Below are 72,089 nucleotides of genomic sequence, written 5' to 3'. Positions count from 1 at the left end.
AAGATGCAAAAAAGTCAAATTTTGTCTCTCTTAATTTTAATTGAGTTCTAATTAAGTTAGTATAAGCTTTCCTCTTATACGACTTTTTCAAACAAAATTTTTCATAATATTTATCATATATAACGGCTCGTTTTATTTTTCCCCTTTCATCATCAAAAAAACTCCTTTCAACAGAAGTATTTTAATTTTAAAGACATCAAAACTTAATTGCTTTTTACTCAGGTTATTTTTTGAATGTCATTCACATACTATTAAAGCAAAGAAAAAAAAAGAGACATTTCGAATTATCTCTACCCCAAATAATTTCAGAAAAGTTTCAATACATTATGCCTGAAGTATCTATCTGAAGCCATGAATGAAAAGAGATTCGCTGATCTCGCGAGACGACTTTTATAGGGAGACCGGGGTACGTTTACGCAGATTTTTTTCAATGAATTTTCTAATTTTATTATTTAACTTAAGAAATTTTAGACATTGCGGTTTTGTTAAGCAGTTAATGGAGTCAAAATTGATAAATTCTGTTGTTACTCAGCTTGTGTTTTTAACCGTTAAAAATATTATTTTTGAGTCCAAGGCGGTTGCGTAAACTTGCCCAGGACACGGGGCACGTTTACGCATATTTATTTTGACACCTAACGTGGTTCTGTTAGTGTTTTGAACATAATGTCTTAACATCGCTGAAATAAAGCAAATTTATTAGACTGAATAGTACATAAAGTTGAAGCTAAAGGACATGACGACAGCACTATATGATTGTAAACTATGAGATACAAATGTGTAACTTAATTAAAAATTAAATAGTAATTTTTAAAACTAAATAGCCGGAAAATACTAAAAATGTTTGAAACAGTTTGTAGCGAAAAAAGCATCAGTGGGACGTTTGAGTAAGACACAGTAAGAACTATCTTTAATGTGCTCTGACGTTCAACGCGTAAACTTGCCCCATCGCCAAGTTTAGATTTATTTTTGACGCGCAAAAAATTTTTATAACACATCAGTTCATACAAATATAATTCTCAAAATAGGATAAAATTCTGCTAATTTTTATGTATTTGTTTTTTCTTAACTAAGTATTATCTGTGAAATACACCGCCAGCTCAGTCATTTCCAGCCGAGGACTGCAATTTCGTGCTTATTAGCACTCATCAGCCCGGCATAGGAAAGTGACTGAGCTGGAGATGGAAAACCTCTTAAGGAAGCCAGCTCTCCAGCTCAGTCACTTTCCTATGCCGGGCTGATGAGTGCTAATAAGCACGAAACTGCAGTCCTCGGCTGGAAATGACTGAGCTGGCGGTGTATTTCACGTATTTCTGCTTTAGCCCTGGCTAATGGGCGGTAATTTACTGAATAAGTATTATCTATTCACAAAACGCTTCAAAACGCTCAACACAAAATTCACTCAACTTGGTAAAAAACATATTATTCTTTCTGCATGCTTGACCTAAGCTCGACTAATGCTCAAAACCTTGTAGGAATATTTGTTATGGAGTAACATCAATCTGTTATGACTGTTGGAACTCCAGTTATAATTCGTTGAAAAAAGAGCATTGCGTAAACTGCCTCGGTCTACCCTACTTTGTTTAATGTATAAATTTATGCAACTATTAAGTTCTAAACTACAGACGTATCAATGGTGCTAAACCATATAAAGACAGCCATTATGCAAATAGTTTTCTGTTATCTAACTCTGACGTGCGCTCCTTGCTGTCTTACGTAAACTATATCAAGTACTTTGCAGAGCCAATCAATGCAAAACCGAGGTTTATGTTAGAGAAAACCATTTCACTACTTGTATTTTCATTCTGCAGCAGATCTTTACATGTAATTCCCGCCTGCTTTAAAGTCATGCCCATACCGAACAGATAAGATATGCACATCCAAGCATGCTTGTCTCATTCATAGAACTGATATTAGATAATTTACTTTACGTCATATAACGTTAACAACAGGTGTTTGTTTGACTGTAAACAAACACCTGTTGTTAACGTTATTTAATAAAAGGAAAGCGATATTAAGTTTATTGCTAAAAAAATCGAAGATTCTCATTAAAAAAAAAAGTGTTGAAACATGATACCTAGAGTTTAGAGGGAAAGAATTGGACAACTGTTCATATAGCTTACTCATTTTCCCTAAAATGATATTTTCCTCTTAATTTTTTCTAAATTTGCCTTAACTCTAAAAAAGTAGAGCTGTATATAAGTCTATGACATTCGATAGAGAGAGAGATAGATGCCTACTGTATGAAAACTGATACTGACATGCGGGAGGAAGGGTTTGTTTAGTGTTGGACGATTTTTTTGCACCATTATTATTTTTAAAAGAAAATAATAATAAACTGCAAACTTAAGTAAAGTAAAACAACGAAAATAAAGCACCCCATTCATAATCAAAAATCAAAGTTTTTCATCTACATTGAAAAATTTCTTCAAAGTGATATGAGATAAAGATTTGCATACAGATAATTAGGTTTACATCTTAGAGCAGGAATTAGTAAATAGAGGGAGCAAATCCAGTCATTGGCATAGCAAAAGCTGAGGTTAAGACCCCCAAGTCACGTGACTCAACAGCGACGATTGATTGACGCGTCTTTTGTAAAACTAGCGAAAGAAACCTGATTTCTTCCAATGCTTTGCCTTAAAGTTTATCACGCGATTTGGGGTCTTTGCTTCACGAGTGAAAGTCTTAAATTCCTCCAATTTATCTCTTTTCAATGGTTTACATGTATTTCTTTAAATGATTCTTTATTATCTATATATTTTTACTGCATTCGTAAATTTTCGACTAGTTTAGCCACATTTAACGCATGCATACTGCTTCCTTTATTTCACATCGGAAATGAAATGAAGTTTTGTGCTAGTGACCTCGACTGAGAAGATAGCTTAACGACAGTTAGTGGTCATTTTAGTGAAGAAGTGTGACAGAGGAGCAAATAATGGAACTCCGTTGATGTAGAATAAATATCCGTTTTATCCTATTAATGACAGAATTGGGGCAGCTGGAAATGAGAATAGTACAATAATAGGGCCTATATATTTCCTTAAGCGTCGTATGGTGTTAAAAGACCTCTGAACTTTTTTTTTTCTACGTGCACAGAGAGAGAGAAAGAGAAAGATATAACTGAGATGATATAATATCAAGCTTATACTTTTGTAGTACAGAATGTTTTCATTTATTATCAGCAAAACTAATAAGGTTGAATTATATCCACATTTAGGTTGTGATTTTTTTCCTCATTAAATATTTTTGTTATTCTGCGTTTGAGATGCAGGATATTGTCATAATAATTCTACCTTAAGACGTTTTGAGTCTTATATTGAATTTTCTACATGACGTTGTGTTACTTGTTGTAATTTTTGCTATCATTGTTCATGCATATGGATTTTTAAAAAAATGGAAATTTGTAATCAAAAATTGTAATGTTTTCATTTTTAGATAATTGCGTGTTTAAAGATTCAGTTTTTAGTCAGAAGATTTGATGGTTTTTCATAGACGTTTACACAAAAAAATGAAATTAGTTAAACTCTTTCTTCTAAAAACAAATTTGAATTATTTATTAAAAAATATTTTTTATTTGAAATTTTATTTAGCTTTAAGAAAAATAAGTCAAATATTAATGAATTACTTGTTTTATATGCGAAAAAAAGAACTGTTTAGTAATTAAAATTTAGAAAATAACCTATTTACTAATATATAAAAACTGTTTTTTAAAAGTGGCCTGGTTAAATATAATTTTCATTTTCATTTTACAAAAGTAAAAATTTCAGAATTCCGGTATTTTTTAAAAACATTTTTATAATACTTTAGTTTAACTTCAAGGTTAATGTTTAGGAAAAATGTGCATAAAAAATGTGAATATAAATCATAAACACGTACAAGCAATATACATATCAGAATGATCATTTTATATGGAATTTTTAAGGATATTGCGCTTAAAAAAGTACATCTATGCATCTACAGATTGGAATATTGTGCATTTAACCCTTTCATTTATACTGATTTATTTATTTTCTTAATGTAGTTTCTATCTCTTTAAAATTGTGTAGAACATTAACAGAATCTTTGCATTAATTGTATGCGTAAGACCAAAAACTTGCTTGCTTTACTTAGTACTGAAAAACGTAAATATCTTTTAATAGAAAAGCACACAATTTAATAGAATTTCTTTAACTTTCTTAGTTGATAAAAAGTAATCCACTAGTAGTCTGTACAAAACTAAAAGCAAAATTTCTCTTTTCTCGTTTGACATGCAAGAATTATGCTTTTAAAATAGGAGAACTTTTTATATATAAAAGTGTTTTCAAATGCCTAAAAATCCTGTTTTTATTTTAAAAGCGATCGGTGAAATAAGTAGACGAATCCTTCTGACCTCAAAGCCTCTAATTAAAAGCTGTAATATAATTAGCTATTTCAACTAGCCTCTTTATGTTTTCCATAGGAATGCGAGACAATGGAAAATAGTTAAAAGATAAATTACATTTTTTAAAAAGAGTAAACTGTTTTTTTTTTTTTAAAAAATTACAGAAAATGAAGAGAAAACAATGTATTTCACAGTAAAACTTAAATTAAAATGTAATTTTCCTTTTTGGCAGCAAACTTGTACTTTCAATTATTAGTGAGAAATGTGTACTTTGATCCCATTGAAATATTGGGTAATGAAAGATTTTCTTTTAAATTGTTTAAAATATGTTCTTAAAAAAAAGCAAGAAAAAGGAAAAATGTATGAATGAATCAATGAATGAACGAATGAATAAAACAGGCAATGAAAAAAAACAACTGCATTAGTTTGTTGTAAATGAGTAAATAAATGAATGAAAAACTAGAGAATGAACAATAAATTAATGAATGAATAAAGAAATAAGAGAAAGGATAAATAAATTAAGGCAAATAGATTTATTAATGAATTATTGCGTAAGTGACTTAACAAAAAAAAGGAATAAATAAATTGAATTGACAAGTTCACTTTGCCCCCTATGTACGTGATAAACTGTACTAAATATCTGAAATAAAAATAAGTATAACATTGCATAAATGAATATTGTATTGAAAATCAATTATTCCAAATGTTTGAAAGGTTAATAACACAATGTTTAACTTTATAAGGGTCAAATTTTAAAAATGAATCGTATTATGACGTACTTAATCTTTAGGGATAGCTATTTTTTGACTAATAGGAATTCCAAATTTAAAAACATGAGTAGAATAACAATAGGTGGAATCGCAAACTGTGCGAAATAATTTACTATTTCATTATGTTTCATCATTGCGCGGTTCTAAAACTTAAGAAAATACATATGGGAACAATAAAGCATCACCAAAACCTTACATAATATATTTATATCATTAATTAAATTTCAAATCATGGAAATAGATTTTTTTTCAAAGATTTTAAACAAAATTACAAACACGTATTATTTTGTTTTCGGGAAGTTTTAGTTGCATTCTACAACTGATGATTTTAAACGTCAGTTGAAAAATTTCCTTATTATTCTTCTCACATAAGAAGATGATCAAAGAAGCTACGGAGGCGGATAAAATATTAGATCTTTCTAAGAAGATAGATTTAGTAAGGATCTATTACATCAGCATTTTCTGGTGAACTACGGAAAAGTTTTTTTTTTATGTCTAAATATTATTCTTTCATTTCTTATTTCGGTTCTTGTTATGCTTTGTATTTATGTAACAAAAGACTTTTCGCTTGAAAATGAAAACCAAATACTGCCTATTCATGATCTGCTGTTTATTCGATTAAAAATTTCTAAAGAATTAGCTATGAGGTTAGTTCTTCAATTTGAGTAGAAAAGAGTGGTACCTTTTAGTAATTCAAATATTAACTCTTTGTTACGGTTAAAATCATATTTTTTTAATTTAAGGCCAAAAGTGATGTTATGTTAAGATGTTTTCATAGCAAAGAAAATGTATTTTGTACAAAATAAAATTTTTGAGGAGCAAATATCATTAATTTGCAATTTTCGTGCGCAAAGGTATTTATTCGTTATCATTAGCTCTATTTACCAATGGTATAAAATTTCAGAATAATCTGGAAATTCCGATGTTTTTGACTTTGGTAAAATAAATGCAATTTTCCAAGTCTCATTTTTATAATAAACATACCTTTAGAACTGAAATTATAATTAAAATACTAAATTCATGAAGCAAGACACTCTCCTAATATAGGACTTGTTTGATGTAAAGTAGTATTATTTCGAAAAATATCCCCCCCCCCCTACTTCCCCTTATATTACGCACTATATCAAAAAAGTGAGGTTGAACGCAATATAAAGCAGTTTTTACCTGTGCATTATTAACAACGATCCAAGCTATTGAAATGCAGATGTGTGTTTATGATCACTGACCCTAAAATGTCGCAAGTTGATACTACCTTACACGTTCGTACTCTTAACCGTAGTGATACTTTTAGTGTTTTCAGAAACCCTCAATTCTGTGCATCACAGCGTAAGGAATAAAAGATTTTGAGGCTCATTCTGAAGTTTCTTCAATGAGAATTAAAATCGTAATAACTTTAAGTACTAAATATAAAACTTGTTGTTTTCAAAGAAAATAGAAAATTAGTCGCTTGCTTAAAAAAATAATTATAAAAATTAAGCATATCACTAGTTTTAAAATCAAGTCTCCTACTCTAATCTTATTTATTTTATTTTCTATCTATTTTTGTTTTTATTTTACTGAAATTTATTTACTTACCTATTCATTGTCAGTTAAGCTTACATTCTTATTATTTAAACACATACGTTGTTTCTTTAAAACCCATTAGCCTTAAAAGTAATTGAATGTTCGTATTGCCTGAAATGTTTTTAGTTGGCACATAGTATTTTAGATGCCCAGGAAAATAAATCTTAAATTATAAACATTTTTAGACCAAAAAATATCACAAAAATTTTAAACTTTTTCCCTTATATAATTCGTGTCTCTCAAGATTATCCAAGTAAATATTGAAAAAAACTATAAGAATTATATTCAAAAAAAAAAAAAACTATAAGAATTGTATTGAAAAAACTAAATTGAACTAAATTCAGTTTCGTCGATTGTACAGTTCATTTTAATACACTCTTTCAACTACCTTATCGTCCATTACTCATGATTTCTTAATAGTATGCAAAGAAATATGGTACTTTTTCTACGTAAAAAAGTTTAATTATCGTAGAAAGGACATTACAGTGTGAATGAATTCCATTAAAACAAGGCGCAGGTTACTGAAACTCATACGTACACACTTCGGAGGTTTATAAATAGCATGAGAGAAAATACTCTTACGAAACTCTTAGGCAGTAATTTACAAACCAACAAGTCCCAAGTGGCAGGTAAACTAAGTGGCTAAAAAATAAGCCTTGGCGACTAGTTCTCTCGTTATGAGAGAAAAAAATCATTACGAATATACTTTCTTATACTGAGTATTTTCACTTTTTTTTTTCTGTCATCACAATTTCAAGTGAAGTGAACTTTACAAGCAAAGTAATATTTACACTTGTAAAAATGTTAGATTCTTTATCATTAACATTTTGTATTTTTTTTCTAAACAGCATGTTAAGGTCTGATCTATATGCAATGTAAAAATTTCAAAAAAGGTTAGTATTTTGAACTTTAGCTCATAATTCAAGAATTTAGCTTTTTTGTTTTGAATTTGGCTCAAAAGTTGTAGATTTACACGAAGATAGAATAATTGTGTATATCTGTCTTTGAACGAATGTCTCTCAATGCTTTATAAACAGCAAGGGATCTTTCTTTGAATGGCTTTTATTTATTTTAATTATTTATTTATTTATTAAAAAGTATTGCAGACTACGGAAAGAATCCTTTTACATAAGCAACAATATAAAACAAGCAATTAAAACAAACGATACATTTAAAATATTAAAACATAAAGATTTAAAATAGTAAAATGACAAGTGAAAAGTATCTAAATCATAACAATGCATGTTAAAAAGATTGTAAAATTTAAAAAGACAAAAATTATCAACATAGTTCCGTCTGGTAAAACTATTTTTAAACGAAGAATGACTCCTAAGAGTCCTACTTGGGACAGCAAGTTGTATCGAATTGACGATATCTGAGCAGTCAATTAAATTATGCCCATCAGCACAACCTTTTAACAATAAAAGAAGACACATTATCAACCCAACTGTTGAGGAGGGCTTTAAAGCTTTAATGGCAATAATCTCTCTCTCTCATATCGTCATAACCCATATTATCAACTTTAATTAGATCATAAACATTGTTTTCAAAAGGACTAAAATTTCTTTCATAACAAGTACTAGGTTGATACACGGAACTAAAGTAGTTTGCGAATGCCCCAGCAATATCACTATTATTATCATAGCACACATTGTTGTAAAACATTTTGTTAGGCAGGGAATATTTGTTATTAAAGTAGGACCAAAATGTCTTTGGATCAGAAATAAGATTATTTTTGGTAATGCGCAAATATTTACTGTAATCATCTTTAATGCTCTTTTTAAGAGTAGATCTCAGAGTTTGAAATTCACTAAGCACATTGGGATCGACAGTTCTTAAAGCCAATTTGCGAACTTTATTCTTATGCCTTATCAATCTTTTGGTTTCAGTTGAGTACCAAAAAGTAAATTTCCTGTTATTAATTTTAATGAGAATAGTTTGATTGAAAACATTGAATAAAATACTATAAAATTCAGAGACTGCCAAATTGACATCTTCAAAAGCATTTAGAAAGTTCCGGTCAATCTCGGAAAAAATACAAAACATTTTTAAAAAATCAGCTCTCTTAAAATCATAGTTAGCACTTTTAGCAGGACGTTTTCTATGACGAACAAGCATAAAATTAACAACAATTACAAGAGCAGGATGATGTAGATATTCCGAAACAAGAAGATCAACACTATGGACAACCGAAATATCACAAAACTGAACATTAGATGAAATTAAGTCAAGGTATTTACGATTATAATTGAGAACATTATTGAATTGTTTAAGATCATGCAGATCCATAAAATTAAATTTAATTTCTAACGGAAGAATTCATAAAATGAACATTTTCAAGATCATCGATATTGTGCAGATTCAAATCACCACAGATAAAAATATTATCGAAAGAACTAAAACGATCAAAACAGTCAAAAACCTGAAGATATTTTTCATTATTAAAACCAGGTGGACAAAAAATAAAGCACAAAAGCAATTTACGGCAAAATCTCAAATTTACAGATATACACAAAGATTCAAAGTTTAACTCCAGCATGTCAATATTAGTAGCAGAAAAACAGTTCTTGATAGCAATAATTACACCACCACCACGCGTACAGGCATTAGCGACAAAATCACTATCTTTTCTGAAAACAGTACATCTACTGTCAAATAAGTCAGCAGAATCAATATCTTCACAAAGCCAAGTTTCAGTAAGACAAATTATATCAAAATTTACGGAAGAAACAGAGCTAAACATATCAGAAATTTTAGTTCTCAAGCCACGGACGTTTTGGTAATAAATATTGAGTCATTTATGATCAATGTCGGAATTGGGGGACTCATTCTCACAATTAGTATCAGCGTCCTGTATAACACGCTCCATTCTCAAACGTCCAAAAAATTCTATCACAAGGCAATCCTCTGGCCAAACCTTTGGATTAATTAAACGTTCAAAATTCTTTTCACAAACCTCAATGTAAAAAGATGAATAAGAGCCATACCTGGTAATTAGTTTCTTGCATTGGATATGATCCAATTTCAGTGTAGCCAAAAAGTCAAGAACTACCTTTGGTGAAGATTCCGGACTTAACCTGGACAAAAATACAGCCTTCCTTTTAGGCAATTTAGGGATAATTTTCATGCCCATGCACTTATTAGCTCCATTTATTATGATTTTGGACTTTGATTTCTTGTTAATCAAGGGGACGTCGGGTCGTTCATTAGCTGCAGCAAGGTTGGTGGATTTAAATGAAGCAACCGAGGCACAATCTCCAGATGAGGCCACAGCACTGGCAAAAGAAGATTTCTTTAAATCGAAAAACTCATGGAAGTTTTCTTTACGTGCTTCACGATAAGCATGTGCCTTAACACGTTCGAAGTTCATTGGAATCAAAACCTTCAGTTCATTAACTGCATTTCTGGCCTCCTCCCGTAGCTGTTGATTCATATTATTCTTGGAATTAATTGCACTTTCAATCTTCGAATAACAATTCAGAAATGACCCATAAAAAGCTTAATCATTGAAATCGGCCATCTTGAATCTACACTCTTTGATTTATGTTAAAATACGTAAAAATTTTAAATCCTGAACTGGGTTAAAAGAAATGTAGATATATACAAGTAAAAGCCACACTGCACTAAAATTAGACGAAAACAAGTATTAAAAAAAACCATATAAAATAGTAAAATGAGACAGAGCTAAGAAAAACACATCTAAGTTTTGTTTGTTTATAATTCATTATTATTTTTAAAATTTGAGATTTTGGATAAAATGCATATTTCGAACACATCAGGGTCAAATAAAGGTATTTTCTGGTTTAAATTTAAATTTTCTTTTTATCTTTTTAATTTTACTAATCTAATTATTTTTTTTAAATATAAGTTTTATCGTTTTATTGAAAAATATTACCTGAACCAGGTATCTCCCAACAAAACTCTCGTTCAAAACTTTAAATAACAAAACTCTGAAAGGTAATTTGTCATGCAAGGCGAAAAGTATTAGATAAAAATTTCGTAAAAGCTTTTGAAACTCCTTCCTTACATTTGACTTTAATGTCGGTAAAATTGTGCAGAATTGATCGTCTCCTACGGATCTGCATTTTGAAAGTTTTCTATGCTTTAAAATATCCTTTCAAATTGGTCAGTTATTCAGCATCATTTTTTGCATTTAAGTTTCGTAATCGATTTTGTAATTTATTTTGAACTTTAACTAAATCGTGGTTAACGAGTGGTTTCAGTTTAGTGCAAGCATGAGCTGAAATTCAAAAAAAAAAAAAAAAAACTCGTTCGTTTTCAATAAATAAAAATATAAAAAAAGAAAGAAAAGAAACGAATTCTACAAAAAGCTGGGCAGTTGAGAACCTGGAAATAAAATAAGTACAAGATGTCAATGAAACAAAATGGAACACAACATAATTTGAAAATATTAAGCGATAAACTTAGAATAACTTCCTTGTGCGAAATTTTGGCGAAGTTTGCAGTAGATACGGCTAACGGAAACAGCAAAACAGAGCGCTGTAATGTCCAGTTGACTATTCAAAAAGTAAGACATTTTCATTACAAACACATATACTCATCTTAATTTCTGAACTACGATAATTGATGCATTGCGATAAATAACGCACTGCGACAATAATGCACTGCAATAAACAACGCACTGCGATAATAATACGCTGCGATAAATAATGCAATGCGATAATAATGCACTGCTATAGTAATGCACTGCGATAATTCAACATTTTGGAGGGTTTACGAATGTTGTCCGATGCTTGCAACATGATATGCCATGGCTTCACTGGGATTCTTTTATTCGTTTAGGTACAGAGAGATTAGTACAACAGTGGAGAAAGTTCAAAGTTACTTTTTCAGCCGCTAACACAAAAATTATTTTTATTACGTGAGCAGAGCTATAGTTGGACTAAACCTAACCTAGCAGTGTCGTAGATTTCTGATTAGGATTTGCCTAGCCTTCTTAATGCTGCTAGGTTAGGTTTGCCCCAACTACAGTCTTATTTTAAGAAAAATAAAATCTTTTAACCTTCTATCCGTGAAGATATCTAGTTTGTGAATCTTGATTCACTGTAAAAAATTGTGTAACCTTACTCCGCAAAAGCGGTGGCATTTTGCTGCCTCCATAGCAGTGGAGTAACTTAACACATAAAGCTGGTGTAACGTCACGCCATCGCTTATACCGTAACACACCAGTTTTATCAGTTAAGTTACTCCATTGCTATGGAGGAAGCTATCAACTATCTCAGGGACCTCTGGCCCTCAAACTATGAAGGACTGCGTGCCAGGCGCCTTGCCTTCAGAAGATAGCACAATAGATGGTGATGCCATCTATGTACAGTTCGAGAATTTAGAACCAGGTCAGGAGTCGAATAACTTTCTGCTCTGGCTCCCCCAGAGGTATCGTTTCACTTGGAAGACATTGTGACCACGAGCATATTTAACGTCACCCAGTCACCATTAATGACGATGGTGGATCTTCGACCAGCAAGGATCGAACTCGAGACCTTCCGGCCCCAAGTCCAATGCCTTACCGATTAGGCCACCACGGCTTGGGTGAAGCTAGCCGCCGGAATAAGGTTACACAAAATGCAGAATGCTGCCATCGTATTTACGGAATAAGGTAACACACATTTTTTAGTGTTCCAACAAAAGTGACAGTGTGTTGAAAGAAATTTTGAGCAAAATTATTTCGTTCGGGTGCAAAATTCGAAACACATTCTTGAGTGCTTAACTTATTTATGCTTTAGCTCAATCGAGTGCGTAAACAGGTCAAACTGTGACAATGCTCGAGATAGTCTGAGCAGCGTCGTGTTTATGCTGCTGTAATTTATGCACTTGAATGTCTTCGAGAATGATTTAGTAAGATTTATAGACTGGTAAATTTGTACGATCGCAATTGCTGTAAACCGTTATGGAGGAGTCTTCAGACAAGAAACTAAAGCTCTGTATATTGGATCCTTGCACAACTGGAGTGGTTTTAACTTTTAAATTGTTGTTATTTAAATTTAAAATAATTTATAGTACAATATATATGTACCTTAATTTTTAAATAAATAATTAGTGTGAGTGCTCAAATGTGGCAACATTGAGCTGACTAGACAAAGACGTGTCAATAAATAATTGGGTTGTTTCTCATTTCTCAAAAAAAAAAAAAAAAAAAAAAAAATCCTGAAAGAGCATGTTCAAAAACAAGTTACTTTTTTTTCTTAATTTTTGACTTATTTTCTCTCTTAAAAAAATAATCTTAAACGAGATTCAGCCGCTGTTTTAATTTTTGCTGGTGACGTTATAAGTGAGTAAATCGCTAAGTTTTTTCAAGAATAAAGATTTAGGACACTGCCAAACTTCGCTAAATGAACGTTTTATTTAACTATCAATTCTTGTTCCGCTAATCAATTTCTCGCGATATAAGTAATCATTAAAAGACAATATCTTGCCAGAAAGGACAACCATGGGCTAAGATTCAAGATGACTTCTATCACTTGTGACATCGCACGATGAAACATTTTGATTTAAAAATCAGACACTTAAAAGAAATTAACTAAAAATCATATTTCGGGAAAACAAAAGTAATTCATGGATCTGTGTTTTTTTTTGCTTATTATACCAATTTCAGTGACTAAAAGTAGTACTTTTGACTGAGAGAAACAACTCCATTGTCAGTCTTTCCATGGTGTCCTGTGTTTCGCAATAGATATTGACGTAAAGATGTTCAAACGAGGTATTCCTCAGTGTCAAACAAAATTTTCCAGTTGACTGTCTTGTTGAAGTCGATAAGACTTCAGAATGAACTACCATACTTGATAAATCCCGTGAACGCACTGGCCTTAATTCTTTCACGCTTCGTGTAATAAATCAAGTGCTAAACGTGACGTTGATGTAACTACTCTCATTAATGTATCAGGGTCATTCCATGTGACGGAACGGGTTTGTTTTATAAATACAAATGAAACATATTAGAAATTTGATTTTTGGTAGTAACAGTAAGGATTTGTCATAAGAGTTACGTAGAACATGAGCAATTATCGATTTTAAATAAAATGCTCGTGACGGAACGGGACTCGTATGTGCCCCGTTATTTTATTACATGTCGTTCCATTATTTTCTTCAAATTAGCTAACTTTTTATGTTCTACATAGTTCTTATGACAAATTTACACTGTTGCTCTAAAAAATAAGATTTCTAGCTTGTATTATTTGTATTTATGAAACAAAATCTAGTGAAAAAACTACCTGCAGTGTCCCGTTCCGTCACATGGAATGGCCCAGAAACACGTTTGCTCGGAGAGGGGACTCTAAGAATCTGTTATTTTCAAACAAATACGTTCTTATTTATGATTCACTTACAGTCGAACCCACTTAATAGAACAGCCATTTTGCTAAGAAATGTGTTTTTAATGAGCGGGATATTCCATTAACCGAGATCAAAATAACACATTACATTAGTTTGGTCCATTAAAAATGCATTATATTAAGCGGTATATTCTTTTAACCGGTATTCTAATAAGCGGGTTCGACTGTATTTTTATTTTTTAACTACGTTCCTTTTAACATACGTTCTCTGAAAAAATTTCTTCATTTTTAAAATGCAACCCCAGTACCAATAATTTATTTTAAAACATTATTACACTTTGCAATGTCGCTTTAATTACATTTGCATCTATATGAAATATGCCTCTGAGTTCATTTTTATAATTGTTAAAAATCTGTCATATCAAATTTTGTCGTAATAATTCAGTAGAATAGTCTTAAAATTATAGCTTTTCCCGTCTTTTTCAATACATGTAATGGGTTTAAACCATCTTTTTTTTTTATAAAACCCCGAGAGTCCGCTAAAAAATTTGTTCGAAAATAGGCGGTACTGGGTAAACATTCCGCCAAACATTCAAATGCGTTTTTCTTAAAATGAGCATTTTTTTTTTTTTGCCTCACTGAGTTTTAAACTTGTGCTTTATACATGTGAATTCTCAATTCCAGGGTGATATTTCCCCCATCTAATCCCGTTGTTGGGCCTAATTGTTACCGTTAAAACTGTTAAGTTCTATTTATCATGATACGATCCACTTGGAAGATGGGCACACCCTTTACAGGTGTCTCAAAATGTACGAAAAATTTGAATTGAATAAATACCAGTTTTTTTAACATAAAGAACTCATAAAAGGATAATGTATATGAAATAGCACACCAAATAAAGGACTTAAACGGCTTTGACATACGTCCCTCTTTTTCGAAATTTATAATCATTTTCACAAATGTGACTGAATTTCAATGGTGCATTACAATATCCTCCTTCAAGCGCAAGCGAATGTGCACTTGTTTACAAGGAACGTAAAAAGGAATCTTACGGTGTTAAACTAAATGGTTTTATTGAAAGTGTCTAAAAGCCCTAGATCTCATGATCTAGGGGGCCAATTTTGATCACGAAAAAAAGAGAACACACTCTCAAAAAGTGACTATTTTAGTAATTAAAAAAATTTAACAACTTTGTTTTTTACTGCATCTTTACTAGCCCAAAATTATCGTTCGTCGGTTATACGGTTTCCTTTTTCTTTCTCATTGCCAGCACTAAGTTCATTAATATTCTATTCAATTCAAATGTTGCGAAATTTTAAAACAACCTTTACAATTATGATTCGCAACTCCAGAGCTCGAATACGCTACCTTGCGGTGATTAACAAAACTATCGAAAAAGGTAAAGCATTCCATTCCACGTGTTTTTTTTTTTTGGGGGGGGGGGGGTAAATTATAGGCTTCAGACAGTTTATGGTGTAATGTAATTCCAGAGGAATAAAAAAGAAAGCTTCCCACAAACACGATGAAAAATTACTGTCATTCACTAAGCGTCAAAACAAGTTATAAGTTACGGCATTTGTTTATTTTACCTTTTTCATCCGCCATTAAACAGTGGTTGCAGCGCCCCCTATAGTTTATTGGAGTTGAAAATTACTCTTTTCTCTAAAAACGACCACTACCATGTATAAATTAAAAAATATGTCATTATAATTTTGATCGTTTTAGCAATTATTATTCTTTATGCAATAAAATGGAACCGTTGACAAGTTTAGCTTAAATGCATAATTTATCACAATGTTTTACGGAAGATGTCAAAACTTAACTATCTGTATTGTTACGAATCACTTTCATTTTAGCAACAATGGTTGTTAAGCAAAAGTAGATGTTTCTTCAAAACGAAGCTGTCATTAATTATGTTTCCGCCTTAAGAATACTTTTCATTGTCGTTTGAACGAAAAATATATTAATAATAAAATATGACATGTAATTTATCAATGGAAGAAAATTTTTCGTATTAAATTCTTGTTAAAAAATAAACGTAATAAATGGCATTTAATATTTTTAAGAACATTTTCCAACACATAAATGGTGTTATTACCATTTTTGTAAGATAAATTGAACTACATTTTACAATATATACAAATTATTTAGGTCTAAAAGCAAACAAGAAGCACTAGGAAGAACAATATATTTCAATATAAAAACATTGCATTGAAACATTATTTTTTATTTTTGGCTGTAAGTTTGTACATCAAAAAAAAAAAAAAGGTTAAAAGTTTTTACCTTTTTGTGACATGGCGCAAAGTAAAAAAAAAAAATAATAATTTGAATTTGACATCTGGAATTCAAATTATGTTTTTCGCAATCACTTGTGTGTGTGTGTGCAGACATGAGTGTGTGAGCATAGATGTGTATGTGTGTGTGTGTGCGTGTGTGTGTGTAAGTGTGTGTGTGTGCGTGTGTGTGTGTAAGTGTGTGTGTGTAGGTGTGTGTACAGTGGCTCCCAAAAGTCTTCGTACATCTACGACTTTCAACGAAATAGGCCTAATCCATTGTTTAGAATTAATATTTCGGAATAGGTATTTAATTATTAGATCTATGATCAATTTTTAACAAAGCTACATAAAAAGTTTTAAAAATATATTAAAACTTAATTCTTTAAAAATAAAAAACCTAAAAGTGTCGGAAATTTTATCTTACAAAAGTCTTTGTGCACTTTATAAAATGTATTATATCATTGAATAATCTAACTTTTGATTAAGTTAATAATTAGAATATCATATCATACAGTATTCATAACACCTTTTAAACGTCTGGGATTTCATTTTTTTTTCTTCGTTCTTTTTGCGTAATTTCTGAGCAAATGATCAACCACACTTCGAGTCTTACTGTTTCTAGCTCTATTTTCGTTTCAAAGCCCTATTTTCGTAATCTAGCCTCCGGATATCTCTAGATATGTTACATTAAGTTAAAATCTGGAGATTGAGGGGGTATTTTCTAAATTTTAGGACAATTTTCGAGGCACTAGACGAAAACTTTGAAAACCGTGTGCTTCTTATCGTTATCTTGATAAAAAACAAAGTTGTTTCCAATAGCCGAATTTTTTGCGTTCAAAATTAGTTTTTAAAATATTTAAAGGAACAGCATGATTCATTATTTCATCAAAAAATTCCAAACTACCAAGTCCTGATGCTGATATGCACCCTCACACTAGAACACCGCCACCGTCCTGATTAACTGATCCAACTAAGTTCTTAAGATTAAGCTCCTTATTTTTTCTTCTACTTTCAATTATACAACAAAAAATGTTGAATTAATTTTTATCTGTAAGTAAGACGTAATTCTAAAACGTTTTGAGCTTACTTATCATTGATTTTGCGACGAAAAGCGTAAGCTTTCTGTTTTTCGCACAACCAAGAGAATTTCTGTGGGATAGGTCCCATTTAATCCAGCTAATCAGAGAACTTGGCGAACAATTTTAGGTAAAAATGAACAGTAAAATGTTGCATTTAACTCTGCAGAAACTTTTACAGCACTCAAATGTGTATTTTTCATAAATTTTTTAACTTTAAATCTCCAATTACGTTTTGTCAACTTTGCCGGTTGACCTTTTCTTACCTTATTTTGGTCCGATTTCTTTCTTTAAAGCATTTTATCAAGCACTTTACTATACAAACAAATAAATTAACTACATTGGAGACATTTGAAACCAATTTACCGCTACTGTGGGAAAAAAATTCAAATATTGAATGGTGTTTGCGGGTTTTTTACGAATACCAGGCATTTTATAGTAATAAGCACAATATTAAGGAATAAATAAACAAAAAATTAAAGCCAAATGACTTATAAGGGTCAACACAATGCAAACATGTTAATAAAATGGCATATGATAATTTTATTCGAAAATATTTGAGTGTACAATGACTTTTGTGGCATGTTATTTCTCTGTCTCTTCGTTTTCTGACTCATTTTAAAAAGAAAATCCGTCAATATTTTGAAAAAACCAATGGGTTGTATTAAAAATGACATAGGGATGATGTGAAAAAATATTGGACTTCATATTCGAATTCAGTTTCGAGTTATTTTGGCTTTACTAAAAAATTTCAAAGTGCACGAACACTTTTGGGCGCCACTGTATGTATATGTGTGTAGGCCGGTCGGCGGCGGAGCTGCAGAGTGAGGCGGGGGAAGGGGGAATAAAATCATAGGACATAAAAAAAAACAGTCAAATGAGAACGATAAGCAATGAGATTGCTCAATAAAATATTTTTCTAATGAAATGTTTTCTCTTGGATCATTAAAGTTGTTTTCGTCGGATCTGGACCCAATTTGGCAGGAAAGTACTTGGGCCCCCGGGAAGGAACGTAGAGGAGTTTTCAAAAGCAGGAAAATAACCGAATTTTAATTTTAAGCCCGAAAATGGCACTAAATAGCTCTTTCTACCCGAAATTATTATCCGATATTTTTGATTTTTGCGCCGTTCGATAGTCAGCGAAAAATACCAACAGAGTTTACTTAGTTTCTACGAATCCCCCCCCCCACCCGCCAAAAAAAAAGGCTGTAAAATCACCGAGGAAAAATTAAAAAAGCGTTTTTAAGCCTAATGGAACTCTATTTTCATATCAGTAAACTATCACTTGCGCGATCTCATTTTAAATTAACTTTCAGAAGGTTGTAACATTTTTTCTAGGCTGTGACAAAATAAAATTTTGTTTTTGTTTTGAGGTAAAAATTTCCCTTTTTGATTATTATTTGGCCTCCTTCCTTTTTGTAGGATTTTAATAGCTTGCGTTTAATTTATTAAGGATTTTTGATTTGTCGATTTCTTTCTTTAAGAATGATTATTTTGAGGGGTTTTTTTTTTTGTCTAATCAAAGCCAGATTGTTGAACATACGTCGTTTGACGTAACTTTTATTTTCAAGGTAGACCGTGCAAAGCCGGGCAATGCAGCTATTGAATAAATAATATACTAATAATTAGAAATTAATCATTTAAAAATAACAAAAAAAAAAAATTTTTTTTGACTTGCTAGAATATATTGTAGCTTGAGTATCAATTTTTGAAAATTGCTTGCATGTTCTTTGATACTCAGAGGGATTTTATTCTTGACTGAAAGATACTACACGTATCACTACATAGTTAAAATATTACTAGATAGGTGGCGCTAACGTAGAGTTCATATTTCACCATTTCACTTTAACCCGCTATTTCACTTTGTCCATAATTGTTAGTTTTCAAATAAATTTTAACCCTACGTGCAGGACACGCTTTTGGAAATCCTTTTTAAACACCTCAATTCTAGAAAAATATCCCTGATTACAGATGTATGCTTCCTTTTCACGCTAAATAGTTTTAAAATGAAACTAATACTGTCTGACCACGGATTGTATGGAAAGACAAACATCCGTTTTACAGACAAAAATGGATGAATCTATTATTTTTCAGCGACGCCAGCTTTTGCAGAAGCAGAGTCTCATTCAAATGAGCGGAGTACCGGCACCAAATTTTTACTTTTCCCCCTCATTCAGATACATTCGTCTTTCTGGAGTTTCGAAAATTCCATACAATCCGTGGTTGGGCAGTAGTGGCCCATTCTACAGAAAATCGAACATCATTGCATTACCTACTTTCATTACATTGCCTACCTTCATTGCATTGACTACCTTCATTGCATTGCCTACCTTCATTGCATTGCATCTCTTATAAGATACTTCCTTTACTGAGCAAAATAAATTCCTATTTGAATATTGATTATGGATATATTCAAAATTTTTTTTGAGCAATCACGATTGCTTATTGTTCTCACTTGAACGTCTTTGATGTTGTTGTTCCTTTTTCAGCATGAACCAGGGGACTCTGCAGCACCACAACCCACCGTCACGGCTCCTCTCGTCCTGAGCACTGTCCCATAGAATCCACTTCTGCTGGACAGTGGCATCCATGTCCTACACATGCATGCTCATGCACACTCACACACGCGCGAGCCTTTACACACATACAACACAGACCTACGTGCACACACGTAAGCCTTTATATACACACTCAACTTTACACACTTAACCAACCAGGAGGAGGGATAAGTTTGGAGGGGGGCGTTTCTAGAAACAATAACTCCAATGAGTAGGGTCTTGTCGCAACTCGTGATTGCAAAAAACATAATTTGAACTCAAAGTTTCAGAATTCAAATTAGAGTTGATTGGGGGAAGTGGAGGTCACAGGTTTTTTTTTTAGTTACGTTCTTTATGAAGTTCATGCAAAGAAACAAAAATAAAACATATTTGAAGTTTTTGTAACGCGTTTTGTGCAACAATCATACATTTGTTACCGTGGAATTGTTCATTACATTTTTTTTAGTTTTGAATGTGTAATCTAAAGGCTTTTTTATGACTTTAAATCAAGTATTTTATCGTTTTCTGCGCATTTTAATGCCGAAAATACACTCATCAATAAATCGAATAGTACAAAAATTAGAAATACTCTAGCACTGAAAAGTTTTAGAACTTTATTAATTTCAAATTAATGCAGATAACTTACTAAAGGGTCAATCCATCTGAAATCACGAAAAAGAAAAAAAAATAGTGCTCGACATTTTTGATTTTCCTAATTTTTTTTACCAGTTGTTTTTCACTACTAAGTGAGTTCAAAAGTGCTGAAAGAAATTTTTTTAGGCTCATACTTTCTTTTTACGCGCCATTTTAAGTTTGCTTAGTAGCCATTTTTGGACTAAAAACAAGTTTTACGTAAATGCATCTAACTCGGTTAATTTTGCAGCTATCAAGACAAAATAAAGTCCTACATCATCAGAATGATGTCCTAGATATGAGTTGCTTGCAAAACATTATTTAAATGGTGGGGAAGGTGAAGAAAAAATTCACAACTACAAACTGGAAATTATCATCAAATACGAGTTTTAGTGCTGCAAAATTAGTAAAAGAAGGAGAGCCTTAGCTCTAATTTTTTTTTCTTGTGTCGATATAATATAGGACTACTTGTTTCAGAAATTTTAAGCTTGAGAACTTTGTCCTTTTTTTGTACAAGTTTTCAAAAATGGCGAAAACCGCATTTTGGCAAAGTTTATAATAAAATATCTCAAAAACGAGTGAGTGCAAAATTATGAAATCGATGCAGGTAACGCCTTTTTATGATATGAATCTCTGATAGCAATTTGATGACTAAAACTCAACTGGTACTAGAGTTATACTGCATTAAGGTTGGCCAAATATTGCATTTTCGCAAAGTTTAAAGTGAAATATTTCAAAAAGGACTGAGTGAAAAATAATGAAATTAATACAGGTGTAAATTGTTTATAATATGAACCTGTGATAACATGTTGGTAACTGAGATTCAACTGGTATCAGAGTTACAATGCATCAAAGTTGGTGAAATATTGCATTACACATACACAAAGTTAAACATTAATTCATAGAAAAACTCCTCTTTTCCAACATTTAACAGCAACAACAGTTCCTCTTGTTTAATAAATTAAATTCATGCAATAGAAATATGCGCAAAAAATAAAGAAATCTCTCTATATAAAAATGGATGTATGTTTGTGGGTGTGGGGGTATGTGTGTATGTTCCTTGTACAAATCCACAGTTTTCGTCGGATTTCTTCCAAATTTGGCACAGAGGTAAATTGTTGCTCAGGAATTCATATAGGCAAGTTTTTGTAATTTTAAAAAGACCCAAAGAGGTCTAATTTCATATTTTGAATCATAAATTGCTCTTTTCTGCACGAACAAATTTTTGTATAGTTATGAATTTAGTCTAAATGAAAAGCCCGTAAAAAACTGCCCTAGATGAAGTTTCTTCAAAGATCAACTACTATCGTTAAATTTAGAAACTTTGATTCCAAGCTAATAAAAATAGTTTGCAACTTATAACCACCAGGAAATATTTTAAATGAAATCATAACTACAGGTATTCTCAAAGTTGGCCGTTAAGGCCGATTCGCGATAAGCGGAAAGCATGTTTGGCAAGAAAACCGAACGAAATCGAAATGCTGCTGTTAGGCGTTTTTTTCCTGCTAAGCAGGAATGCATTGCGGTCTCCGGCAGTTCTACTTACTTTGCATGCTTTCTTTTGGTATTTCCGTTGCAGAATGGTAGGACGAAATTATAGATCAGTACCCAGAAAATACCAAAATCAACTCGGTATCAATAATTCAATCATTATCCGTGTACAAGCTTCAACTCTTTCAACAATTTAACGTTGGATGGTACTCAAAACCAATATGCGTATGTTCTTTACACTATTCCATGATTTACGTCGGATCTTTACCTAATTCGGTTCAACTAAGTTTAATCGCTGAATGCTAACAAAGAACAAGGGTAAAAAATACTAATTTTGCAAAGAAATTGAAAAATAATCATATTTGGGCGTAGGAATTTGTAGCGTATCTGGAATTTGTTTGTTGGGGGGGGGGGGGGGATGGTTATGACGTTTATTACATGCAAATAAACTACCATACTAGGATTGTCAATGCGTGCTAAAATTAAAGGTTCTGCACCTTTTTTACCCGCAAAACCACACGGAAATATAACTCTAGTATAACTCTAGTACCAGTTGAGTTTTAGTCATCAAATTGCTATCAGAGATTCATATCATAAAAAGGCGTTACCTGCATCGATTTCATAATTTTGCACTCACTCGTTTTTGAGATATTTTATTTTAAACTTTGCCAAAATGCAATTTTCGCCATTTTTGAAAAATTGAACAAAAAAAAGGACAAAGTTCTCATGTTTAAAATTTCTACAACAAGTAGTCCTAAATTATATCTAAATAAGAAAAAAAAATAGAGCTGAGACTTTCTTCCTTTTACTAATTTTTCAGCACTAAAACGCGTATTTTATGCTAATTTTCAGCTTGTAGTTGTGAATTTTTTTCTTTACCTTTCTCACCATTAAATAATATTTTGCAAGCAATTCATATCCAGGACATTTTTTTTATGATGTAGGATTTAATTTTGTCTTAATAGCTGTAAAATTGACCGAGTTAGATGCATTTACGTAAAACTTGTTTTTAATCCAAAAACGGCTACTAGGCAAACTTAAAATAGCGCGTAAAAAAGTACGAGCCTAAAAAATTTTCTTTCAACACTTTTGAACTCACTTAGTAGTGGAAAATTATTGGTAAAAAATTAGCAAAATCAAAAATGTCGAGCAACACGGTCTGGGTGATTTCTAATGGATTGACCCTGAAGTGAGCAATATTTTTAGTTATTCAACACAATCACAAGTGAAAGCATTTTTTCATAATCGATAGTACTTGACGACTGCATTCTGTGCATCCGGAAGCAGAATAATAGTTTATGATCTATAAATTCAAGTACATAATTTGTGTTTTATTAGATATACTTAAGTATGGCAAAATTTATTTCTTTTATAAAGTGTTTACATTTATTAAATATCGAAAAACTAGTTTGACATCCTAATGTGAATAAAGAACGCTTCGTCTCAAGCATGATTTTGTTAATCTGAAGTGTTTTACATGCAACAATGTGTTTTATTTTTCGCACATTAAAGCAAACCCCCTGTTCAGCTATAGCAGTAAATGCTTAGCAATTCCAGTCTACTTGACATATTTAAAGAACAAGAGATACTCTTATCTATTACGTCACCGCAAGGAAAGTAACAAATACTGGTATGATATTCAAGAAAACATTTTTTGAAAGACAATAATATTTTGTTTTGATAAACTTTGTACGGGACAGTAAATCAAAAGCAAAAGCAATCAAAAGAAACACAAAACAATGTGTTTCGAAACGAAGTTTTAGTCATTAATTTAAAGGCAAAAGAGTTTGGGAAATTGAAAAAAAGTTTCTACGGGAAACAATTTGATTCCCTTTCAGTAGCGATAATTCTTTTACCTGAGGGTGGTTTTCACTGGGGCATAAAAAAGGATGATAACCTTTTTTTATTTGAGGAAGAAATTAACTTTGAAAATTTTTTAAAATTACGTCAGCAGAGAGCAAATTATAAAACGCGTGGCTTCTAAAAATGGTTTGTTTCAGAAGATTCTTTTTTTTTATAAGTAAAATGTATCAAGAACAAGTTGAAAATCATGAACAGTAAAGTTCAAATATGTTAAAATCTTGAAAACAGAATGTAAAAGTTTTAATTCAAACGCAGTGTTAAAAACATTTTCCTACGAAAAAAAACATTCTAAATAAATACTTCTAAAAAAGTTTTTTTTTTTTAAAGATTTATTCCCAGCTTCGCATTACTCCCCCCCCCCCCTCTTTGATACATAAAAAGGTATGATTAAAACGTAAAAACAGGGGAGGGACATTTCATGTCAGCGAAACTGGGGGGACACCCTTTTAGATTCATTCATACTTTATGAGTTCAGAATCATTACTGCAAATAAATTGTTACCACACATGGTTTATTCATTTTGAATTATAGTAAGTAAACTAAAGTACCTTCTGGATTCGTTGCCACAGCTTTTCGTTAAATTCTATCTTGCAATCATCTGCGAACTAAGTGACGAACTCATGAAAAACATATTCAGTTCAGTATGATTCACTTACGGACAAACAATTATTTTAAGTACCATTTAAAACACATACATGTGTTTTAAAATTATTTATATGGCAGTTAACTTCATCGTACATCATTTTAGACGCATCATTCCCAGAAGAATTTCGATTTCGATTCCGAGTCACAACTGACTACAACCGTATTTATGTCGAGGACTGCATACTAAGTGCCTTGCCTCCATTATTTTTTTATACCGATAAATGGCAGCACCATCACCGGATCGAGCAGTTATTTTGAATTTAGAACTAGACCAGGAGCTAATAGCTACCTGGTGCTAGCGCACCCAGAGGTATCGCTTCACTTGGAGGACATTGAGACCACGAGCATATTTAACATCGCATAGTCCCCTTTAATGACGACGGTGGGTCTTCGACCGTCGAGGCTCGAACTCAGGACCCTCCGGCCTCGAATCCGACACTCTACCGATCGGGCTACCACGGCCCCCTTTCCCAGAAGGAAAAAAAAAACTTTAGAACGTCTAAAAACTTTAATTTATTTAATTCGTTGCCAAATAATCAAAGAATAATTATGATATGGACGCAAGCCATCTAGTGGCTGAAGTTTGCACCCTCCTTACACTGATAGTATGAAATAATCGATAGTTGAGACTAACATAACCTGATAGCATTGTGAAGAGTACGCAGATTCTAAATACAGTACATTGCGACACTATCGAGTAAGGTTTGCCCCAACTGTAGTTTAATTGCAACGTGCATTACTATTATTATCAAAATCTAATCTATATAAATAAAACAGAGAATATATGTGTATACTTATTTATATGTGTGTGTTATAGATCGCTCGTTTGGAAGAAGAGTGCCACAATACGAATTTAAAAAAAAAAAAAATCGCTTAAAGGCCTTTAAATAACGTTATCTTCTTTGGAAAATAATAACAGATTTTTTTTTGTTCTGATATTAACCACTGGAGAGCACAGCAAACTTCTTAGTTCAGTTTCTTAATGCAAATTGCCTGAAGAGTTCAGCTTCAAACGCTTCTCCTATAAAATTCATCTTCTTCCAAATGAGCGATATGTTACAAATAAACAGTTTATGTGGGATCTCGACCAAATTTGGCAAGGAGGTACTTGGGCACCCGAGAAGGAACGAATGGGGGGATTCCGACCACCAAAAAAGCACCGAACCGTTCGAATTTTAATTTTAGGGCCCAAAAATGGCATTAAATGGCTTTTTCTAACCGAAATAATTTTTCGACTAGTTCGATTTTATCGCCATTCGAAAGCACGCGAAGAGTAAAGCACTCTGGAGTAAATTTACTTGGTTCGAATTCCCCCCCCCCCCCAAAAAAAAAAAAAAAAAAAACAAGGCTGTAAAATCACCAGAAGAACAGTTATAAGCATTTTTAAGCCTGATGGAGCAGCATTTTTATGTCGGAAAAATATCGTTTGCGCGAACTCATTTTAAATTAGCGTGAATAAAACCATTCAGAAGGTTGCCACTTTTTTTTTTACTGTGACTAAATACAATTTTGTTTTTGTTTTGAGGTAAAAATTTTCTCTTTTGATTATTATTCGGTTATTTATCTTGCTTTCTTTCTTTCTTTTTTTTTTCTTTTTTTTTTGTGCTACCAGCAGAAGATAATCAAGGATTTTAGTTGTATTTATGGAGGGTAGCGTTTAATTTATTTGGAATTTTTTTATTTGCCGTTTTCTTTCTTTGGGGATGATCATTTTGACGGGAAAAGTGACAGTATTTTTTTTGTCTCTAATTGAAACCTGATTTTTGAATATGCGTCACTTGACATAACTATTATTTTCCAAGTACACCGTGCAAAGTCGGGCAACGCAGCTAGTCATTTATATAAAAAAAATATTAAAGATAATTTTGGAACACGAGTAGAGTCTTGAATTTGAACTAATCCTGAGAGGAACCAAACATAGTTTTTTGAAGCTTTTAATACCACACAACACACGAGGACAGTAAAACACAATACAAGATGGATGACAAAGTACATGTGAAAGTACATTTTTCAGAGTACTAATAGCGCCATCTGTTACGAAATGAGGGAGATGCAACAGATACTTGGATAGGACGATGTGCCAAATACGTCAATTAAAATAACGTAGATGGTTGGAAACCAGAAAGTTCTTAAGTGAATTTCAGGGATTGGAAAAACTGTTTCGTTAAAAAAGATATTGTTTGTTATGATGCAAACTATGTAATACTAATAAAATTGCAGAAAAGAGTTTTCTGTTTTTTTAACTATTTGACAGATAATTTCATAAAAGTTAAAACCATATTTGAAACGAAAATTACGAGCAGCTATAACTTCAAATAAGTCGATGAAACACTAGTCAGGAAGAGCTGTCTTGTTCAGTAAAGTTATAACGTGCGGAAGGGTCGCAACTCGAAGGGAAACTAATTTAAATCTATGGCAGATTAGTCTCTGGATTACCGCACGGTTTTTGAAACATCCTGGAGATCAATAACTACCTTGAAGATGAAGACAGGGCATCGTTTAAGGTTGAAACTCAATTGGATAGATTCGAATCTCTCGCATGTAATTTTAACGTTTTAACTTATCACTCTCGAGTTTAATGATTAAAAATAAAAACAGCTCTAATATTGCGCAGGCGTGTTATATAATTGAAATACTAAACTTGGACTGGTTAACTAACATGAATCAGGAAACCGGTGGGGGGAGGGGGCGGTATCAAACAGACCTCACTCCGTTAAACGTGAAAATATATGGTAAAACAGTATGAACTATTGAAGCTGCAATAATTAAAACCATATAGATAATATGAGATATAAACGCTAGAGTGCTTGTCCTATTTTATATCAACTCGATACGCTAGGTAGAATTTTTCTGGTATTCCCTCTCCCCTCTCTTTTTTACTGTTTCTTTCTTTTTTTAATTTTATTTATTTTTTTTTTGTCTGATGTTTTAGATGGTAGCATTAGAGTTTATGTTTGTCAAGATTGAATTTATTTATACGATGTAAAAAAAGGCATGAAATCATTATATGAAGAGCATTTATTAGAGCATTTTAGTTTCGTACTGCAATGCAATTCTTCAGGTTCTAATTTTAAAGTTAACAAAATTTTCCATATGAGGAAGCATCACAAACTATTTATTACACCGAAATAGCATTTTGGCTGACTTATACCACCATTTTTAGTAAACTATCAAAATAAAAGAACTCATTATGATAGTTTTATTCTTAAAGTTGTGTACTTCTAACGACTTCGAAGCAATACATTATTGTGTTTTAGTTGATTAATACAAAAATAATTAAATTTTTACATTTAATTTTTAAGGAATTGAAAATTATTTATTTTAGTTTTCTCCCTAGGGATGTATAAAACACAACTGAGTGTATATTGCTGACTATCAATGATACTAGAAACTCACCCTTTAAGGTAAGATGGGTGAAGATTGATTCTTCATTTGAGTGAAGCAAATGCATGTTTGGGGATATTTTGATTGTTCAAATTTTGGGTCGCATAATTTTGGGTATCTAATTGTTCTTTTCTGGCAAAATCAGCCAGGTCAAAGCACATTGACTCGTTTTGGTGCCAAAAAATTTGGCAAAAGCAGAGAATTTTTTTTTAATGCCAAAAATATCAGCTATTGAAATCTTTTCGTAAAAATATATACAAAACGTAATAAGTATTCTCAATTGTAAAATAATTCATCTTTATAAATAACATTATTGCTGGTAACATCAGAGCGATAGTCGATCAGTGATTTTGGCTATTATATATATATATATGAGGATTCTTCACATTGAATATTAAAAATAAATAAACGTGCAAAATCTTTGTATGAAGGGTATTTAATAGCATAATTTAGCTTCGTAATACAATGCCATTCTTCAGGTTATAATCCTGCATCGAACAAAGTTACCATTATGAGAAAAAACTGCACCCTATTTATTACGCCAAAATAGAATTTTGGTTGGCATGACTCACCATTTCCCCCTTGACAATAAAGTAAATTATTAATTTTCGTCATCTTTCTTGCTTTTTGTTAATGTGTATTAAGTAAATCATTAGCCCTTAAATAATAGATTAAAAAAAAACTTTAACATACTTTTTTTTGGCTTTAAACTTCTGCTCAAATCACGAGAAAAATACTTTAAAAAAATAACAGTTTAAGAATGGTATGGTTCGCTTTTAAGCAACCACTTGTCAACTTCGGGTTTTAACCAAAAAAACAACAAATAATTTGCCCTCAGCTGCCCCAAAACATTGATAATTTTTTTTTAATGCCTTGCTATTTGAGTGGTTGCAAAATTTTATTCGTCATAGAATTAAAAGAGGGAGGTATTTTCAATTGCATTAAAGTAAAAAAAAAAAAAAATAATAATAACTAAATCTGTGCACTCTAAAAATAACAATTTCAAAATCATGAAAGAGGACTCAAATTTGAACCTATCGCAAAATCAAAATGGTTGTGGTTTTCAAATCTGAACCATTCAAATACTCATCAAATACTCAAACCAACATGTGCTAATTTTTGAGGTGTTTTTGCTCATTTTTGAATGTAATAATTTTAAAATTGAGTATCAACCGAGTTATGTACTCATTTTTGAGTGTGAAATAACTCAGTACACTGTTTGAAAAATAGGTACTTATATTTAAAACAAAAGGTTTCAAGAAAATTTGTAAGCACGAATGTACTCATTTTTGAAAACTTGCAAACAAAATTGTGCATTTACAAATTTAAAATTGATTTGATAGCATCTTTATTGAATATTTTCTTGGTTATTGGCCACTATTTAATTTATTCCTAAAGTACTTTAGAACACTGAACTGGGGGCGTTATATAATGGCAACACGATTAATTTAAGAGTTAAATAACATGATAAAAGATATGTTTGAAATGATGTTGCGGAGTAGCAGCTACAAGTGGAGCTTAGACGCTTGCCAGACCATTTTTATTAAGATAACATGAAGTTCTTGCAAATTGATTTCAGTGAATTAATGCAGTATATTGTGTAAAGTTGGTCTCTTAATTAAATAATCAAATAAATGAGGAGGTGATATTCAGAAGTAGTTTAATCCAATGCCTATAGCTTCCGTATAAGCAAAAACACAGGAAGAAAATTCCTCCGATATGCTACGAAAATAAGCAGCAAATGAAAGTTCTACCGTTTTTTTTTAAAATTAAAGTAATAAGATATTTAAAATTGTTTTGATAAAACAGTTGCTACTAATTTACTTGTTAGGGTTTAGATTATTTTTGATATGCCTCACAATAGATTAAATCCTTTCTGTACAGTAAAACTAAGTACTATTTCCAACTTTTAACTACTGTAATAAATTAAAATAAGAAAAGGTTCTTATTTCTTGCGTCAATTAAATACAGACATAACACTGGTCTCAAAAGCTTGTTTAAGAAAAATGCTTCCATCAAAAAAAAAAAAAAACACACACATAAAATATTTTTTTAAAGTTAGTATTTTTATTTTTCAAAAATAAACAGAACGTAAAGTCCATCCTGTTAAAAAAAATGTAGTAGAAGTTTCTTTACCAAAACAGATTAATAAAAATTATGTAGAACCAATAATTCATTACTTTTTCGGAGTAAAGTAATCTTCAAAAGTTTCTCTCTTCAAGACAGTATCGGTGAAGAAAAATCAATAAAAAGTTGGCAGTTATGATGTCTCCAATAGAGATTTGCAGTTATTCAGTCAAAATTCAATTTAAAGTTCGTTCAGAGAAGTCAAAAATCGATGCATTCTTTAAATTGGCTTCAGAAAAAAAAAAAAACCACTTTCGACATTCAGTATCAATTGACTTCAAGGAAAACGAAAAAAAAAGAAAAAAACTTCAATGCTTAAAGTTAAGATACTGAAAAATATTTGGTTCGTTTCTAATTTTATGGTAATGTGTTTTAAGCGGATTAAATGCCCTGCGTTGTAGCAAATGCTTTCTTTTGCTGAACTCAAGACGCTTCTTCAACTCCAGATATTTTATGCCAGCATGAAATTTATTTCAAGCATATTTGGCAACATTGCAGCTATTTAAAATGGTGGCCAACTGCCAAAATAGGCTTTAGAGCGTAAATTACTTAGTATAACTTGGGAATAAAATTGAAGGGAAATACATTTGAATTACTAAACATTTTTACACGAGTTTTATAAAATGTAATTGTAATTGGGGAAGTTCTTCGAAGAAAGCGAATTCATCAGAATGTGGATTAATTTTAGTGGTATTAATGCTTACAAAAATACACTAATATCATTTTTAATAATATAGGGGAGAATGGTAATGAAAGGGACATGAGTCATAACTATTTTCTGTAAAAGTACGTTTGAAAAACATTTATTTTTTTCCATAAATTGTTAACAGTAGTGATTCGTGCAAAATAGCAAAAATATAGTTGGAGTTAAGCCATTTTCTTCTGGGAAAACAGTTTTAAAGAACTGCTGATAAAGTAAGGTTTCACTTTCTTTATAAACTAGTTCCTAATCAGAAAATCTTCTTTAATCTTTAGTTATATTCAGTGTTATACATAATTTGATTATTCCTTTACTTTTAATGTTATACATATCCGAAAGTAGTGCATGCAAAACGATGAGAAATGTATGAAAATAACAACTCATCAAGATTTGGAGTAATATTAATCAGGTGGTAATATGAGAGCAGTATTTCTTTTAAATGGGGACAAAACAAGAAAACGTGTTTTAACTTGCATTACAATATACGTGATAGTCATCTGTTCTCGCAGTGCTTTGACTGCACTTTAATGGCCTTGCGTATGCTTTCACTCTAACCCAAACAGTTATACCAACTCAAGGATTGAATGCATGTAGCTGTGATGATCACTACTAAGAGACACTGGTCACTATCAGGACAACGCAGGATGAAACACAAACACTCAATAAAAAAGGCTTTCCTTTTTTTTTTTTGCTATTTTAAAAATACTGTACTCGTATTACCACCTGGTTACCACTATTCCAAAACTTGATGAGTTTGTGGTTACTTTCATATATTTATCGTTGCTGTACGTGCAAAACTTTTGCATTTATAGCGTTTCGAAAACAGAGGAATCATTGTAGTAACTCTGTTTTTACCACTGCGACTCATACAAGTAAAATATGTTTTAAAAGCATTGTTGAGGTTGAATGAGATATGGTAATGTATAGGACACATTTTTTTCCCTTTCATGAATAAAGCTTGAAATCTGTCTTTTTTATTTTAGTTATGTGGGCAGGATCACACATAGTTGTTAGGCACAAACATAATTTGTTAGCTACACGTACAGACTACTCTATTCTACAGACTACAGCTAGTTACACATACATGAAGAGACAGCTCCATGCTTGATGAAGCGCAAAAGTTTCTGGGAGGAGAGATGACGTAATTGACATGCGCATTTAGAATAGAAATAAGTATTGAATCCTAACAAATTATCTTCAAAGTTTAGTAGTTTTATGTGAATGTTTGGGTCAGTACTGAAGTTTTTCTCTTAAACTACTTGCACAAATTATTTTTATTTTAAGGCAAAAATTGTCATCCACACTAATTTCATTCGTAGTTGGTAGTTCTTATATAAATACTGAGATGAAGTTTTATTATCTGAATATATCAAGTCATATGTTTTAGTATTTTTGCAAACAAATGTCGATACATTTTTGAAAAACATTTCAAAATAATTACGATTTATTACTTTCAAGATAAAAAAATAATGTTTTGGTTTCAAAGCAATGAAGTATATTATGATTTTTTGCTAAAATGTTTTCAGAAATTTTGGAATGGTAGAATTTTATGCATTCAACTACCTTGATTATGCATTGGTTAGTCTTCTTTCTATGCATTAGTTAGTCTACATTCCAGATATTCAATTAAATTTATGTACAATGCTAAGAAATTAATGATAAGAATACATAATTTTGTTTTCGGTCCACAAACTGAAGATCATTGAAATTTTAAGATAAAAAACACTAACTTGACTGTGTTATTCTGTACTTCCTTTCTCAGTCACATATCTTTTAGTGTGATTCCGCTGAAGCATCACCGATTTGACTTATAGCGTGGAAGAAGTAATGCCGTTTTTTCATGCCGATAATCAAGAGCTGGTCGTCAGGAGATATTCAGTACTGACAGTATATTTAATCAGAGTCCATTATATTTAAAACTGCAAAACTGCACTTTATACTAAGAGATTTTTTTTTTGCTCCTGCATGGCACGATAACTAGTACACCTGTACATTTTAAATGTTTGCAAATTTAAAATATCAAAATTACAATAATATTTGAAAGACAAAGCTTGTTCTTATTTAATAAAGTTAACCATAAAATTATTAATTTGTGAGAACTCTTTCTTTAGCTTTTACATTTTACTCAAATGTTTTGTTATTTAATTTTTTTAAGTGACATTGTTTCGGCTCAAATATATTCAAATGTATTAACGCAATTAAGCGTATATCTTACAAATGCCAAACAGCAAGTTTTAAACCTTGATGCTAAGAGAAATAGCTTGCTCTATTTTCCTAACTCATAGTTTATTCAATGCAAAACCGAAATTAGCCAACAATGGGTAGACAACATAAAACCCTAAAGTGGAATTACGAGCACACAATTTGTATCTGATTCCGACAAAGATAATTGAGTTAATAATCATTACTGTTTAACCGTTGCCAGTTATATTACTTTGTGAAGAATACTTTTATAGTTAAAAGTAATTTATAGTGATAGTTATTCACTTTTGGGGATAAGTGTTCTATTCGTAAGGAATTGAATGCAGTGTACATTTTATTTTCTAACTGAACTATGTCCTCTTTATCAATGCTTTGCTATAGAAACATGTACATAATTCCCATTGTTTTACACATTCTCTGTTTGAAGTACCAGCGTTTGACGGTTTAGTTAAACGTGAAACAGTGTTGTGTTAAAAGGAGGAACACGGCAATGAATGCCATTTACTATTTCACAGTTTACATATTCTAAAGCAGTTGTATTTGGAAATTGTTTTGTGTTAAATATTCAAATTGAGATTCATGCACAATTTTCTGCATTCTACCAGCTCGTTCAAATTTTAATTTATGTCTTGTTATCAAACAGATTTCTCGAAATTTGCTTGAGGAAACGAAACTTCACGGCTAGGTTTGAAGAAATAAATAAGACGTAAATTACTTGACTGGTATAATAGTTAATACTCGTGTGAAAACAGTGGTTTGTTGGTAAAAGCTCCATTAAATAAAAAAATTATTTTTCAGCAACCCCTTTAAAGCACCAGTTTTTTTGGAGGGGGGGGGGGGGACTGGCAAAATATTATCGACTTTTTTAAATCAAAATAAATGTAGAGTTGTAGTGTAAGACATTTTCTGCAATTTCAAATGTAGATAGGGATGAACAGAGCACGCGGAAGCTAAAGTTCATAAAAAAAAGTCCATTCAAATTATGAACGACTTGATGGCGGGCTTGTTTTAATTTTCAAAACATTAAAATCAAATTTCCATTCTTTGAAGCATAAGAATGTCCAAAAGTTCAGTTTAGCAATAAAAATGAATATGCTGCATTTCTTACTCCAAAGAACTACTTCGCAAAATAAAACGTGGTTTATACAACGAAACAATTCCTGAATACTTGTGCTACTGATGATAAATAAGTTCAATCTAGTCTAGACTATCTATGCTTACGAGAACGGAACTCGGATAGTCATTAAAAATAAAATGACGCAAAAAATTAGACCGCCTGTGTCAGGCACGGTCATGTGCAAACTTGCCAGCAACTATCGAAGATATCATCGTCCATAGGCAAACACGTTAAATGGTTAATAATCATTCAAGACAATGAAAGTCAATTTTGCAAAATGTTCTCGGAAAAGTAGCATCAAACAAGCTTGTTTTTTGAAGCAAATGGATATAATTCAAGAGCTAACTCCCAAGTCAATAAGGTAAGGGTTTCCAAAGTGTGGGGAGTGCCTCCCTAAGGAGAAATTTTATTATTGAAAGGGGGCCACTCACCTGTTGCCAAAATCTACGTCACCTCTTTGGCATTCGAGTTTTAGCACTCTCACTAGGAACAGTAATATTGCTCCAACAACACCGAAATTTTGAAAATTAGTGCTCGAAAACAAGCCCACTCGATTAAATCAATATTGTATAAATATTAAGCATCTTTTTTAAACGTCCATTTTTTTGTAATTTTGCATGATTTGCTAAATGTACGATAACTATCAACACTCAAAATCTAATATAATAATAACTAAACAAGTGCTTTAGGACATAAAATCTAGTTTATATAAAACGTGTTATTCTATTTTTAACTCCATTAAATAAATCGTAACACCAGGAAAGCATTAATGAAATCAGTTTATTGCGAAACTCTGGCGGGGGAGCGGGGGGGGGCACAACATTTTTTTGTTTCAAAAAGGGAGACTGCTGGTATAAACATTTTGGAAAACCACTCCACCAATGCTTCCCGATTTAACTCCAGCAGACTTTTGATAGCGGTGATGCTGGAATCCTACAGGGTATGTCCATGAAACTAGGGACATCACAAACAAAAAAGCAAACAAAATTTCATTGTATCAATAATTTTTTTTCTTTCATATGAGGTTAAAAAGACTGTATTTTTATAAAACTACGCAAAAAATGTAATACACACATTTTTTGTAAGTTTTATAGTCAAATTGTGAAAACACTACTCAGTGCCCATGTGTCGTTACATTAGCGATTCTAAAAATTAATCTTTTTTTTTTCACTTAGGAAATTAATCGCTATATCTACTATCTAATATTTTATTAAAATGTAGATTATCTAGGAAGAGATTAGACCAACAAAAAAACTTTAAACTGTTATAATTGTCTTGTAGCAATTGTTTTTAAACTAGGCTTGATACTAATGGAACATCAGTCACAAAATTGTTTTAAAGTTTGCATTGCACAAAAAAAAAAAAAAAAAAAAAAAAGAAAAAAAACTCAAGTTTATAAAAAGTCATTTTATCTTTATTTATAATGTTATCTTTAATATTATTCCATTAAATATAAAGAAATAGTTGAATTTAATTATTTGAAACTTTTTTTTAAAATATGTAACATCAGTCACAGTAACATCAGTCTCATTTCTATTTGTGTTAATAAACCTCAAATAAATTGCACAAATAGCATTGACTGCTGCAGAATGGCAAAAAGAGAGTCTATATAAATGAAGAAATAAAGGAAAACATTAAAATAAAACGAAGTAGAAGCTGAAAAGAGATGATAAAAAAAATAAATAAAATATTTTTTTAAAAACCTCGCATAACTAATAAAGTTAGTTTAGAATAAAAGTAAACAGAGAAAATATGTGAAGAATTAGAGTAAGTATATAACAAGTTTAAAGTATTGAAGTCCCAGGTTTAAATTAGCAGCTGCATTGGCCCTCTTTAAAATAATGAAATCTAGGTAGAATATTTTAGTCATTCAAAGCACTCTTTGTTATATCTTCACAAAGAAAAACTGCTGCTGTAAAAATTTTTCTGGCATGAAATTGGATAAATAGATACTCGTAGTTTTTCATGTATAACATTTGAGTAAAAGTGCTACATGATCGATACAGAAATATTTCTAAATATCACAGTTTCATGCAAATTTTAGAGCTATCACCCTCCGACTTGCAATCATGTTATAAAGAGTTATATTTGAGTAGTATACATTTTTTAAATTCAGAAACTCTAGCAGGTGTTTAGCAACAACCCTTTTTTTTTACAGAAAAGAAGGGAATCACTTCCAGTAGAACATGTTCCCAAACTGTTGACTCCGAATGGAGAACGGGTTCTTGAAGAATATGACAAACAATTGTATCACGAGAAGTTAGATGCATTGAAATTGAGAACTAGGATTATTTAGCAATGTCAAGTTTCAAGCAGTAAAACATTTGAAATAGCCTGTTAATGTGGATGAAATTTATTATTCACATGAGAAAGGAATAAAATATTTAGCGCACTAGATGTAGTAAAGGCAAGAGGACTTTTTGTTTTATTAAATACATCAAAAATTTAACTTTTAAAACATTATAAAGGAACTTTTCTACCCTTTTAAATACAATTTTACAATTTTAAATGCTAATTTTTATTTTTAAGGAGAAATAATTTAAGATTACAGCAATTTATTGTAAATGTAACATTAGTCACAAAATCTTTGTATCATCAGTCACGGGTGTTAAATAATTTTTATACGTTTAGCTTTTAAGTTATTTCAATAAAACAAAGTGTTTTCACCAAGTCTAATATCTCTGTTTTAAGGGGAAGAAATCTGTTTAGATATTACGTTATTAGTTTGAAGATAATTTCAAATTATATATAAGTCACTTTTCTCAATGTCTCTTCATCGTAACGTCATTCACGTTTTTTATTTCCCTTAATTTCATACAAAAGATTTTCCCCCAAGTCTGAAAACAAGTGTATGGGCAGTGATGTACCATATTATGTTATTTTTAGATCCATTTCAGAAGAAGTAAAATTTAATTTCAAGACATTGGTGATATTATAAGTTAAAAATAGAGTCAAAATGCAACGTCAGTCACCGTGGACAAATCCTACAGTTTATGCGTAAAATCCACTTGCCGTTATATATCCAAAAAGTCATCAAACGTTTGATGCAACAGGATCCGTTTCATATCATGCTTGTTATTCTTTACAATTTACATATACTGTGGGGTCAGTCCATGGTGACTGAGGTTACAATTTGACTATATTTTTAACTTATAAATTTAGCACGGTCTTGAAATTAAATTTTATTCCTTCCGAAATTGATCTAAAATATCATGATATGGTACATCACTGCCCAAACACTTGTTTTCAGACTTGAGGAAATTGTTTTTGTATGAAATTAAGGGGAATAAAAAAAACGTGACTGATGTTACGAACAAGAGACATTGAGAAAATGGACTCATATATAATTTGAAATTATCTTCAAACTAATAACGTAAAATCTAAACAGATTTCTTTCCCTTAAAATAGAGATTTTAGACTTGATGAAAACACTTTGTTTCATTGAAAAAACGTAAAAACTGAAAGTATAAAAACGATTTAACACCCGTGACTGATGTTACAAAGATTTTGTGACTGATACAATTACATTTACAATAAATTGCTGTAATCATAGATTATTTCTTTTTGAAAATAAAATAGGCATTTACAACAGTAAGTAAAATACTAGAAAAGTTCATTTATAAAGTTTTAAAAAATATATTTTTGATATATTTCATAAAATAAAAAGTCCTTTTGCCTTTACTACATCTAGTGCACTTAATATTTTATTTCCTTTTTCATGCAAATAATGTATTTCATCCACATTAATAGGCTATTTCCGATGTTTTACTGTTTGAATCTTGACTGTTACTAAATACTCCTAGTTCTCAATTTCAATGCATCTAACTTCTCGTGATACAATTGTTTGTCATATTCTTCAAGAACCCGATCTCCATTCGGAGTCAACAGTTTTGGAACATGTTCTGCTGAAAGTGATTCCCTCCTTTTCTGTAAAAAAAGGGTTGTTGCTAAACACCTGCTACAGTTTCTGAATTAAAAAAATATATACTACTCAAATATAAATCTTTATAACATGATTGCATGTCGGATGGTGATAGCTCTGAAATTTGCATGAAGCTGCGGCATTTAGAAATATTTCTGTATCGATGATGTAGCACTTTTATTCAAATGTAATACATGAAGAACTAAGAGTATCTCTTTGTCAAGATATAACAAAAAGTTCTTTCAATGACTAACAGGTTTTGCCAAGGTTTCATTATTTTAAAGAGGGGTAATGCAGCTGCTAATTTAAATTTGGGACTTCAATTCTTTAAATTTGTTCTACTCTTGTTTTACTTCTTCACCTAATTTCTCTTTTTAATTTTATTCTGAATTAACTTTGGAAATTATGTTAAGGTTTTTTAATTTAATTCATTAATTTTTTTATCATCCGCTCCTTTTAGACTCTACTTTGTTTTAATTTTTGTAATTTTCATGTTTTCCTTTATTTCTTAATTTATCTCGCCCCCTTTTTTCTCTTTCTGCAGCAGTCAATGCGTTTGAGGTTTATTAACGAAAAGAGAAATGTGACTGATGTTACTGTGACTGATGTTAAGTATTTAAATAAGTTTTAAATAATTAATTTCAATTGTTTATAAATATTTAAGGGATTAATATTAAAGATATCATCATAAACGAAGAGAATATAACTTTTATAAACTTGGGTTTGTTTTTGTATGTTTAATTCAAACTTTTATACAATTTTGTGACTACATTAGTATATTATATTAGTATGAGGCCTAGTTTAAAAACAATTGTTGCAAGACAATTATAATAGTTTAAAGTTTCTTTGTTGGTTTAATCTCTTCCTATGTAAACTAAATTTCAATAAAAAAATAAGATTATAGACATAACAATTAATTTCCTAAGTGAAAAAAAAAAAAGATTAACTTTTAGAACCGCTTATGCAACCACACATTGACATTGAGTTATGTTGTTAAAATTTGCCTATAAAACTTATAAAAAATGTATTTATAACTTTTTTCGCATAGTTTTATAAAAATAGTCTTTTTTTACCTTATGTAAAAGAAAAAAATTCTGACACAATTAAGGGGTTTTTTTTTTTTTACTGTGGTGTTCCTAGTTTTATGGACATGCCCTATGTAGAACCTATGAGGGTATCATACGTGTGAGCAAACAAAGGAAAATTTGAAACATATACATGTTTCAGTCCATGGCTTATAGCATAAAAATGCGTGTTACACTTGTTCATCCTTTAAAATAAAATTACGGAGACTAGTAATATTTTCTCCCCTACCCTAAAAATGTTGGTCTCTGTATGGAGGAAAACGTATCTTAAGCAAGTATAAAACGCCAATTATGCATCTATTTTTGTCAAAGAATCAAGTTCCCGAAAATGCATTTAAAGAGTTTGTCAGTTTCTAGCATGATTTGATATCAAAACACTTCTGTATTCCCTGAGCCCCGCTGCAATGTATAAATCATAATTAAGGTGTAAATAATAGAGCTCCCGAGACTAGCACTTGTTTCTGCTTATGTTTAGAGCAGCTTTTGCTGTCTTCTTATGGCTTTGGGCGAATCATAAGAATACTTTATGCTCTTAATTTACTCCCGTGTGGCGAACATAATACTTTCCAGAAAAGTTTTTGGTTTTATTACAAAATAATAAATATCTCAAGCATATAAAAATAATTTTTAACAACTCAAAAATGTTCAGCGTTTTCGCTTTAGCATATCATCTTCTTGATAAACGTTTTTAACAAAGTAACATTTCGTTGAAATTAAAAAATATATATGTAGTAACAGATATGGTACACAATAGAGAAACATTCTACTCCAAAAAGTATGCAGCAATGTTAATCTTCATTAAGTGTAAAGGAATCCATTTACATGAAATATTTATTTGTACAGCTAAAAGCGTATCCTCTGAAAAACTAAAATATTTATGAGAGCGCCTTTTTTAGAAACTGAAGTATTTGGTTTTTTACGAAAGGTATGCAGCAGTGTTACACTCCGCGAATGAAGAGCGTGATTGAACCTATATGTGTTTTGGAAAAATGCACTTAAAAAAAACTAATAATTTTTTGAAACTATGTAGAGCAGCCCCAGCTAAAATGTAGCTGGGTAATCAGTATGTAATCAGCTCCTACCATTCAAATCGATAACAAGTTTAAAAATCGCAAAAATAGAGTTTCAGGACATTACGTACAGCATCTCCTTAAATCTACTGAACGATGCAAATAATTGTTTTATGAAAAACTTTTATTTGTTTATGCAGTTGGGTGTGCGAAATTCTAACTGTCATCTAACTTCATTTGTGTAGTAGATACAGCTTTCCTTTTGCCTTTCGATATCTTGATTTTTTTTTTTTTTTTGCATTGTGGATCGATAAATGATGCAAAAAGTTTAACTTATAGGTTGGACTGACCACCATATTAACACTTAGGAGCATGAAATACACCGCAGGAGCATTTAAATGGATTTCAATGGATTAGGAGCATTTCGATTTTCAAACATTCATAAAATCGTTAAAAACTAACACTTGACCCATGACAGGAAAAACATTTTGAACCGTGAAAATGAAAATTTTTAAGATTCTACGTCAGGTATATTTGACGGACTTTATTGTGAAGTACCACAATCCAAATAACGAACAAGTATAACCAATGGTCAAACACAACTTCTTCTTTTAGTTTTCTTTTTTAGTTGTTGAAAAGGAAGTTACTGCTTCCAATTCATTTAAGATTTTTTTCTTTTTAAACCTCTCTCCTTCTTTTAAAATTAAGTGCTGCTCATTCACTGAGGTGTCTTCTTTTATTGGTTAGTCTATATTATGAAATTGTATGCTACTTTCCCAAAAAAAAAAATGAAACACAGAAAAGAAGCTTGTAAAAATTAATAAATTCTATGCAGTGGCTATAGTGCGAAGTGAAATGGCGGGAAAAAGGTAAATGCTGAAATATGAACCCTGCTTTTAGCACCACCTATCTAGTGATGTTTTAACTACGTAGTAAAACGTGTAGTCTTTTCCAGTGAAGAATGAATTACCTCTGAAAATCAAAGAACATGATATTGCAAGCAAGTTTCAAAAATTGATACTCATATTGTAATATCATGTTGCAAGTTTAGAAAAAAAAAATGTTTTTTTTTTTAACTGATAGAGGGTCTAGTTATTGGTATTTTTTCTATCAATTGAGACCTACTAATATTCAGTGCAGTATTTATTTATTTAATAGTAAGTTTATTTGTATTTTACATCCTTTGTACAGATAGCCCAGTGCGTGCGGGGCAAAGTGGATGGGGCAAAGTAAAGTACTTCATCTCATTTACTTATTAAGTCTTTTATCAAATCACTTACGTATTCCATTATTAATTTTTTCATTCACAAGTCCTTCATTGAATAATTTTCTTATTTATTCATTCATTGAATTGTTTTCTTATTCATTTACTATTTTATTAACTGCTTTATTTTTCTCATTTATTAACATACATTTATTTATTTGTTTATTGTTTCGCTTATTTTTCATTTATTCATTTATTCTTGTATTTACCCATTTGTTTGATCAAGAATATCTTTAGTAATCGAATAGAAAATATTTCATTGGGAAAATATGTTATTTATCACTTTGCCTTGTAAACAAAATAAGTGAAAATTTTTCACCTTTTTTTGAAGGAACAATTTTACTGCCAAAAATAATTCAATAAAAATTCAAAACTTTCAATGAAAGTGAGAGACGTGTTAATATTTCGTATATCACAACAAATAAGCTTAGTTGAATGATTTACATCAATATGCTTTAACTGCATTAACTTTTAATATGTCTAATTTCCCGCGTAATTAGTTTTTTTTTCTACGAATTAGTTTTCACTTTCAGGAAAATTATATTCATTAAAGCATGTTACTACCAGTCACACAGAGAAAAAAAAATGCGTTTCTGACCTTGCTTTTTAATTGTTAATTGGTTTTTCATTAAGAAAAGCTAGCTCCTACATTCTTTTTTTTTTTTTGTTACTCTGTAACAAAACAATTTTGAAATGTTTATTGGTTTTTCACTAAGAAAAGCTAGCTCCTACATTCTTTTTTTCCTCACCTCTAGATTACGACGCATTTGGAATTTTAACTTGATGTCTTTTAAGGCATTATCACACAATTTAAATGACATTGATTATCACATTGTAACGTTATAAATACTTACATATAAGTTCATAAAGATTTTCATATAAATTTTATTTTTAAAGAGTAACAAAAATTAAACAGCAAGAAAGCATTTCAGTATAGTTTTATAGTGGCAATAGGTTTAACGTAGTGTAATATATGTGACACCGTCAGAAACCCCCGCACCTAACATTTGCTTGCTTTGTCGGTTTTAAATGCTCAGATAAATCTCAGCAAGTGGGCCCCTGAGGAATTTCACTGAAAAAAAAAGAGAAAGCGAAATACATTGTTTATTAGTTACAATGTATTTTTCTTTTCTTCTTTGTAAGTAATAAACAATGCATTTTTCTTTTCTTCTTTTCATTTATTTATTTATTTATTAGTTAGCCTTTTTCAGTTAGTGTAATACAACTTACACTTTGTAAAAATTAATGTAACTGACCCAAATTTTCAATAATTCTGATTTATTTGTTCAGCATCAAAATCTTGAGCTCACATCAACATCCTTTATTTATTTATTTTTTCTTTCAATGTGGCTGGGTCTGAAAGTCTTAATAAGCTACTAGCTGCGTCTTCCGGCTTTGCATGCTCTACTCAAAATAAAAGTTATGTCAAGTGACGCTTATTCAACAATCAGGCTTGAACAAAAAAAAAGTACAATCTTAAGGCAAAATTTTGCAGAAAAATAACCAAAGAGTAAATATTTTAAATACCCCGATTACAGGAAAAGCTTTTAAAACAAAACGTAGAAATTTATTTATTCATATTCGAGAAAACAAAATTGCAACAAATATTTTTTCTCAATGATTTTCTTCATGCTACAAATTTTAAAAGCATTGTTACGAAAAGTTGAGACGAAGCACTGAATAGAAATTTAAATCTAGGTAAGCCTTCGAAAAATTGGGATTTTATGTCGAAATTTAAGTGTCATAATTAATTAGTTTATTTTTTTACTCCGCTAATTATTATCGGAGGATTATGTTAAATAGCCAAACATAAAGACCGGAAGATTATGAATCCATCGATACCTGGCTCGAAGGTCAGTTCACTATCATTCAGGAGAAGTAATTCGGACATAGATGACTACATACATAGATACATAGGTACATACATAGATTCATACGCTCAGTTTTTAACTGTATAAGGTAAGATGTCGGGATTGAGATAAACAATAGTTCATTGATTAACCTCTGAAAGTATACGTCCTGATTTTAATCCGGCACCAGTGTGTCAAAAGATGGAGGAGCAATCGGATTTTTCTCCTCTTTAATTGCGACTGCTATATCGCAACAATTCAGACAAAATTTGTTATGTATATAGGTAAACTTCGGAAGGGATAAACGACAAGATTCCGTTTTGGCGCCAATGTGTTTCAGAATTATGATGCTTCAGCTTATTTGTACTGTAAAAGCTTTTTGAGTGAAACTTAACTACAAATTACGCGAAACATAATCTTTTTTATTTTATTTCTAACTAGTGGTACCCGCACGGCTTCGCCCGTAATAGCAAATTGAAAGGTCTTTTGGTTCCCCTGTATATTTACAAATGATGTGTAGTGAATTTTCTCGCCAATTGGCTTGTGCCCACGTTACGGTTCCTCGTTATGATAATTTCGTATCTCGCCAATTGGCTTGTGCCCATGTTACGGTTCCACGTTATGATAATTTCGTCATTTATTCGTCCATCTTATATTTCTTTCTTAAAATTGGAATAGAAAAAGAACAAAATCGAATTTTCGAAAAATCGCTTCGAGGTGCACACCCCCGTGCTACATACTAACTTTGTGCCAAATTTCATGAAAATCGGCCGAACGGTCTAGGCGCTATGCGCGTCACAGACATCCTACAGACATCCAGACATCCTCCGGACAGAGAGACTTTCAGCTTTATTATTAGTAAAGATAAAGATATTCTTTTAAATTCATATTAGAATATGAAAGTAAAATTTAGTCTTGCAAGATATATTTTGTTTTTAAGGTAAAACTACTTCGTTTTTCTCTATCAAGATAAACTGAAAATAATCTTGAAAATATCTCTTTAAAATAAATTTTATTCTTTCAAAGAAATCCTAAAAAGATTTTTGTTGATAAAAGTAATTTTTAACATATCAATAAATTTAAATAATCTTAGAGCAAAGAGCATTAAATGAGGATGAACGAACAAATTGAATTTTTTTTTTTTTTTTCCAGCTTTAAAGTAGATACAGGAAAGAGGGAATCAGGAGCGATACTCTTTTGTTCACAAAATAACATGATTTCATTTATTTTTTACGGTAAATTAATTTCAGAGCATTAATTACATTAATTGCTTTTTTAAATTTACTTTTTTGTTAAGTGTATTCAATAGAAATACCCTGGGAGTTTGTTATTTGTTCGCGAGATTGACAAAAGAGAAAGAACTTACGAAACTAAGTGAGAGTTAATTTCGCTTTAAATAATTTCAGACGCATTGCGTGTTAAATTTGTTGATATTTAGAATGATCCGACACAAACATTTTATACTAATAGAATAGAGTACACTAATAATGATGTTTCTGAATTTCGTCGTGTTAAAGGGAAATCCTGGTACAACAAATACCCACACAACGAACTATCCGTTTGAACGAAATACATTTTTAGTACCTATTCAATTTCTAACACAGTACAACATGCCATTACAACGATATACAAGAAACAAAATTTGCGGTCTATTGAAGTTTCTTTGTAAAGCCTACATTTCTATAATGCAGAACACAAAAGAAAAAATAAATAAAGGAAGGGGGGGGGAGAGGTAAAAAAATAAGAAAATCTTAATAAAACTTGTATGGAAATCTTTATGAACTTAAGTATTTATTACGTTACAATGTGATAATCAATATCAATTAAATTGTATGATAATGACTTGAAAGGCATCAAGTTAAAATTCCAGATGCGTCGTAATCCAGAGGTGAGGAGAAAAATAATGTAGAAGCTAGTTTTTCTTAATTAAAAACCAATTAACATCTCAAAATTAAGGTTTGGTGTTAAAATTTTCGGTAAAATAAAAGAATGTACTTGATGTAGTGTCAATATACTAAATAGAACATTTTTTTTAAATAATTTTCGTGAGTAAAACAGTAAATAAAAATAAAAATTGTAGTCTAACTGACATAAATTAAGCGTTAAAATTAAAGTCAACGTAATGACATGAATAAATTTTACAGCAGTTATGAAAGCTTATTTACATTATTCGTAATTCTTAGAGGACTAAAGAAATAAATATCAATGTCTTTACTCCGTTAGTGTTCTTTACAAACTACACAGTAGTCAACTATACTTACAGTGTAGTTACATACAGTGTAGTCCTAAATTAGATAAATAGGAGTGAAATTTCCATAATTTAATAACTCTTATTTACTGTCGAAACTTTCTTGTTCATTTCTTTATTATTATCTTTGTGCAATTCTAAAACAAATAATATTCTGAATGGAAAAAAATAACGAGTAATTTAACAAACTTGAAGTATTTTATACGTCTTTTTCGAAAATAAAACTATTTAATGCACTGAAAATTGTCAAAAGTTTGCGATATATCTAAAATTGATCATGACAAAAAACAACAATTCAAGTAACAAGTACAAACAAACGAAAATTTCTGTACTTGCTTTTAAACGTTGGAACTAGTTTGAATAGCTTCGTTTCTGAAATAAATCTGAGTGTGTTCTTTTTGAAACGCCAAATAGACAATAACTCGTATCAAACTTTAAAAAATGGACTGAATATCTATGTTACCATTTTCATGCCGAGTGATTAAAAAAACAAAATAGAAAATGTTGAAAAAGAACCAGCGAATTGTATTTTATTAGAGAATTCAATCACAACACACGTCGCAAGATTACAAAAATTAGATTTGTACACACGTTTATAAATTTAATGATTACGTACAAAACATCTATTTATAAAAGCTAAAGACGACGACAAATGTATTGTTACATAATACTAATGCTAGTAAAGAAATAATAATATTAATTATTAATGATTATCTTTGGTAATAATAATAATATAAACTATTAATAATTATATTTAGTAATAGTAATAGTATGAATTATTAATATTAATATTTAATAATAGTAATATTATTCATTGCTAATAATAGAAACATTCATTTTATTTTGAGAAAATCCCTGTCTATTGAGAACCAACGTCGGGAGGGTATGAAATAAAAGACATTTACTCTTAAGAAAAATTTTGTAAAAAAGTTGTTGAAAACAAAAATGATTCAAAACAAATGAATTGGTGGCGGAAGCAACGTTGTATGTTGAAAACAACTGCTTTTCACTACAGCTAAAAAACGACTCTGATTAGCGCAATATACTGAACATGCCACTAAAAGCAACATAAAACGGTTTTCCATTCAATTACCTACTCACTTTCTATTGCAAGGAAGTCCCGAAACAGGTTTGCAACATAAATTATGAGCACTTGATTTACAAAGTAAATGCTAAATAGTGCATTATCTGACCGTGCAAACGAACTAAAAACGCAGGTGATTCATTCTCTGGACTATATTCATCATTTTTCCACTGAAATTTTTTTTTTAAAACCCACAAATAACGTTTTCATCGCCACCCATTAAAATATTGAATGAATCTCCTGTTTAAATTCTACTGCTGTAGACTGTAAACAGATTGTTTGCTGTAGATTGTTTCTAGAAAACGCCACGGAAGGTATGGTAACACAATAATTTTGGTGACTAAGTATCGTATTACCCCGCATTATCCGGCGTGCTGGAAAAAAGCAAGGTTAACCAGCATGTCGGAAAATTCGAATTTTCCGGCATGCTGGATAATTCACGGTTTATTTTGTAACAAAACAAAACCAAATTTCCCCATTCAGTTCCAATCAAAAAGCAAACTACTGTAAGGAAAAAAATTAATAAATCCTGAAAGCAACTTTCTTTCAAAAGAAAATTTGGTGACCTCCGAAATTTGCGGCATACCGGATAATGCGGGGTATTACGGTATATAATATACAATTATTTTTGAACTAAGCTTAAAATAATTCCAATCAAATTCAAATATACACATACCATTACGGTGCCTTAAACATTTTATATACCAAATTCACTATTTGAATAACTAAAAGAAAGAATCTTGGTTTACTTTAGTATTCATACGTCTACACGGAAAAACATTTGAGAGAAAACGACGAAACAAACGTTATCTTACAGAGAGAAAATTGATTGAAAGCGCAATAGATCAGCAGTCACTAAGTTTCTTCCTGCATTCGAATTGCTCTCTATAGAATTTGTATTTTGTCGAATAAATTGCATTTTAAGATGAGATGGAGGAAAACATTTCTTTTTTGAAAAGAACTTTAAAGGTTTAGTGTATTTTATTAGCTGTAACATTAATAATGTTCGCATCTTTGAACTTCTCCTTTAAATGGTACTAAAGTACTTGACTGTAAAACGTATTGCACAAGCCTGTAAAACTTATTAAATGATTTTTTAACTTGGATTATGAAGCAAATAAGTTAAGAAAGCACAAAAGTTTCAAACAATTTCCTTGCACTTGTTATAGGATTAAATGGGAATACTTTTTAGATGCAAAAGAAGAAAAAAGAAATTATGTGCGACATTCATTCGACAATAGCCCAGTGTACGAAACAAATATACATAACTAATAGCATTGCTCAAAAATTTTGTAATTTCAACTATGTTTTTTGACTATATTTCGTGAAATATTATTCAAGAGGATTATTTTCCTACTAAACTCGATTTCCTGTGGATTTTCCTACGCTGAGTCTAATTTATTTAATGAATTTCCACATGCTTTATATTTTCTTTTAAACAGCTACATTTGACTTAATTGCTTTACTTTTTTTGGAATTATTTTTTATTAATTGTCATGTTTATTTTCGATAAGAGTTTTTTTCCTTTCTTCCTATCTTTCCTTCTTTCTTTTTTTTTTTTTGTTCTTTCTCTGTTTGTTCTGTAATTTTAGTGTTTTTTTAGCTCTCTTTGTTCGTGGTAAATAGTCGAGATTATGTTACAAAATGTTGCTATCCGTTTGTTGGTGGAAGTTTTCCTTGGCTTTCTTACTATAAATTTTTGACTTTGTTCTATTTTTCTCCTGGTGTTTTTAAGAGTTGTCTGTTATTACTTTATTTTTTTTCATTATTTTTCTATATTCGTTCTTGTGTTTACCTTCTTTACTTTTCTCTTTTGTTTTATTCTTACCCTATGTTTTGATCATTCTCTAATTTTTCCCGTTTATTTGAATGTGTTTTTTTAAGCATTGATGGTTATTAATTTAGTTTGTACAAGCGGAAATGCTTCTAAATTGTAATTTTAGTTTGGGAGTACGTCGCTTCACATTGGCCCATTCTTAAGGTTTCTTTTAAACCTCACTGGTTGTTTGCTATTCCTGGCAGATAACCCGTTTGGTTGTTTGCAACAACTTAAAAAAGGGTTAGCAACAAGGATTTCAAATGTTTAAGGATTTTCAATCTTTAGATCAGGGTTTTCCTCGTACCTATGTCGTCTTATCTATAAACTCATTTTTTTTTTTTGCATATTTTTGTGTTTTTCGATATTGTTTATCATTTTTATTTTTCAGTAGTAAATATTCTCAGCTTATACATAATATATTTCGTAACTTTTTATTAGTTTAAACACTTTTCACAACTGAACTTTAACAGTTTAAAAAATTTAAACTGTCACTTAAAAAGACGAATGAAATTATGCATAAAAGGTTAAAAAGAAGCTTGTATGACTTTTGGATTTTTTTACACTGCTGCTCTTAAGTTAAATTTGAACTGAAAATGATAAATGTCAATGTTAATCGTTTTTCAGTTTGCTAGGAATATTTTTGACTGTGGTAACACTGTGCAATATTTCATGAACGTTTAACAAGCAGCATTGTACCAATTCATAAAACGAAGGTAAAATGAGATTTAGAAATAATTGCATATTATTTATTTTTTTTTCACCTTTTACAAAAAAGGAAACTTTTTACTTCCTTTTACAAAAAAGGAAATATTGTATTTTCGAAAAAAATTTCACGCAAAAATCGGCCTTAATTTTCATTTTGCTCACCCCTGAATTAATGTTGAGTTTTTTTTTTCGGCCCGACCACAAGTGGATATATGCCTAGGAACGGATAGACACCCGAAATACCCATTTTGACGATCCCCGAGTTAATTACAACGAGTTTTTACGTGACGTCCGTATGTACGTATGCATGTGCGTATGTGTGTATGTGAGTATATACGTATTTATCTCACATAACTCAAAACGGTATGTCCTAGAAAGTTGATATTTGGTACGTAGACTCCTAGTAGTGTCTAGTTGAGCAACTTCTCTTTTGGTTGCATTCGGATGTTCCTAAGGTGGTCTTTTATACCTTTCTGGGGGGAAATCATTGTTAATTTCAACGCTAACTCAAGTGGTGTTATAATTTGTCAAACACTTGGCAATATATCGCCAAGCTTTTGGCCGCCAAGTTTTGTCGCTAACTTGGCAAAAAATTTGGCGATTTTTTTTTCTTTAAATTTTTAAGTCTGGTTTTAATTCGGCCAATGTTCGTGATATTTAAAGAGTTAACCACTGAATCACATTAAAATTGCCAATAATGGGGAAATAAATCAGTGTAAAAAGTTTTTTGCTTCGGTTCGCAAGGAACTAGGGGTGAAAATATTTCGTGTTTCCTTGCTTACTCCAAAGCACGATTATCATTAAATTGGCGTAAAAGGAAGTCATGTGATGCACACATCAGCTCGTTTTGTTTTATTCTCCTGTAATTCAAACATTTTCAAAAATAACCGTGCATTACATACTAGATTTTTTGCACATTATATTTGTTAGTAAATGTTTTTTTATGTTTATTTATTTATGATTATTTAAAGCAGCCTAGTGTAAATGAGCTTTGCTGTCCATTTTTTTTACGCAACTTAGTTACTAATGGGGTCGTTTCCGAAATATAGAAAGCATTTTTTTCTGAAAGAAAATGCTTAAAAACATAAGATCTGACCACTTTTTAAGTGATTTGACTAAGTTAAATATTTTTAAAAACTTATTTGAATCGTTGGGCTTTTGTTGCTTACGCTTCTGCCGATGGCATCACAAAGGATGAAATTTCATTCACTTATGCCATTCACAGAGCACAATATTTAATTCGCTTCTTTACTCACATGTGTTGGCAACGATATGGTTGATAGCAAGCGTAGAGCTCAATATTTAATTCGCTTATCGATTATCATCACGTGGAAATGCAGTAGACAGATGCGCCAAAGTACATCATTTGTGACGTTATAGAGGCCACTTCTTTCAAAATCGGACATTTAAAAAAAATTAAATACAAATTAAGTGTTGGGAAAATAAAAATTTTTTTTTCGATTTTTTCGATGTTTTTTTTTTTTTTTTTTTGCTTATTCTATCAATTTCAGTGACTAAAAGTACTACTTTTGACTGAATTACCATTTCAAAAACCAGTTGCCATTTTGTCAGTTGAGGACCGCCGCACGCTGGGCGTCGCACTCTGTGGCGCACGCTACCTGCGTGCGAAAAATGCAGGTAGTTTTCACTGCCTGAATTTTTTGTTTACTAAGTCTACTAATTGTGGTCTCAGTGGCCGAGTGGTCTAAGCGATTGCTTCTTCCACTTAAGGCGGTGGGTCAAGACGCCTTTGCTCCGGATGTACTTTCCCTCTTTCTGATGTAAATTTTTTCATGTGTTCTTTATATGTAATGTGTATTGTAATAAAAAAAAATAATGCGCAACGAAGGCAAGACATTCAGATTGTAGTCCTCATCAAAATAAACCCGTGCAAAAAGCACCAAAAGAAAGAAAGTCTACTAATTCGATTTTCATCTCTAACATGTTGCATTTGTTTTTCCTTGATTCAAGGGACTGAATTTCGTGACGTGTACTTTCTTGACAGGCTTTTTTAGTTTTGAGAGAAAGATTTGACTGACGACATTTCTGATTTCGCGTCATCATGCGTTATACAGGCTGTTTATATAGCTGTGCTGTGTTTGGCTTAAGTTCGCGCATTTTTGCCGAAGGTCAAGCACATGTAGCTTTAAGACGAGTTAGGTCCCTAGAGGGACTAATTATCAGTAGTTTAGACTACTGCAAGTTACTTAATAAACCTCATGATACAAACTCTCTCAGTGAAATGACAAGATTGCGAAATGTACCGTCTTATAATCATAATAACTAAGTCAATGAAAATTATTAGATTAAAATTAAAAACCTGACTGCGTAAAAACCAAAAAAACTAAAAGGAAAAATGTATAAGCCAAGTAGCTTAGAATGTTATTAAGTACTACTGAATAACTACACCGTTGAAATAGTTTTATAACCGTACACAGATAAGACAAATCATAAATTCAAAAACAAAATAGAAGGATCAACAGTCGGGGCTCATTCAAATTTTACAGGGTTCCTTGAATCAGAAAGAAATGGACCCCGTCTGTTGATCCTTCCATTCTGCTTTTGAATTTATGATTTGTCTTATCGGTTATAAAATATATTATATACGGTTATAAAACCATTTCAACGGTGTAGTTATTCAGTAGTACTTAATAACATTCTAAACTACTTGGCTTATACATTTTTCTTTTTAGTTTTTTTTTTTTTTTTGGTTTTTAAGCAGTCGGGTTTTTTGTTTTTATTTAATAATTCCCTTGTTTGGAAAATATGAAAGAAAGATATGAGTACCGAAAAAAAAGGTTTCAGTTTTGAAAAATTTCTCAAATGAATTACAGTTGAAGACCTAGTCGTAAGGCGAGGACAGGGCTCCACTTTTTGAAAGTTTTGAGAAATCTTAAAAAAACAGTTTTAAAATTTCATTTTGAAAGCTTTGTCTTTATTATTTTATATTAGTTACGTATTGAAGTGGTCCACCTCTTGCACCAAATACATATAAAAATCCGTATAATTTTTGGATTTTTACTTGTAATTCAAACAATATTTGGTTGAAATACGAAACAATATGAGAATTTGGATAATAAAAAAAAAAACATTAGTTTGAAAAAAATACAATAAAACAAGTACTGCTTTTTTTCACTTTCTCCTGAAACATAGCCCGTTGCAGCTCCTTCTTTTAAACTTCTTGCGGACTATTAGGTGTAGATGGCCCACTTCTCCTTCATAATGAATATTATATGTTTCAATATTATATTTCATATATATAATGTATTTCAATGTAGCCGGCGAGTATGACTGCAGAGGAGTATGACTGCGATGGAGTGGTCCTGGGTTCAAATCCCGACATGGATGTATTTTCTCTCGCCTGTTCTTGTCCTTTCTTTGCGTGAATGTGTTGTTGTGCTGTGAATGGTTGCCTACCCTCTGAACGGGTTCTTATGGCATGTGTGTACTATGGAAGTCGGACTTCACACCGAATTACGGTACAGTTGGAAAAGTGAAGCAGCGCACCCCAAGTTGCCAGCTTGGATGGCACAAGACAACAACAACATTATTTCAATGTAAAACACACAACCGACAAAATGTGAAACTATCCCTTGCTTCACCGAGGTCTTCAAATAGTTTCTAAAAATCACCATCTTTTCTCGCATTTATTGCAGACATGACAAGTTTATGTAAATACAGAACGTAAGCAGTTTTAAATTTAAATCCAAATATAACTTAACACAGGATGATTTCGATGATTCAACGCTTTCCGCACTTTTCAGCAGATAATACAAATTCAACTCTTTCGTACTTGTTGCCCGAAATAATTGCTTTCATGATGAAGCATAAATTATTTGGCGTTAGCAATTTAAGTATCAAACCGTGAATCTTCTTTGACGCAATATCGTTAAAGTAAATATTGCTAAATCTCTTTCAATATCTATTTATTTCACCATATGCATCATACATTTCTTGTATTTAATACATTTTATCATCATCTATGTTAGAACTTTACTTCTCGGCTGGTATTTCAAACAACACAACATACATATTTTGTGAAATCTTGTCCAAGCAAGGAATCTAGTACAATGTTTCTACTTTTCAACTTTAAATTAGAATAAACATTGTTGAAACTGTTCGTGAAATATATAATCGTCATTTATTAACTCATGAATAAGCATAAGTAACGGTACAGAAATTACAAAGTTAGTTTTAACGTTTAGAGTAACATGCGAGTTCTACTTAGCAAATTAAATAAACAAATGATGAAATACATGGCTGAATATTAAATCTTACTTCCTTTTCATTGGACTGCACGACTAATAAATTTATTGATTAGAAAAGACAAGTTAGTAAGTTCAATTCAGGAATCGTTATAGTGTTTTGTTGTTATTATTTTATTATAAATATGTTCTGTTTATATTCTTGAGCTTTGTCGCAGTGTAATGTTATTTTGAAATAAAAACGATTTTTAGCCAGAAATGTGGTCGTTAACAAAATTTTAAAAGTATTTTTTCTGAAAGAGCATGCTTAAAAACATAGAATCTGACCATTTTTTAAAATAATTTCTTTAAGTTTAATATTTTTAAAAAATACTTAAATCGGTGCTCTTTCATCGTTTAACGTTTTTGCCGATGACATCACAAATGATGCCATTCAGTGTTGCCATTCACAGTCCAAAATATTTAATTCGCATCTTTACTCACGTGTATTGGCAACGATATGGTTGATAGCAAGCGTAGAGCGCTTCTTGATTATCATAACGTGGAAATGCGGTAGAAAGAATCACCGTAGTGCATCATTTGTGACGTCATAAAGACCACGCCTTGTTTGAAGAATCGGAGAGTTTAAAAAATTAATTAAAAAATAACTATTGGGAAAATGAAAGTATTTTCTGAGTCCATATTATTATTATTATTATTATTATTATTATTATTTTGCTTATTCTATTAATTTCAGGGACAAAAAGTACTCCTTTTGACTGAAGGAAACAACCCCATTATGCAGTTAATAAAAGTAAACATAAAATCGGATAAAATTGTCATGCGTGTTTATCTCATATTTTATATATTTTCGCATAACTATTATAAATCTGACGCAAATATTTCAAAGAGTAGCCTTTGACGATGGGAAAAGTTAGTTAATTTGAGATTTGTTTTATTCTAATATGTAAACGAGTTTTTTTTTCTTCTTCTTCTTTTTCAGGAGCATCGTACTGCGGACTCGCGCTACAGTGCGATTCTACCTACTTGAAATGCCTTTAACGCGACTTTTTTTACGAGTTCCGAATTTTAGAGCTAATGCGACTTGCTTGCATATAACACAACATTTTTCAGAGGGAAATCGCTGATCGTAAGTATCGAATTCGTTACTAGCCAAATATTGGTTTCGTGAAAGTGCTTTCATCCCTTTAGCGAAAGCGAAAATTCAAGCATCGCTTTGTTGGTGTTTACAAATAACTTCTCCAGATTTTTCATTTATTTTTTTCATCCCAAATATGAAAGTTGAAAAAATATAATGGCACCTAAGCGCACCGTTTCATTTAAACAGAACGTTTTCCGCAAGTAAACTAAAGGTAAAGATGCGTTAGGAAAACAGTAATAACTATCTGATAACCTGTACAACTACGATCATCATCATGTTCATTTCTTTAGTTATAATTATTACTGCTCTATCTGCCGCACAATAGTATCATAGTGCTGCATTATATTATTACTATCCCATACTGTATTATACTTTATGTCTTGCTCTGCCATTGATCATTGATTTTGTGCCTCGTAACAATATTTTATGTTGAATAATGCAAGTTTTTTTTCTTTTTTTTTTATTAAATACAATATATATTAATTCCATTATTTTGGAAACGTTGAGGAAAACTTACAAAATGGTTTGAAGCAGTTTGAGGGGCAGTTTAAATTACTGCATTTTCATCAAAACGTCGAGTACATACCTTTGTTCACAACAGGTAGTTTCGACTTACGCGAGAGGTCTTGGATCGCATCCCTCACTTAAGTCGAGACGTAACTCTACCTGATAATGCAAAAGAGTTACAAAACACGTATAGGGTAAGTGCTCCAGTAATCGGCCAGTCTCCAGTAGTCGGCCACAAGGACATAAAAGTGCTTATAAATAGAATATATACAGCTCAAAACCGGATATGATGCTTTCCCACATTCACTTACCTGTCCCCAATTATCATCCAATAACAGTTAAGTTGGGGGTACTTTTTAATAAGTAGTAATGAGTCATTTTATTTAAATGGTGTGACCATCACCTTAGTTTATGATTCTGCTTATTTTTTGTTGAGAAGATACATCATCTTTAAATGTTAAGAAAGCTTCTTTTTTTTTCATTCTACGGTGAATGTGCTTTTACTTATGATTAAATGGATTGAATAGCATAACGTTTCAACAACAAAAAAAAACTTCTTCTTAGACTCAATTATTTTTAGAGGGGGGTCGACCTTTGGGTGCTGAATTCTTATACATTTCCAATAGTCGGTCACGACAGATTGACCACAGGGGCTACTCTTCGGTTGATATACCTAATGTTCGACTACGTACTTAATACGGATTTTCCAATAGTAATTGAAATAAAGTATTGACAAAGCGACAATTTAGCTGCTTTGAGTAAAAATTCAATTTTCAAAGTTATTTCTTCTAAAGAAAATGTTTAAATTTTGTCACTTAACTTTTTTTTCGACAAAAAGAATCGTTTCATCATTTTACTGCTTCTAATGTTGATTTTAGTTTAGAGTTCTTAAAAACAGGAATAAAAACAAGCTGTACATTCAGCCCGTCGTTGCGTTTAGGAACAGGGTCTGTCCACGGTGACTGACGTTACAATTTGACTCTATTTTAAATTTAAAAATTCAGCAATGTCTTGAAATTAAATTTTGTTTCTTCGGAAATTGATGTAAAACATCATAATATGATACACATCACTGCCCCCACACTTGTTTTCAGACTTGAGGAAAAAAAATTTGTTTGAAATTAAGGGGAATAAAAAAATGTGAATGACGTTACAAAGAGGCATTGAGAAAAGTGACATATATAATTTAAAATCAAACAGATTTCTTCCCTAAAAATAGAGATTTTAGACTTGATGAAAAAACTTTCTTTTATTGAAAAAACTTAAAAACTGAAAGTATAAAAACTGTTTAACACCCGTGACTGATGATACAAAGATTTTGTGACTGATGTTACATTTACAATAAGTTGCTTGAATTATAAATTATTTCTCTTTAAAAATAAAATTAGCATACGGTTTGTTTTAAATTGTGAAATTGTATTTAAATTGCAGGCAAAGTGCATTTAAAAAGTTTTAAAAGTTATATTTTTGATGTATTTCTTAAAATAAAAAGTCCTCTTGCATTTACTGCATGTAGTGCGCAAAATATTTTATTCCATTCTCTTGTGAATAATAAATTTCATCCACTTTGGCAGGCAATTTCCAATGTTTTACTGCTTAAATCTTGACAGTTACTAAATACTCCTAGTTTTCAATTTCAATGCATCTAACTTCTCGTAATACAATTGTTTGTTATATTCTTCAAGAACCCGTACTCCAGTTGCAGTCAACAATTTTGGAACATGTTCTGCTGGAAGTGATTCCCTCCTTTACTGTAAAAAAAGGGTTGTTGCTAAACACCTGCTACAGCTTTTGAATTAAAAAAAATATATACTACTCAAATATAACTCTTTGTAACATGACTGCAGGTCGGATGGTGATAGCTCTGTAATTTGCATGAAGCTGTGACATTTAGAAATATCTCTGTATCGAGGATGTAGCACTTTTATTCAAATGTAATACATGAAACACTAGGACTATCTGTTCATCAAATTTCATGCTAGAAATTTTTTTACTGCAGGGTCATTCCATGTCAAGTGATCCAAAATTTGGGAAATTTTTTCCCTCACCCTTTTGTATTTCTTTGAAATTTGGCTCATCGATTGTACCCTTTGAGGTAATCAAAATTCCAAATTTTTAGATTTTTATCTCTATTATTTTTTTATTTATGACACTTTGATTTTTCGAAAAACCCGCTTTTTTTCATGGATGCTTGAACATAAAATGGACGATAACTCAGCATCAAATATAGATAGAAAGATTTGGTGAAAAGCATTTTAAAGTACATTAGTTGCTGTTTAATGGGATATGCAACATGACTAATTTCAAAAAAAATTTAATTTTTAAAAAATGAAATTTAAATTTTAAATTTAAATTTCTCAAAAAAGGTATAATGAATTTTTTAAAAAAATTCTCAAAAATTTGTGTGTATTTTATCTTCATTTGTGCAAAGTTTCAAGTTGGGATCTCAATGGGATCATATTTTTATGAATTTTTAAATAAAATTTGACTTATGAAATAATGACATTTTTCAGATTCTAACTAGTTAAAAATGGAGTTCTCTCACTGGGGATGGTCTAGTAAGTAGTAATTGATCATAACTATGCTTGAAATGAGCTGACGTGAATTTGTAAATTGGCAAGCACCCCCCCCCCCCCCCGCACCACCACTTTTATTTATTTTATTTTTTTTTCAAAACTATTTTCAAAATGAAAAAAATAAATAAATGAATAGAAAACCAAAATGAATAGTAAACTTATTAAAAATTGGTAAATATTCTTCTTTAAAGTAAGAAAAAGACCCCTTCCCCCGGGCCACCACTTTTATTATTTTTTTCCAAAACTATTTTCAAAATGTAAAAAATAAATAAATAAATAGAATAAAGCAAAATGAATAGAAAACATATTAAAAGTTGGTAAATGTTCTTCTTTAAAGCAAGACAAAGTACATTACCCCCCCCCCCCTCACATTCACTCACACATACGATTAACACTATATTAGTATCACGCTTCACCTGATGCTTTTTTTTTCAGACCAAGTGTTTCTTTTTCAGTCCGAACTGCACAAAGTGTACTTGATTATTTCACTATCTGATAAGGAAAGTTATGATTCATTTCGTCCCTTACCTCTGCACCAACTTTCAAATTTGGATGGAAGAAAGAAATAGTTTTCCCCAAGATCACAGCAAAATAGGAGTGTTTCCCCCCGTGTTGTTTCATTCTTTTTACACCAAACTAAAAATAAATCTAAGTATCAGGTCATATGTCTGTCCACATAAAACTGTCTTTCAACAACATTTTGAGTGCAACTGTTTTTTCTTTTCTTTAATGCTAGTTTTCTTTTAATTTCACTTGTAAACGAGAGCAATGCAGCGAGATCTATTTATACATATATTAAAAGCAGTTATATATCAAACAAATTTTGCTAATTTGAGCATAACCTTCCATGTTGCTATGTTTCATTCCAGATTGCCCCCCTCCCCCTACCGTCTCACTTTCCGAAAGAAAAAAAGCTGCAAATGAGTTCAGTTTTTCTGACTTTAATTTTTTATGACCCCCCCCATTTATAAGCTTTAGTCGTTACTGATGTTTAGCAGCGTGCGTCCCAGTTTATTATGGTTATAACTCTTACGTGCCGGCTTTTTTTTAAATACAGTTTTTAAAAAAAAAAAGATAAAAAGTGGTTGTTTGGCGGGGGGGGGGGGGGGAATACTAATCTACAAAGTCATGTCAGTTCATTTCAAGCATAGTCATGATCAATTACTACTTACTAGACCATCCCCAGTAAAAGAACCCCATATTTAACTAGTTAGAATCTGAAGAATGTCATTATTTCATAAGTGAAATTTTATTTAAAAATTCATAAAAATATGATCCCATTGAGATCCCAACTTGAAACTTTGCACAAATAAAGATAAAATACACACAAATTTTTGAGAATTTTTTTAAAAAAATTCATTATACCTTTTTTGAGAAATATAAATTTAAAATTTAAATTTCATTTTTTTTAAATTAAAATGTTTTTGAAATTAGTCATGTTGCATATCCCATTAAACAGCAACTAATGTACTTTAAAATGCTTTTTACCAAATATTTCTATCTATATTTGGTGCTGAGTTATCGTCCATTTTATGTTCAAGCATCCATGAAAAAAAGCGGGTTTTTCGAAAAATCAAAGTGTCATAAATAAAAAAATAATAGAGATAAAAATCTAAAAATTTGGGCTTTTTATTACCTCAAAGGGTACAATCGATGAGCCAAATTTCAAAGATATACAAAAAGGTGAGGGAAAAAACTTTGGATCACTTGACATGGAATGACCCTGCAGCAGTATTTCTTTGTGAAGATATTACAAAGAGTTCTTTGAATGACTAAAAGATTTTACCAAGGTTTCATTATTTTAAAGAGGGCCAATGCAGCCTCTAATTTAAACCTGGGACTTCAATACTTTAAATTTGTTTTATACTTGTTCTATTTCTTTACCTACTTTCTCTTTTAAATTTTATTCTGAACTAACTTTGGTAATTGTGATAAGGTTTTTGTAAATAAATAAATAAATTTTTTTATCATCCGCTCCTTTAAGCTTCTAATTAGTTAAAGTTTCTTTGTTGGTCTAATATCTTCCTAGATAAACTACATTTCAATAAAATATTAGATTGTAGACATAGCGACTAATTTCCTAAGTGAAAAAAACAAGATTGACTTTTAGAATCGCTAATGTAACGACACATGGGCACTGAGTAGTGTTGTCGAAATTTGACTGTAAAACTGACAAAAAATGTGTTTATTACATTTTTTGCGTTGCTTCATAAAAATACAGTCTTTTTAACCTCATATGAAAGAAAAAAATTAATGATACGATGAAGTTTGTTTTTTTATTGTGATGTTTCTAGTTTCATGGACATGCCCTGGGGTTGGATTCCAGCATAACTGCTATCATAACTATAACTTCCTTGTTGGTCTAATCTCTTCCTAGATAAAATACATTTCAATAAAATATTAGATTGTAGACATAGCGATTAATTTCTTAAGTGAAAAAAAAAAGATTAACTCTAAGAATCGCTAATGTAACGACGTATGAGCACTGAGTAGCGTCGTCAAAATTTGCCTAAAAAACTTACAAAAAATGTGTTTATTACATTTTTTTTTGCATGGTTTTAGAAAAATAGTCTTTTTAACCTCATATGAAAGAAAAAAAATTAATGATACAATGAAGGTTTTTTTTCTGTGATGTCCCTAGTTTCATGGACATGCCGGCAAGTTCGATATCTCAACTTGTCATTATCAAATGGTAATTTATCGATCTTTATCAAATCTTGATGCGTTGATGAAATTATAGTAAAACAAATGATTTGATTGCAAATAGTATTTACTTGGCAATAAATAAGCATTCCCATTGAAAGGAATTAAAATGTAATACATCAGTATATTCCATACACATCAGTATATTAGTAAATGTATATATGTAACACATTAGTATATTAGTGTTTTCCCATCTCCAGCACAGTCACTTTCCTATGCTGGGCTGTTGAGTGCTAATAAGAACGAAACTGCAGTCCTCGGCTGGAAATGACTGAGCTGGCGGTGTATTTCATGTATTCCTGTAATACATCAGTAGTTACGTTAGTTCAAATTATTTCAACGAGCGTTTAACATGTGATTATTCTATCTATTGCTCATGTTGCTAAACTATTTGCTTCGCCAAAGGTTCAAAACACCTGTATTCTATCTAGACTAATTATTCGAAATGTTGGTACCACTACTTATTACTGCTTCTAACAAAATAATTAATTCATTGGGTTTTCTTAACAAGGAAATCAAAATTTACTTTTTGTTTAAAAGTATGCTGAATTTGTTTCAAAATAATATGGTTTCCAAGTTGCATTACGTTGCTACCCCTTCTATTTTAGTTTATTCATTGTTCACTAATGTTCTTGTTGAAAGCTGTAAGATTATCTTCATTATATTCGCATTTCTCAATTTCTCAGTTAAAATTTACCCACATACAGACCCGCTATTTGGACAATCAGAAAAGGGGGGGGGGGGGGGCAATTGACCCTCTGAATTTTCAAAACATTTTTTAAAAGCATTTTTGCTTGTATTTTATTGCTTTTAGTCCTATAAAATGCATTGAATCCCCCCCCCCTCCCAGAAAAATTGAAAATATGGACCTGCCAACATAATTCGTCTCAATTTAAGTTCGTTCACAACAAAAGTACCTTTTTTAGGATGAATTTTGTTTTAGATGTGCTTATGTCTGCCAATCTTTTAAGATAGAGACTGAATAAAAGAATTGATAGAATTCATGATCGATATGATTGACATTGGACTGGCTCATGTTTATTAGAACGAAACTTCAACATGCGGAACATAAAATTAAAATTGTAGTTTTGGAAACAATTTCAGCTCAAAAAAATCAAGTGAAAATCCGTACGAAAATCACTTTTTGACGAGATATCTCGTCCATTTAACATGTAATGCTGGGACTGCCCAATCGCAAGGGGTTAGCATAAACAGTCAATACAGAAACCTTTTGGCGCCAGTGAGGGGGAGGGGGAATCCAAGTTTTCATGTTTCCAAAATTCCTTTGCCGAATAACACGGTTTAACTCGGGTCTTTTTTACTAAGTGATGTAGCTTTACTAAGCGTGACCACTTTACTAAGTGATGTAGAAGTTAAATAATAAAAAATCATTGCATATGATGCATATCCAAACTGGATGCAGTTCGAAAAATAATATAAACAAAAATGTTACGAAGGCATCAAGAATGCAGAATTCTTACGTAATTATTGGAATAATTAATATTTGTAAGTACAATGCTGTGTTGTAAGTTTCACATAAAATATTGTTTAACTTTATTCACTCATACCCATAAGAGTAATGAAATTGAAATGGCCGACTACTGGGTTCATACATGGCCGAGCACAGGATTTCTATATGGCCGACTACTGGAGCATTTTCTCGTATTAACAATAGGTTAGTATTTAAAATAAAAATGCTTTTATTTCTGAAACAATTTAGTGAATCATTATCAGAAAGGTATAGCCTGAAGGGTTACAATATTTTTGTTGTTGTATTGATTACTAAAATTTATAGGTTAACAAAAATCAACAATCGCTCTCCTAAATGCCCGACTACTGGAGCTCTTACCCTATGTGTTTTATTTTCGTATTGCTTACCCCATTTTACAATTCATTGAAAATGGTGCAAGCTTTTTTTCTATTTAACTTTATGTGCAAGTGCAAAAAAAAAGAAAAGTACTTTTAAAAAAATGCGGGGAGGGGGATTAAAGTAGAACCTCGATTAACTGAAGTGATCGTGGTCGGACTTTCTTAGGTAAATCAAAAACTCCGGATGAGAGATACTGAAAAATGGCTATCGAAGAACAGGAGAAATTTAATAGGATCACATTTTGACAAAATAACTATTGCATATATTTTGAACTATGTATCTAAAGTTAAAAGCAGCGCTTTATATTTAACAAAAGAAGTGCTGAAGCCATATAATTTCCATAATTTATTTTAATGCAACAATAGCCTTAACTCAGTCTAAAATTTAAAACAAGTGCAGGAGCTGCGTTTCTTTGAGCTCCCATGCAAATTATGCTATGGTTATAAGTGCATTTGTGCAGTAAAAGTTGAACTCTTCAGAATATGCAATTGAAATTCTGTACCATAGAGCCAGACTGACGTGAGTTCATAAATTGCGATTTTCCGTTTATTAGTGGATTGTATGTAGAAACCTATTCAGCGTCGAGCCATATGAACGTAATCTTAAAAAAAAGAAAAAAAAACTTTGTTTTAATTTACCAGTGTTGAAAGAGCGAGAGTCCGATCCTTTGAATGCACCAAGCGATCGCTTTTTCACTTCTTTGTAAAGTAGCGATTATTTGACTTATGTTAGTCTGGCTCTGAGTTGCAGAATTTAAGACGACATAAAGTTTTAAAAACTCAATAAATACTTACTCCTGGTTGGCCGCAAGATCCTCTAAATTTCCGGTTCAGGTAAAAGGGTTGAAAATTATTCAGAATTAAATTTGTATTGTACCAAAATTTAAGAATAGGATTACGATGTCTTGAAAATGCTCTGCAAATATTTATAACAAAGATGATTTCTTTACCGAAAGGTAATTGTTATATATTCTTCTAACTACAGCACGTCGTATAATTACCATTAAATGTTCTCATCATTTGATACTCATTATCATGCTTAGTGAGACCATTATTTAGTATTACAGCATATTGTTCCTATTCTGTTAATTAAAAACATTAATTGGAGCATCAAAAGTTCAATTATCATGAACCAATTTGTGTCAAAAACGTAAGGCTTTGTCTGGGTATTTAATTAATGCAGACGGCATTGATCGTGCTTCTAATTAGTGAAAAGCTTAGCAATTGCTTTTAATTAAACGCAAATTGTTTCTGTACATTCAAGAAACTACATTTTTTCACAAGTATCTGGACACACTCAAAGCACCCAGACGGTTTGCTTCTTTTATTCATTGATGGAAAAATATCAATAGAAATTTTAACTCAAAAATTTGCTTAAGTAAATGTTTTTTAGGTTTCATTATAACTTATAAAATTTTTGAAACATGTTATAAAAGTTACTTGAGATATATTTAAATTAGTGCTCTTTTAAATGAAAAGCAATGTTGTGCGTTTAAATTTCAATGGTTGAAATGGAAGACGAAATCGAACGCTGATTATCTTTATTGCAACACATACATTATTCATACTAATTAATTTACTTACATTTTGATTATATTTATGGTAAGAGGCATTTTTTTAAATTTCGGACTCAGGTTTATAAACATCTTTTAAAATTAGGAATATTACAGTTCGTATCGTGTATAAAACCTTTTAGAATAATTAATTAAACAGCTACTCTTCGTGTTATTTTTATTTATTAGTGAGTAGAAGGCATATATTTCTGTTCATTAATCTAGAATCTAAAATCATAAAAACAGAAGACGAAACATGATATACTTAAGATAACCGTAGCTGTTTTTAAAACATTCATCGATATTAATCGCATCAGAATGTTCAGCTGTTTAATGAAAAATTATCATAAAAGATTTGTGCTACAATATGATTAAAGTGAAAAACCAACGTAAATAAAGCACAAATTGTGAAGAAAATACGAAAGTTAGTCATCAATTTCCAAAGATTTTGAAGAAGTTTGGTTTCGATATTTTCTCCTGTAAATAAGATAAAGTTTACAAACTTGAAGCATCATATTGATTGTCATAGCAACTGGGGTATTTATGGCATCTCCTGTAAGTGTGGACTTGGCTACGTTGGACAGACTAAACGTGCTCTCAAGCACCGTCTGAAAGAGCACAAAAATTATGTTAAACATTAAGAACTTGCTCGTCATTGTTGGACTTCTGGTCACTGTTTTGATTTTTCATCTTCAAAGATTATTTGTAAATGTTCTTCGGTTTATGACCTCGATTTCTGGGAAGTTTACTATATTTGGAAAAATTATCATTCTCTTGTTAATGATTTTTCCAGCACTCCATTTTTTTATTACATTTGGAAGGAATTTCCATAATTGCTTTTTCAGTTTCTTCGTTGTCTCTCACTCGTTTGTCTCCTGGCTTCTGATTGGCTGTCTCTCCCACTTGCTCCGAGCCCGGGGTTGACATACCGTACGCTGATTGGTTGTTTGTTTCTTGTGTCCTGAATTCCTATTGCTTGGCCCTCTTGTTGGTGTCCACATTGTTGTTGTCAGTTCTCTCATGACTTTCGGTTGTGTTGGTGAGAATTTTGCACTGATGAAGAGGCTCCACTATAGCCTTGAAATAGCTATATGCTGTATTTTCTCCAATTTGTGCTTTATTTACGTTAGTTTTTCACTTTCATCATGTTCAGTTGTTTGCCTGAAAATTATCTGTGCTGCCCTACTGTTCGTCTAGTACTTTGATTTCTGAAACGTACATACAATTTCTTTCACATTGTGTAGATCTTTATATAAATTAAAGGATTCAACATCCGCTACAACACGCTGCAAATTCTCAGGACACATTATAAACGCGTTTGGAAAACTTTAATCCTGAAAAAGTCATCCAGTTTCCCGAATGCATTAAAAGGGGTTCCGAATGTGTTCTTTAAGAAAGAAATTACTGATAAATGCTCTGAATGTGTTCTAAATGAGTCCCAATCAAGATATCTGTAAAATATAAACTTGGGAACATATTGTCTGCACGTTTGGGAACACATCGGGAGCACATTTGCGCACACTAGTGGGTACATAGTTTTCCGTCGGACAAATATAATTTCAACAGGCTTTCTTTGACTACACCAGTAAATAGAATATCTCAATATGATTATATAGACATTTTGCTTCAACGAATCACTGTAGATTGTTGTTGCGAAAGCCGTCAAAAAAGGATAGCTTTCCTTTGTCGAAGACCATCCATTTCCAGACGGGGCCTGGAAAAATATCTGGTGTCATTAAGGGTTTGATTTAAACTATCGTGATACAAATAAAATCATCAATCAATAAAAACTTCCAAGACGGATAAACGTTTGACTGAAGAATCTTTAAAGGATTGACTAACATAAGGATCATGTTGTACCTCGAAGTGGTACTGTCTGAATCCTGCCTGTTTAGGAGTCAAAAGATTGTTACTCTCCAAAAACCAAATTAGTTAACAGATTATCATCTTTTCAATGATCATCGACAAAGTACTAGTCAATGCAATAGGACGTTAGCTTTTGTCATTACAGTGAAACCTGTGTAAGTTGACCACTTGCGGTGCACTACTTCAGTGGTCAACTTACAAAGGTTGATTTAAATGATAAGGGCTAATTCCGTGCCTGAAAAAAGCTGTCAACTTAGACAGGTGGTCAAATTACAAGGGCGGTCAACGTCACAGGTTTTACTGTATCTTCAGGTTGGTCCGTTTTTAATGTAGAAATTACAATGGCTTTTATAGATATGGTAGGTACACAAGAGTTTCAGCTTTGATTAAAAATAGATAGAAGAATCAATTAAGCATTATTTCTCAGGTGTTAAATGAACTCTGAATGCATATAATCAGGGCCTGGACTTTTTCTCATTTTAAGGAATTTAATAATTTTTCTTAATTCTAAAACGACAAAATCTCTATATTATCACTAAAAGTCTCGTGGGTATTCCGAACCAATTTCTTCATCCGCCTTTCCTCCCTCTTGATGTCACAACCTAAGCGCTAACAGAAGCATTCAAGTTCGTAAACGTATTTGAAATATTCTTGTCCACGGTCAAAGTCTTTCTTTTAAAAACAATTAGCACCCTCTAATGAAGGGGGCGTCACACTTAAGTTTATTTACAAATTAAAAAAACCATAGCACCGTTTTCACGGTAATCAATATTGTTTATAAAATATGTTAAAACCCTTGCGCTTTGCTGAATTAATTTCTTTACGGAGAACAGCTATAATGTTTCTCCAATTTCGTACATCTCGGTTTTTAAAATCTTTAGCCTCGATACGGGCCTGAGCTGATTGTTCTTGACCAGAGTAAAACCATTATTTCAAAAAAGTTTCTCTTTTTTATCCCTAGGTATCCAATGTTTGGTCCCCGAAAGGACCGTTTAAAAAAAAATGTGACAACGGGAAATATACTCGTATGTTTCTTTTTCTGCTATTTATTGATCTACAAAAATAACAATTACAATTAAATTAATAATAATTACAATTTGCCTCCTTGAAAATTACCTTCTCATGGTATAATTCTGCTGTTAAGAGGTTTGAGCCTTAATTTGGTAGGAAGGGATAATAATGCGATGCCCAGAGAAATGATTATAAATTATCCCTCTGTTCAATTAATCTGTTAAATCGATTGAAGACAGGATTAGTACTGGTTCCGTAATAGCGTAGGTAAGAAGGAGTGTCGGAATTTCAATAAATTAGTTAATAGATACTTGAATCCAAGAGATCCTCCATAACTTTTCCTACACTGTTTGTTTCTTCACAATTCTAACGTAAACTAATAGCACTGAAACCTCTATCTAAAATAGTTTTGTTTGAAATTTAGATACTAAATATAATTTAACCGAGAATTGCAGATGAACGATAACAGTTAAAAATTTTAAAAAGTTTCCGATGTGAACTGAAACATCAACCCGAACCATTTCCGTTCTTCTATCGGACGAAAGATCACTTAAAAAGTTAAAATATTCTTGATGCCAACCAAAATGCTACTAGCATTACGTTTAGATTTAAGTAAAAATGTTCAGTAGCAACCAGGAAATTTATAATTGGTTACTGAATTATAAACAAGTTTTGCTCCAACTATCATATAAAAAAAAATTCATCTGACCTCAAGATAGTCTGAAGTTGTGTTTGCTTTTCCTGAGAAATTCCACCGCCGCACAATTGGAGAATTCTCAATCGTTGGATGTCCTTAAAAGGGAATTTGTATTACTATTTGAGACAATTTTGAAAAAGAAGTCAAAAGAGCACAGCAGAACGGTAGCAGAGTTGGAACAATCAAGGATGCACCACGAGGAGGCCAGCTACATTACATTCCAAAAATAATATAAAATATGAGTTCAAATAATAAAAAGCCGTTTTAGTTCTTTAATTTGACTGTATGTATGTATGTATATATGTATGTATGTATGTATATATGTATGTATATATGCATGTATGTGTTCCTAATACAAATCCAGTTTACGTCGTAACTTTGCTAAATTTGGCAAAGGCTGTTCGATGCTCAGAAATTCACATAGGGGGGTTTTGTTTCCCTATGAGGGAGTAACACGAATCTAGTTTACGTCAGATCATTGCCAAATTTTCCACAAATTAAGATCCTTTGAGGCTTAAGAATACCCACAGGAGGGAGGTCTATGGTGGGCAAACTCCCCTACATTATACAAATTTACAGTTTGCGTCAGATCTTTGTTATATTTGGCAGAGAACTCCTTTGACGCTTAGGAACTCTTCTGAAAATTTTTTTGCCAGAAAATATGTGAAAGTGTTTATGTGTCAGCAATGACTCAATTTTTGGAATTTTAGAAAAATTCGAAGAAGTATAAAATTAAATTTTGAATAGTAAAATTTCTCTTTTATACACTTTGACGAAAAATTTTGCATTATTTTTTATCTCTTTTATTTAAGTCTGATTGCTATGCGTCACTTAACAAAACTTTTATTTTCTAGGTAGACCGTGCAACGTCGGGCAAAGCAACTTGCAATACGTATATTTGCACAGTTAGTGACCGGTACTGAAAGAAAGTTAAAGTCCTTGCTTCTTTGATTCAGCTTTCTGCTCATAGATGCAATGAAAAAAACAATATTGAAATAATTGCCCTAAATGCACTTCATAGAAAAGAGCCCGACAATTTCTATAAAAACAAACTTCAGGGCATTCTGAAATTAAGTGCAATTCGCGGAGAAACAAATGTTGATTACAAAATCGAAACTTTAATCGCAGAATTTCATTAACAAAATCAATTCAAAACCAGGTTAAAGGAAAATATTGTTTTACTAAAAATGATTTTGTTCTAATTTTGCTGAGCATGAAGGCTGCAAGTGACTTAAAATAACATAAAAGCAGTAAAATACATAATTAAAAGATTTAAAAGATTAAGTTATAAGAAATTCTCTATAAGTCATACGAAATGATGAACAGTGGCTCAGTTAAAATTTTCATCGATTCTAAGATTTATATAAAATCCCATATTACGATTTTCAAAGTGTGTTAATACAAAGGACCCTGGAGTTAAAACAAAAGGTACTGGAGGGTTGAAACTTGTACCTCTCTGCTCTACTGCATATAAATAAGAATCTGAACTTGCTAATCAGAAGCAATAGTCGATTTTTAAAGCCCACCCCTTTCTTCAATTTATCAAAGATTAAATTTTGATTGCAATTGCTAAATCAGCTACAAAAACAATAGTCAACTTTTAAGGGGGTCCGGGACACATTTTGAAAATTTTTTTATTATGTACTTTAGAGTTTTGAAATTTTTTGAACTGATTCATCATTTATTTAATAAGCAAAATCATAACATAAATATGAAAAAAAATTATTTTTTTATTTAAATTTAATTAGTTTTTTCCAAAAAAATGGGGTTGCTTTAAATTGCTATAACTCAAAATATTGTTGGTCAATTTTCAATTTTTTTTCAAAAAAGTATGCACAAATATCTAGGCTTTAATTTTTATTCGGCGATTTTAAAAATATTGATTCAATAAAAAATAAAAAATATTTGAAGAAAAATTTCGAAAATTTCGAAGATACTTTTTTTTAAAAAAATCATAATTTTTGCAGTAAACATTTTTTTCAAATTCGCCGAATAAAAATTAAAGTAAATTGCTTGAAAAAGATATGCTCCAAGTTTCATTACTTTATCTCTATCGGTTCCTGACTTATAAGAGTTTGAATGCAAGAAATCGGGAAAAATTGCATCATAGAGAAAAACGCGTTTAAAGTTTTAAAGTTATGTACACAGTCGTTAGATGCATGCAACAAAAATAACTATAACTTTCGTTCTATTTAAGGTAGAAACAAGATTCAAACGTCCTCTTAAGCAGAAAAAAACGGAGCAATTTTTCAAGTTATAAAAAAAAATTGCAAAATTTGAGGATTTTTGTGTCCCGGACCCCCTTAAAGTCCGCTTTTCTTTAGATTATCGAAGATTGAATTTCAGTTGCAATTGCTAACATAAATCCAATCTGTAGAAGAGTTTATAAACTTATTTTTTTTTAAATCCTCCAACATCTAGTGTACATAACCTTTCCGTAACCATCACGATTTATTTTATACTTCCGTGGTTGCTACAATCTATAGAGGTTACATCCATGGAGGTTACAAATAAGTAGTTTACCATGCTTGAAACGAAACTTATAAGGTTGAGGATATATTGTTTTTGTTTCTGGACAGAAAAAAAACTCTTTTAATAAGAGTTAGCTGGAAGAAATATAAATACAGTCGAGTCTCGACTTACGCGAGGGATGCGTTCCAAGACCCTTCGCGTAAGTCGAAAATTCGCGTTGTGAAAAAATGAAGTCGAAAAGTCGTTTTATGATCATTTCTAATTATGTGAAACATTTGTAAACACTCCTCAAACTATTTGGAATCATTCAAAAGCTATATAATTACTATCTCTTACAGAGAACTAAATTTTTATTTTTAAAAAGCTGCATTATTCAACTTTAAATATTCACGATGCAAAAAATCAGTAATCAATGGGAAAGAGAAAGCCATAAAAAAACAGAACGTATGTACAGTTTGTAGTAGTAACAAAATTCTGCCCTATGATAGTGTTGTGGAGTAGATACAGTAATTATATTTATTACTTTAAAAATGAAGAAAATGATGATTTATGCTGCGCGAACAGATTGTAATTATGTAGTCCTCTCTTCACAACTCATGCGCGTAACTCAACTCGTCAGAAGGACAAGGAGCTGATCTGCTTTCTGCCGAAAATTTTCCTGTTTTGGCAAGGAATTCGCGTAAACTCTAAAATTCATTACTCGTGAAAAACTCGCGTTATAGCCATTTCGCGTAAGTTGAATCGCGTTGTAGCGGGAGTTGACTGTAACAGTGTAAGGACGGTACAGAACGAGTAATACACAGTAAGTAAGGTAGTAACGTTGCAGAACACATGTAGATTCCATGAACAAAAAAAATCCTCGCCTGGTTTTTGAGGATTGAAAAGCTTTTTTCGAGCAAAATAAAAATATACATTTAACAACATCGCCAGATAAAAGTCTGTACTGGTCATAATAATGCTGAAATCAAACCTAATTTCAATTTTCAATTTCAATTTCGCAAGCTAACCCTAAATGCCATTCAGGCTTAGATTTCAGAGCTTGCAATCATGGGAATGAATTTCAAAGTTTTCGAAAGGGCAAAATCTGTTTCAGAGTTACGTAACATTTTTACATGATGTACATTTTAAACACTTGTTGAACATTTTACATATTTAATACACTCCGCTATGTTCACGTTCAGTTATATGTTATGAAATCAAATGAACTAAAAGAGAAAAACAATTAACCAAAAAAATTTTATTTTTCATTATTTCAAAGCTGTTGATAATCTTCATAAAAATTGTTAGAATAAATTTGTCATTCAAAGCATTTTAATGAAAGAATTTGCGATAATAAGCAGATTAGTGAAAAATCACAAGGATATCTCTATTATGCCACGACAAAACAGAATATTTACTTAAGAAAGAAACTTGTTTTAAGAATAAAATAAGGGAATTGAAAACTTTTACTTTGCACCAATTTGTTTTAAAATCAGATAAATGGAAGAGAAAAAAAACGATATGGAGCATCTTTAAAATGCCCGGAAGCTAAAACTTGGAATATACAACAGAAATTTAAAAGAGTAATGCTTAAATAAATCTTTTATCTTTACATTTCAAATTAAAGTGCTGTTTTCTTGACATTAAAATATTCATCAACAAAAAAATAAATTTTAAATGTGTTTTCACAGTGAATTTTTATTTAAATATATCCGTATTTGTTTAAATTGTTTCCCCTTTATTATGGATATTCATAAAACTTTCGCTTTAGAGCAAAATTACTTAGTAAAATAATAACACATTTTACATAAATTAATCAGATAATTCTCTTTTCCAATTGAAATAAATTTATAAGCAATGTTTTGCACATGCAGTATTATTTTTATGTGGTTACGCCTACAAAAATGAAGACTTTATGTTGATGTGTCTGCATAAGCGTTATCAACTTGTACCCATATAACGTTACTTTTTCTTCTTCTTCTTCTCCTTTTTTTTTTTTTTTTTTTTTTTTTGACAATTTTTTTTTTTTTTTTTTTGAAGTTAGATTATGCTTTGCTTTAAACGTTGACGCATAATTAATATTATTATTATATCTTCTCATTCGTTAAACGAATATAAACTTCGTTAATGTATTATCAAATCAAATGTATTATTTCGCGGTTAAGTTAAAACGCTTTAACTTGAAATTATGAGTACCTACAGTGAGGCAAACGTAATCTGGAAGCATTGGGGAGGTTATGCAAATCCTAATCACAGCATTGCGGCGCGATGCTGTCAAGTTAGGTTTTCCCTCCGACAATAGACGTTCAGCTTAGCATGAAAAACACTCACAAGACAAAGTCTGAGTTGTTACACTGTCATAGTCTAGTCAATACTGCCATGGGCAGGTAAAGGTCAGTAACTGAAAATTTTTCATTTTGCATTTTATTGCATTTTTACTTCCTTTTCCAAAAAAGGAAGCATTTCTATTTTACTCACCCCCGTATGAATATA

The sequence above is a fragment of the Uloborus diversus genome, chromosome 2 (assembly GCF_026930045.1).
Source record: "Uloborus diversus isolate 005 chromosome 2, Udiv.v.3.1, whole genome shotgun sequence".
Classification (NCBI taxonomy): Eukaryota; Metazoa; Arthropoda; class Arachnida; order Araneae; family Uloboridae; genus Uloborus; species Uloborus diversus.
The sequence above is the reverse complement of the archived record's forward strand: the minus strand, read 5'-3'. Positions refer to the sequence as shown.